The following is a 72089-nucleotide window of genomic DNA, read 5'->3' as shown; positions in this document are numbered from 1 at the left end:
TGTCAGTCGTTGACCATGTTGACCAGGCCGCGCCGAGAGCACCAAGGCGGTGGACGACGCCGAGGCCTAGGAAGGGAACAACACGGAGGCAGGGAAGACTCAGCAGTTGTTTCCCACGCAGAGGGGAGTATGACTGTACGAGGGTTTACTGGTTCGTCTGCCGTCGCCGGAGAATAACAACAGGTGTGGGTGAGTAGAGGGATGGCCAGGCCAGCGATGGGAGTATTGTAGGGCGGTGAGGCCTGCGCGGCAGCACAACCGGCCGTGGGAAGGACAGAGCAGGCAGTCCCGCCGGCGCTTGTTTGAGCGGCTGGAGCAGGAGGAGCAAAGATTGAAGAAGCACGACGGCCGTTCGATGGACATCCACCAGTCACTACTTGTGCGTCAACCTTTTTTATGAAAGCCTCAAATCTGTGGAAAATAGCATACAACCCATTTGCCATTATTTCTAATAATTTAAAGCACATTTGCTAATTCTTAAGGTTTTTTTGGAGCCCATATTTTTTTGTTAGCATTACAGCCCATATTATGGCCACGATTAAAAAATTATACGAAATTTTGCATATTTTGGTGCGGTCCGAACTGTTTTTAATCCCGAAATTTCGACTCACATTCAAACTGATTTTAAAAATAAATGTATGATGACCCACAAGTATAGGGGATCTATCGTAGTCCTTTCAATAAGTAAGAGTGTCGAACCCAACGAGGAGGAGAAGGAAATGATAAGCGGTTTTCAGCAAGGTATTCTCTGCAAGTACTGAAATTAGTAGTAACAGATAGTTTTGTGATAAGATAATTTGTAATGAGCAATAAGTAACAAAAGCAAATAAACTGCAGCAAGGCGGCCCAATCCTTTTTGTAGCAAAGGACAAGCCTGGACAAACTCTTATATAAGGAAAAGCGCTCCCGAGGACACATGGGAATATCGTCAAGCTAGTTTTTATCACGTTCATATGATTCGCGTTCGGTACTTTGATAATTTGACATGTTGGCGGACCAGTGCTTGGGTGTTGTTCTTACTTGAACAAGCATCCCACTTATGATTAACCTCTATTGCAAGCATCCGCAACTACAACAAAAGTATTAAGGTAAACCTAACCATAGCATGAAACATATTGATCCAAATCAGCCCCTTACGAAGCAACGCATAAACTAGGGTTTAAGCTTCTGTCACTCTAGCAACCCATCATCTACTTATTACTTCCCAATGCCTTCCTCTAGGCCCAAATAATGGTGAAGTGTTATGTAGTCGACGTTCACATAACACCACTAGAGGCTAGACAACATACATCTCATCAAAATATCGAACGTACCAAATTCACATGACTACTAATAGCAAGAATTCTCCCTTGTCCTCAGGAACAAACGTAACTACTCACAAAGCATATTCATGTTCATAATCAGAGGGGTAATAATATGCATAAAGGATCTGAACATATGATCTTCCACCAATTAAACCAACTAGCATCAACTACAAGGAGTAATTAACACTACTAGCAACCAACTAGCACCAATCCCGGACTTGGAGACAAGAATTGGATACAAGAGATGAACTAGGGTTTTGAGATGAGATGGTGCTAATGAAGATGTTGATGGAGATTGCCCTCTCCCGATGAGAGGAGCGTTGGTGACGATGATGGCGATGATTTCCCCCTCCGGGAGGGAAGTTTCCCCGGCAGAACAGCTCTGCCGGAGCTCTAGATTGGATCCGCCAAGGTTCTGCCTCGTGGCGGCGGAGTTTCGTCCCGAAAGGTTGCTTCTTATTTTTTTTCTCGACGAAAGACTTCATATAGGAGAAGATGGTCATCGGAGAGCCACCAGGGGGCTCACGAGGTAGGGGGGTGCGCCCTAGGGGGGTGGGGGGGGGGGCGCCCCCACCCTCGTGGAAAGGGTGTGGGCCCCCTGGTCTTCATCTTTGGTGAGGATTTTTCATTATTTATTATAAGGTATTCCGTGGAGTTTCAACACTTTTGGAGTTGTGCAGAATAGGTCTCTAATATTTGCTCCTTTTCCAGCCCAGAATTCCAGCTGCCGGCATTCTCCCTCCTTATGTAAACCTTGTAAAATAAGAGAGAATAGCCATAAGTATTGGGACATAATGTGAAATAACAGCCCATAATGCAGTAAATATCGATATAAAAGCATGATCCAAAATGGACGTATCTACTCCCCCAAGCTTAGACCTTGCTTGTCCTCAAGCGAAAGCCGATAACAATAAATATGTCCCCATGTTTAGAGGTAGAGGCATCGATAAAAATAAAATACGAAGATGAGGGCATCATGATTATTCTCATAACAGCAACATATATAGATATTGTCATATGATTGCTTATGTTCAAGTGATGATCTATTCACAATGCAAAAATATGAATCAGAAACCTTATTGAGAACCAACAAACTATAACCTCAGTCATTGAAGCAATTGCAATTTATCATAACATCAGAAAGAGTCTATGTTAGAGCTAAAAAGTAAGTCCACATACTCAACTATCATCTTGTCCTTCATAATTGCTAACACTCGCACAATACTTGTGGTTACGGAGTTTTAATCGGACATAGAGAAAGATTGGGGCTTATAGTTTCGCCCCACAACCTTTTTACCTCGAGGGTAATGTCAACAATAATAACTCATGCCCCTACATCCAATTAGATATATCTATCAGGATCTTTCCAACATGCTGGGCTTGCCAAAGGATAAAATGAAAAAGGAAAGGTGAAGATCACCATGACACTTGCATAAGGTAGAAGATAATAATAAAAGGTAGGCCCTTCGCGGAGGGAAGCAGAGGTTGCCATGCGCTTTTATGGTTGGATGCAGAAAATCTTAATGCGAAAGAACGTCCCTTTATATTGCCCCTTGTGATATGAACCTTTATTATGCAGTCCGTCGCTTTTATTACTTCCACACCACAAGATCGTATAAAGCTTATTTCTCCCACACTAATCATACATATATAGAGCAATTTTTATTGCTTTGCACCGATGACAACTTACTTGAAGGATCTTACTCAATCCATAGGTAGATATGGTGGACTCTCATGGCAATACTGGTTTAAGGGTATTTGGAAGCACAAGTAGTATCTCTACTTGGTGCTGAGAATTTGGCTAGCATGAGGGGGAAAAGCAAGTCCAACATGTTGGATGATCCATGACAACATACTTTATCTCAGATATAAGAAAACATAACCCATTACGTTGTCTTCATTGTCCAACATCAACTCTTTAGCATGTCATATTTTGATGAGTGCTCCCAATCATAAAAGATGTCAATAATAGTATATTTATATGTGAAACCTCTCTTTCCTTATTACTTCTTATTAATTGCAACGATGACCAAAGCTATGTCTGCCAACTCCCAACAACTTTTAATCATCACACTCTTTTTATGTGAAGTCATTACTATCAATAAGATCAGTATGAACTTTTGTTTCTTCTTATTCTTTTTCTCTTTTCTTTTATTCACCCAAGATCATAGCAAGAAAATCAAGCCCTTGACTCAACACTAATCTTTATTATATAGCTCATGGACTCGATTACATAGAGAGATCATAAAGCAAAACTCAAAACTAGATCATGCCATAAACTTTATTCTACTAGATCAAAATACTACTAATAGGGTCGAACTAAGGAAAACGGTAAAGATAGGAGTTGTGATTGTGGTACGATACCGGGGCACCTCCCCCAAGCTTGGCGGTTGCCAAGGGGAGTGCCCATACCCATGTGATTATATCTCCATCTTTGTTGTTGGTGAAATATTCTTTGCGATGATTCCTCTCAGGATACGATTCTCCTCCTCGAGCTTGTTGACTTGCTGCTTGAGGTCCATTGTTTCCTTACGAAGCTTTCCTGTGACGGCTAAAGCTCCTTGCACCCAAGGGTGTTTCATAGCTGCGAGAGAACAAGTGACACTCCTCTTCATATTTCCATAAGAAAGAAATCTAACATTGGAAGGGATAACCGAGTTTGGAATAGCTGAGCTCTGTAGTTCCCCCGTCGTGAACCCAGCTCGGAAGTGAGAGGTGACTTCTTGATCCTCCATGGCATCTACCCTCATTTGTTCAACCTCCATATCTTCCTCCGTTGCTGGCCCAAAGTGGTCAGGGTCGCTGTTTGCCCTTGGTTCCGGTGCCGGATTAGATACCCAGCTCTCCCCAACTGACTCTTGAGAAGACAGCTTGCTCTAATCTGCAGCAGCAACAGCTCAAAAAAAACAGAGGATAATTGCGTGATACGGGAGTCAAAACCTTCGGGAGAATATATAATGAATTTTTACTGACCAAAATCCGTATTGTGCAATAAAACGGAGTCCGGAAGGCACACAAGGTGCTCACGAGGTAGGGGGCGTGCCCAGGGGGGTAGGGCGCGCCCTCCACCCTCGTGGGGCCCTCGTGTCCTTCCCGGACTGCTACTTAATTTTCTAAATATTCCAAAACGGAGAAATATTGCCTTAAAAATTGTTTTGGAGTCGGTTTACTTACCGTACCACATACCTATTCCTTTTCGGAGTCTGAAACATTCTGGAAAGTGGCCCTTATGTATTCCTCCGGGGTTACGGTTTCAATAATATTGGTTTCAACATTTATGGGATTACCTGAGATATAATGTTTAATTCTCTAACCGTTTACCACCTTCGGATTTGTGCCTTCGAAGTTGTTGATTTTTATGGCACCGGAACGATAGACCTCCTCGATAACATAGGGGCCTTCCCATTTAGAGAGAAGTTTTCCTCCAAAAAATCTTAAACGAGAGTTGTATAGCAATACATAATCACCTACATTAAACTCACGCTTTTGTATCCTTTTGTCATGCCATCTTTTAACCTTTTCTTTAAACAACTTTGCATTTTCAAAAGCTTGGGTTCTCCATTCATCAAGTGAGCTAATATCAAATAACCTCTTTTCATCGGCAAGTTTAAAATCATAGTTGAGCTCTTTTATAGCCCAGTATGCCTTATGTTCTAGTTCGAGAGGTAAGTGACATGCTTTTCCATATACCATTTTATACGGAGACATACCCATAGGATTATTATATGCAGTTCTATAGGCCCATAATGCATCATCAAGTTTCTTGGACCAATTCTTTCTAGACCTATTAACGGTCTTTTGCAAAATTAATTTTAGTTCTCTATTACTCAATTCTACTTGACCACTAGACTGTGGGTGATACGGAGATGCAATTCTATGATTGGCGTCATATTTAGCAAGCATTTTACGGCAAGCACCATGAATAAAATGTGAACCACCATCAGTGATTAAATATCTAGGGACTCAAAACCTCGGAAAAATAACTTCTTTAAGCATTTTAATAGAAGTGTTGTGATCAACACTACTAGTTGGAATAGCTTCTACCCACTTAGTAACGTAATTAACATCAACTAAAATATGCGTATATCCATTAGAGGCAGGAAAAGGTCCCATATAATCAAAGCCCCAAACATCAAATGGTTCAATAACAAGTGAATAATCCATAGGCATTTCTTGACGTCTACTAATATTACCAATTCTTTGACATTCATCACAAGAAAGGACAAACTAACGGGCATCGTTGAAGAGATTAGGTCAATAAAAACCGGATTGCAATACCTTATGTGCAGTTCTATCTCCTTCATGGTGTCCTCCATATGTTTCGGAGTGGCACTTGCGTAGAATCTGTTCCTGTTCATGCTCATGTACACAACGTCTAATAACACCATCTACTCCTTCTTTATAAAGATGTGGGTCATTCCAAAAGTAATGTCTCAAATCATAGAAGAACGTTTTCTTTTGTTGGTATGTGAAGCTAGGTGGTATAAATTAAGCAACTATGTAATTAGCATAATCAGCATACCAAGGGGTACTACGAGAAGTACTTATGACATTTAACTGCTCATCAGGAAAGCTATCATCAATAGGTAGTGGGTCATCAAGAACATTCTCTAACCTAGATAAGTTGTCTGCAACGGGGTTCTCAGCTCCTTTTCTATCAACAATATGCAAATCAAATTCTTGTAGCAAGAGAACCCATCTAATAAGTCTAGGTTTAGCATCTTTCTTCTCCATAAGATATTTAATAGCAGCATGATCAGTGTGGATAGTTACTTTAGAATCAACAATATAAGGTCTGAACTTATCACAAGCAAATACAACTGCTAAAAGTTCTTTTTCAGTAGTAGCATAATTTCTTTGAGCATTGTCTAGAGTCTTACTAGCATAATGGATAACATTTAATTTCTTATCAACTCTTTGCCCTAGAACAACACCTACAGCATAATCGCTAGCATCACACATAATTTCAAAGGGTAAATTCCAATCAGGTGGCTGAACAATAGGTGCAGAGACTAATGCTTTCTTAAGTATTTCAAATGCTTCTACACAATCATCATCAAAGACAAATGGTATATCTTTTTGTAATAAATTAGTCAGAGGCCGAGAAATTTTTGAGAAGTCCTTAATGAACCTCCTATAAAATCCGGCGTGACCAAGGAAACTTCTTATACCTTTGATGTCCTTGGGACATGGCATCTTTTCAATAGCATCAACCTTGGCTTTATCAAATTCAATACCTCTTTCATAAACTTTATGCCCCAAGACAATACCTTCTTTAACCATAAAGTGGCAATTTTCCCAATTCAAGACAAGATTAGTTTCTTCACATCTCTGCAAAACTCGATCAAGATTGCTCAAGCAATCATCAAAAGAAGATCCATAGACGGAAAAGTCGTCCATGAAAACCTCACAAATCTTTTCACAAAAGTCAAAGAATATAGCCATCATGCATCTTTGAAGGTAGTAGGTGCATTACATAAACCAAAAGGCATACGTCTATAAGCAAAAGTACCAAAAGGGCATGTAAAAGTAGTCTTTGATTGATCTTTAGCCGACACAGGTATTTGAGAGAAACCAGAATAACCATCTAGAAAGCAGTAATGTGTATGTTTGCATAATCTTTCTAGCATTTGATCGATAAAAGGTAAGGGGTAATGATCTTTCTTAGTAGCCTTATTTAATTTGCGGAAATCAATTACCATCCTATAACCTGTAATAATTCTTTGTGGAATCAATTCATCTTTATCATTAGGAACAACAGTAATACCTCCCTTCTTAGGGACACAATGAACATGGACTTACCCACTGACTATCAGCAACGGGATAAATTATACCTGCCTCCAGAAGCTTTAGTATTTCTTTTCTTACCACTTCTTTCATTTTAGGATTCAGACGTCGTTGAGGATCACGAACTGGTTTGGCATCTGCATCCAGATTTATTTTATGTTGACATAGAGTGGGACTAATGCCCTTAAGATCATCAAGAGTATATCTAATAGCAGCACGGTGCTTCTTCAGAGTTTTCAATAATCTTTCTTCTTCATGCTCTGAAAGGTTAGCACTAATAATAATAGGATATATCTTTTTTTCATCAAGATAAGCATATTTAAGATTATCAGGCAACGGTTTAAGCTCAAACACGGGGTCACCCTTAGGTGGAGGAGGATCCCCTAGGATTTCAACATGCAAATTGTGTTTCAGCATAGGTTCCTGTTTAAAGAATACTTCATCTATTTCCCTTCTTTCATTCATAAACATATCATTCTCATGGTCTAGCAAATATTGTTCTAAAGGATCACTAGGAGGTATGGCAATAGAAGCAAGACCAATAATTTCATCCATACTAGGCAATTCTTATTCACGGTGTTGTTTACTAAATTTAGAGAAATTAAATTCATGAGTCATATCATCCAAGCCAATAGTAACAACATTCTTTTTGCAGTCTAACTTAGCATTAACAGTGTTCAAGAAGGGTCTACCAAATATAATGGGACAAAAGCTATCTTGTGGGGAACTAAGAACAAGAAAATCAGAAGGATAATTAGTTTTCCCACACAAGACTTCAACATCTCTAACAATTCCCACTGTTGAAAGAGTACCTCTATTAGCAAGTTTAATTGTGACATCAATATCTTCTAACTCAGTAGGTGCAATTTCATGCTTGTTTTCTTTATACAAGTCATAAGGTATAACACTAGCACTGGCACCCATATCACATAAGCCATGATAACAATGTTCTCCTATTTTAACAAAAATAACAGGCACGCCTACCACAGGTCTATGTTTATCTTTAGCACAAGGTTTAGCAATTCTCGCAGTTTCACCACAGAACTGAATAACATGCCCATCAATATTATCAGACAAGAGCTCTTTAACAATAGCAATATTAGGTTCCACTTTAACTTGCTCAGGACGTGTATATGTTTTAATATTGCTTTTACGAATCACAGTTGAAGCTTTAGCATGATCCTTTATCCTCACAGGGAAAGGTGGTTTCTCAACATAACAAGTAGGAACAATAGGATCATTATAAGTGACAGTCTTTTCTTCAACTTTAATAGGTGCAGCTACTTTTACTTCTATGGGAGGATGCTATTTAAACCACTTCTCCTTAAGGAGATCACCATAAGTACCAAAATATTCACAGAAAGAAGCTACTATCTCAGAATCAAGTCCATATTTAGTGCTAAACTTACGAAAAATATCGGTATCCATAAAAGATTTAACACAATCAAACTTAGGTGTCATACCTGACTCCTTACCTTTATCGAGATCCCAATCTTCAGAGTTGTGTTTAATTCTATCCAATAAATCCCATCTAAATCCAATAGTCTTCATCATAAAAGAGCCAACACAAGAAGTACCGAGCATGGTGCGATTATTTTCAGAAAGCCGAGCATAATTTTTTTGAAGGATTGTTTCTATTGGGAGCTCATGATTGGGGCATGAATATAACATTGATTTAAGCCTCCCCCAAGCTTGAGCAATGCTTTCTCCTTCGTGAGGCCAAAAATTATATATATAATTGGGGTCACGATGAACAAGATGCATAGGGTAATATTTTTGATGAAATTCCAATTTCAATCTTTTATAGTTCCATGATCTCATATCATCACATAGCCTATACCATGTCAATGTGTCTCCCTTCAAAGATAAAGGGAAGACCTTCTTCTTAGCAACATCATCGGGTATTCCTGTAAGCTTAAATAATCCACAAACTTCATCCACATATATTAGGTGTTCATGAGGATGCTTTGTTCAATCTCCTGTAAAAGGATTAGCTAGCAGTTTTTCTAGCATACTCGAAGGATACTCATAAGGAATTTCATTTTCAATAGGTTCAGTAGGTTGAGGAGCAACTCTTTGCTCTACTGGTCGGGGTGAAGATACCCCGAACAAGCCCCTCAAAGGATTACTTTCCATAGTAACAAGTGGCAGTAAATTTTAGCGCACTATATAAATTTTTCCTTACCAAATTCCACCTACCAAAGGCGCTTCACTCCCCGACAACGGCGCCAGAAAAGATTCTTGATGACCCACAAGTATAGGGGGTCTCTCGTAGTCCTTTCGATAAGTAAGAGTGTCGAACCCAACGAGGAGCAGAAGGAAATGATAAGCGGTTTTCAGCAAGGTATTCTTTGCAAGTACTGAAATAATTAGTAACAAATAGTTTTGATTTGTAACGAGCAATAAGTAACAAAAGTAAATAAAGTGTAGCAAGGTGGCCCAATCCTTTTTGTAGCAAAGGACAAGCCTGGACAAACTCTTATATAAGGAAAAGCGCTCCCGAGGACACATGGGAATATCGTCAAGCTAGTTTTCATCACGTTCATATGATTCGCGTTCGGTACTTTGATAATTTGACATGTGGGTGGACCAGTGATACGTCTCCAACGTATCTATAATTTTTGATTGCTCCATGCTATATTATCTACTGTTTTGGATTATATTGGGCTTTATTTTCCACATTTGTATTATTTTCAGGACTAACCTGTTAACCGGAGGCCCAGCCCAGAATTGTTGTTTTTGCCTATTTCAGTGTTTCGAAGAAATGGAATATCAAACGGAGTCCAAACAGAATGAAACCTTCGGGAACGTGATTTTCTCACCGAACGTGATCTAGGAGAGTTGGACCCTACGCCAAGGCATCGGAGAGGCGGTCACGAGGGTGGGCCCCCCCTAGGGTGCGCCCCCTGCCTCGTGGGCCCCTCGGAGCTCCACCGATGTACTCCTTCCTCCTATATATACCTACGTACCCCCAAACGAACAGAAACAGAGCCAAAAACCTAATTCCACTGCCGGAAATTTTTGTATCCACGAGATCCCATCTTGGGGCCTGTTTCGGAGCTCCGCCGGAGAGGGCCATCATCACGGAGGGCTTCTACATCATCATAGCCTCTCAGATGAAGTGTGAGTAGTTTACCTCAGACCTTCGGGTCCATAGTTAGTAGCTAGATGGCTTCTTCTCTCTCTTTGAATCTCAATACAAAGTTCTCCCCCTCTCTTGTGGAGATCTATTCGATGTAATCTTCTTTTTGTGATGTGTTTGTTGAGACCGATGAATTGTGGGTTTATGATCAAGTCTATCTATGAATAATATTTGAATCTTCTCTGAATTCTTTTATGTATGATTGGTTATCTTTGCAAGTCTCTTCGAATTATCCGTTTGGTTTGGCCAACTAGATTGGTAGTTCTTGCCATGGGAGAAGTGCTTAGCTTTGGGTTCGATCTTGCGGTGTCCTTTCCCAATGAAAGAAGGGGCAGCAAGGCACGTATTGCATCGTTGCCATCGAGGATAACAAGATGGGGTTTATTTCATATTGCATGAACTTATCTCTCTACATCATGTCATCTTGCTTAAAGCGTTACTCTGTTTTTAACTTAATACTCTAGATGCTTGCTGGATAGCGGTCGATGAGTGGAGTAATAGTAGTAGATGCAGAATTGTTTCGGTCTACTTGTCACGGACGTTATGCCTATATACATGATCATTCCTAGATATTCTCATAACTATGCTCAATTCTGTCAATTGCTCAACAGTAATTTTTTCACCCACCGTAGAATACTTATGCCCTTGAGAGAAGCCACTAGTGAAACCTATGGCCCCGGGTCTATTCTCATCATATCAACCTCCATCACTTTAATCTTGCTTTGCTTTTTTTACTTTGATTTTTACTTTACACTTTGCATCTTTATACCAAAAATATTATATCTATCAGATCTCACTCTCGTAAGTGACCGTGAAGGGATTGACAACCCCTAATCGCGTTGGTTGCGAGTAGCTATCGTTTTGTGCAGGTACGAGGGACTTGAGCGTGGCCTCCTACTGGGTTGATACCTTGGTTCTCAAAACTGAGGGAAATACTTACGCTACTCTGCTGCGTCATCCCTTCCTCTTCGGGGAAAACCAACGCAAGCTCAAGACGTAGCAAGAAGGATTTCTGGCACCGTTGCCGGGGAGTCTACGCAAAAAGTCACCATACCAAGTACCCATCACAATCCCTATCTCTCGCATTACATTATTTGCCATTTGCCTCTCGTTTTCCTCTCCCCCACTTCACCCTTGCCATTTTATTCACCCCCCCTCTCTCTCTCTATCCTCCCTCTCTATTTTCCGCTTTTCCCTCGCCATGTCAGAACTAAAAAGAGTTGGGGGTTCTCTCCCAAGTTCTAGTGCTTTAGACAATCTTGCTATCTTATCTAAACTCATAAATCGGAATGCTATAGAACAACTTGCCGGAGTTATCAATGAGAACCTTAGTAATTTTGATGAAGATGATTCTGGAATTTTTCGTTATTTACTTGATGAATCTTTAAAAGATGCTTGGGATAGGCTGTAGGGATCCGGGCTAGCTATGTACCTCAATATCAAATTGAGGTTTACTTAAAAAGCTTTTATGTTGGGCTACCCGCTTCGTTCAAACAAGTTTTAGATTCTATTTTCGAGGGGGGGTTTTGTTGAAGGGGACCCCATATATACCTATGAGAGGATGAAAACTATATTTGGGCACCCCATTAATGAGAAAACTGAAATCACATCTCTCTTGCTTTCTTACCAAAACGAATCTATTAAAAAGATAAAAGCTAGCCTAGATGCCAATTTCCACAACATTCTTAATCTTTCTTCTACCATTATTGGACATGTACTCTGTCAAAATAGAAAGATTAATTCCATAGATAACAAGTTTTCTCTCTTTTTCTCTAAAACCAAAGATGGCAATACCTAGATCTATCCTCGTGTTTATGCCTAGCTAGGGGCGTTAAACGATAGCGCTTGTTGGGAGGCAACCCAATTTTATTTTTATTCCTTGCTTTTTGCTCCTGTTTAGTAATAAATAAATTATCTAGCCTATATTTTGGTTGTGTTTTTTGTGTTTAATTAGTGTTTGTGCCAAGTAGAACCGTTGGGAAGACTTGGGGAAAGTCTTGTTGAACTTGCTGCAAAAAAACAGAAACTTTAGCGCTCACGAGAACTGCTGTCATTTTTATTTGGAAAGTGCTATTTAGTTAATTATTTTTGCATATGATTAAGAGATAAATTCCTCACGTCCAGAAGTTTATTTTAGAATGTTTGGGGTTCCAGAAGTTTGCGTTAGTTACAGAGTACTACAGACTGTTCTGTTTTTGACAGATTCTGTTTTTCGTGTGTTGTTTGCTTATTTTGATGAATCTATGGTTAGTAAAATAGTTTATAATACATAGAGAAGTTGGAATACAGTAGGTTTAACACCAATATAAATAAATAATGAGTTCATTACAGTACCTTGAAGTGGTCTTTTGTTTTCTTTCTCTAACGGAGCTCACGAGTTTTTCTACTTTAAGTTTTGTGTTGTGAAGTTTTCAAGTTTTTGGTGAATTCTTTTGATGGATTATGGAACAAGGAGTGGCAAGAGCCGAAGCTTGGGGATTCCCATGGCACCCCCAAGATAATCCAAGGACACCCAAAAGTCAAAGCTTGGGGATGCCCCGGAAGGCATCCCCTCTTTCGTCCACTTCCATCTGTAATTTACTTGGAGCTATATTTTTATTCACCAACATGATATGTGTTTTGCTTGGAGCGTCTTGTATTATTTGTGTCTTTGTGTTTTAGTATGCCACAATCATCCTTGCTGTGCACACCTTTTGAGAGAGCCATACATGAATTAAAATTTGATAGAATACTTTATGTGCTTCACTTATATCTTTTGAGCTATGTAGTTTTGCTCTATGTGCTTCACTTATATCTTTTTGAGCTAAGTAATTTTGCTCTATGTGCTTCACTTAGATCTTTTAGAGAACGGTGATGGATTTGTTTTAAAGAAACTATTGATCTCTCATGCTTCACTTAAATTATTTTGAGAGTCTCTTAATAGCATGGTAATTTGCTTAATAATAATATCCTAGGTATTCAAGATTTGTGAAACTTTCTTTTGAGTGCATTGAATACTAAGAAAAGTTGGATGCTTAATAATTGTTTTGAGATATGGAGGTAGTAATATCAAAGTCATGCTAGTTGAGTAGTTGTGAATTTAAAGAATACTTGTGTTAAAGTTTGTGATTCCCAGAGCATGCATGTATGGTGAACCGTTATGTGATGAAGTCGGAGCATGATTTATTTATTGATTGTCTTCCTTATGAGTGGCGGTCGGGGATGAGTGATGGTCTTTTCCTAGCAATCTATCCCCCTAGGAGCATGCGCGTAATACTTTGCTTTGATAACTTCTAGATTTTTGCAATAAGTATATGAGTTCTTTATGACTAATGTTGAGTCCATGGATTATACGCGCTCTCACCCTTCCACCTTTGCTAGCCTCTCTAATACCGTGCACCTTTCGCTGGTATCATACACCCACCATATACCTTCCTCAAAACAGCCACCATACCTACCTATTATGGCATTTCCATAGCCATTCCGAGATATATTGCCATGCAACTTTCCACCGTTCCGTTTATCATGGCACACTCATCGTTGTCATATTGCATATCCCAGTACAGCACCGAAGGCATTCACATAGAGTCATATTTTGTTCTAAGTATCGAGTTGTAATTGTTGAGTTGTAAGAAAAATAAAAGTGTGATGATCATCATTATTAGAGCATTGTTCCAGTGAGGAAAGAATGATGGAGACTATGATTCCCCCACAAGTCGGGAAGAGACTCTGGACGAAAAATAAAAAAATAAAAATAAAAGAGGCCAAAGAAGCCCAAAAAAGAGGCCATAAAAAAGAAAGAAAGAGAAGGCCCAAATAAAAAAATAATAAAAAAATGAATGAGAGAAAAAGAGAGAACGGACAATGTTACTATCCTTTTACCACACTTGTGCTTCAAAGTAGCACCATGATCTTCATAGTAGAGAGTCTCTCATGTTATCACTTTCATATACTAGTGGGAATCTTTCATTATAGAACTTGGCTTGTATATTACAATGATGGGCTTCCTCAAATTTCCCTAGGTCTTCATGAGCAAGCAAGTTGGATGCACACCCACTTAGTTTCTTTTTGAGCTTTCATATACTTATAGCTCTAGTGCATCCATTGCATGGCAATCCCTACTCACTCACATTGATATCTATTGATGGGCATCTCCATAGCCCGTTGATACGCCTAGTTGATGTGAGACTATCTTCCCCTCTTTTTGTCTTCTCCACATGTCGGGGAAACTGATCCACGAACACCTATGGGGCCGGCGGACCGGGCCCCTTTCGGTTCGGCGGGGGGCGGAGGTCGCACAAAGAGCAGATCGAGGCGAGGCACACGAGCAGTTTACCCAGCTTCGGAGCTCTCCGGAGAGATAACACTCCTACTGCTGCTTGTCTGGTTGTATTATCTGGTGTTCTTGCTCTCGAGCGAGAGAGTGTGATGTTTTCTGGACTATGAATGAATCGAAGCCTACAGTCCGAACCTCTAAACCCCGAACCCCCCCTACGTTGCGCATGGGCCTCCTTTTATACGCTAAAGGGGTCACCGACAGGTGGCAACGCAGAGGAGGGTAAAAACGTAAAAAGCAAGGTAGTTGATACAGTTGCTTGTACAGTGCACCCTACCTAACCCTGACGGCAGGGGACAAGGGCATTAAATGCCCGTCTGAGTCGCCCGAACAGTGCAGAAAAGGACCGCTAGGGGCGCCGCCGTTTGCCATGATGGTGATCTTGTCAGCTTCGCATGCCACTGCACACCGCTGGCTGCACAGCCTCCCGCCACGCGCGCCCGGAGAGGCCCCCAGAGCGACACATTGGTGGATGCGCTGGAGCGTGGGCGCAGAGTGGCCGCCTGCCGCGGCAAGCGCCTCGCTGCTGTTGTTATCTCGCCGGGTCCAGAAGCTCGTCGCTCACTGGGCCTCGGGGTACCTTGTTTAGTCTTCCCGGCAAGCTCCTCTTGCCGGGGCCTTGTTGCCTTGCCGGAGCGCGTGGCGCGTCGCGGCAAGTTCCTTGGAGCGCCTTGGTTGGCCTTCCCGGCAAGCTCCTCTTGCCGGGGTCTTGTCTCCTTAGCTTAAATACTTTGTTCTTGGATGGCCCCAAGGGAACCTTGGGGGATCTTGGCGTTCGCCCGGCAAGCCTTTGCCGTGGGGTGCTGCAATTGCCCGTGCACAAGTTCGGGGTACTAGGGTACCCCTATTCTAGTACACCGACAGGAGCCCCAGGGCCTAGGCCAGACACGGTGCTGAGCACTGTTGGGCCAGGCCCGAGACAGGGCACGGGCACACGCGGGCTGGGCCACGCTAAATCTTGCTCCGTATCCACCGCGCTCTCCAATAACGGCACGCGTTGAATGCGGCATCGTGGGAGAGATCGTGGGTGGTTGTTTATTTGGAAGGCCGAAACGTCCGCCCCGTCCCTCTTTATAAGCAGAGGAAACAGGGGCAGTTCGTTCCCCCTCGCCGGTTGCTGCTACTTCTTCTTCACAAATTTCGCCGCTGCCCCCCTTCTCCTCGAAGCCGAGAGAGCAGCGCTCCGCCCCCCATTGCCACCAGCATCACCACGCCGACGACCTTCCCCACCACCTCCGCCATGGCCCCGAAAGCCAACAAGGGAAAGGGCGTGAAGTCGGCCGAGGCGCAGTGGCTCGTGGCGCTGCGGAAGGAGCGGGCGATCTTCACCCCCCAGCTCGGTGTGCAGGAGCTGAGGGAGTACTTCTACCTTTTTTTGGCGACGGAGACGCGTGCGCATCCGCGCACGAGGGTACTCCCAGCCGCTGCCTCGGAGTTGGCTCCAAACGGGTACCCTTTCTTCCCGCTATTCTTCTATTGCGGGCTCTGCCCGCCCTTCTCGGAGTTCTTCTGTGACATTATGAACACATATGGCTTCCGCCTCCTTGACTTCACCCCCAACGCTGTCCTGACCATGGCAGTTTTCGCACATTTGTGCGAAAACTTTGTCGGAGTCCATCCTAGTGTTGCCCTTTTCCGCCACTACTTCATACCTCGGGTAGAGAGAGGAGAGCCGCTTGCCAGAGGGATTGCTTGGATCTCGAGAGTCGGCAAGAAGGAGGCGTACTTGGAGGGTGAGCTCCGCAGCAAGTGGGAGGAGTGGAGAGCGGAGTGGTGCTGGATCGTCGAGGAGAATCCGCAGCCCTTCACCGCCATGCGCCAAACTCCAATAGTGCGCGGCAATGACTGGAGCAACGTGGCCCCGGAAGACGAGAGGCTGAAGATCGCCATCACTAGGATTCTTCGCCTCAGGCTTGCCGGGCTCACCGTAGGTGCTGTCGGGGCAGATTTCCTCCGCCGCCGCATTGCCCCCCTGCAGGAGAGGGGGAGGCCCGCCTGGGAATTCAAGAATTCGGCGGACATCATGAGGCTGCGGCCGGGCCTCAACTATAACTTCACCGTCTTGGAGTTGGACGCAATGCTCTTGGAATTACTCAAACGCGACCCCCAGCACCCATTCACACTGCCGAGGGGCGTAGTTCCTTTGTGCAATAACTCTTCGCTTGACCGGATCCGCGCCATGATGCCGTTGTGCGATTCACACGGCATTGTCCCAACTTGGCAAGAGCCTGCAGATGACGTTGTGCGAGCGTTCTTCGACAACTTGGAGGAAGTGCCGGTCCACGCTGACGAGCAGAAGAGCCTCACCCGTGACACCACCGACGAGGAGCTGCAGCTCATCGCCACTAGGGCGGAAGAGGCTGCGGCCGCAGCTGCTGCGGGCGTGTTTGGGTTCACTGTGGAGGAGGCGGAGGCTGCGGAGGCGGCAAACCTTGCCAAGCGCACGGAGTTCATGGGCGAGGAGGAGCCTGCCGGTTCCGAAGCCGAGCCGAGTGAGGCCGGCGAGGAGGGGGCCGAGCCTTCAGAGAACTTGCCGCAGGCGGAGCCCCCGGCCCCGCCAAGGAGGCGCCCTCGCAGGGCCGGGGACGCAGCGGGGCGGCAGCCGGCTCCACAGCCACCGAGCCGCGCGACGCGCTCTACCGCGGCAAGCAATGTTGCCGCGGGAGCGCCTCACGCAACAGCTGCAACTGGAGCGGGATCTTCCCGGGCCACTGCCACTGCCCCCGCCAAGCGGGCAAGGGATCCTACTCCTCGACCTCACCGCACCGGAGGAGGGCCGGACTTCGATCTTTCCGCGCTCAGCTCCGACGAGGAGGAAGAAGAGTGAGTTTCCTTGGTGCTCTTATAATCCTTCAATCTTGCTGTTTATATCTTGTATCTGACTTGCTCCAATCTGGACTCCTTTCTTTTCAGGATGGTGGCCCAGAGAGCGGCGAAGAGGGCCAAGGCCGCGGTGATCGTCATCGAGGATGACCCCATCGTGTCAGCAGGAGGTGGGCCCGAGACCACCTTGACGAACCCGGCAATCACCCCTCAGAGCAGCCCCCAGCGCAGCCCCCAGCGTAAGTTCATAGTTTAGCCTTCTGCTGCCAGGCGCGCTTGAGTGCTTTTTCCTTTATTGATATCTTGCTTGTTGACTGGTGCAGGAGCAGAGCAGCCTCATCAGGAGCGCCCGGAGGCTGGTCCCGAAGTGCCACCTGGTTCCACTGCGCCGCCAAGGGAGGAGTCCCCGGCAAGGGAGCGCTCTCCGGCAAGGGGGGACTCTCCGGCAAGGGACGGCACTGTTGATCCTGCGGTGACCGAGGCCGCAACTGAAGATCTTGGTGCAGGTAATCCACTTGCCCAGAAACTTTCCCTTGGGTTCTGCTTCTTCCGTTTTTCCTTTCTTGGATTTTTGATTGATTTTCCTCCCTTCTTCATTCTTTAGACCCATCTACGGCTGAGCCAATGGAGACAGAGGGCGCCGGCGAGGAAGGTGCCGGTGCTGATGAGACCGCCGGCGAGGAGGCCGCCGGGGCTGCTGCTGCGAAAGCCGGCGAGGGGTCGAGCGATCGCACTGACGACCCTGAGGCCGCAAGAGCGCCGGGCGCTGCGCCGACCGCCGAACCCTCTGCCGCTTCTGCGGAGCCGGGCTCCGAGGAGCCCCAGCCCGGCGCCTACTTGAAGGCCGGTGACAATATCTTCATCAAGCTACCTTGGGCGTCGAGCTCCAGGGCGCTGGTCGAGGGGGAGACTTTTGACGGGGAGGTGCTCGCCTCTGCTGGACTGTCATTGGTTGACACGCCCGGCAGTAGCAGCGGCGAGCCTAAGGAGGAGCAGCTGTTGCGGAAGCTGCTGTCACTCTACCGCACCCGGCAAGCCAAGCTGGCTTCCCGGGAAGCGCTTGTCGCGAAGGCGGGAGTTGACATGGAAAAGCGCGCGGAGGAGCTCCGGGGCCAAAATCAAGAAGCTCTCCGATCCCTGGCGCAGGAGCGGGAGCGAGTCGACGAGGAGCGCATGGCCTTTCTTCTCGAGAAGGCCGAGGGTGAGGAGGAACAAAGGCTGGCTGCTGAGAAGCAGTCCGCGCGGGAAGGTGAACTAGTGCAGCGGAAGGCCAACCTCGACAGCTACGAGGAAGAGCTCACCGAGCGTGAGCGAGCACTTGGCGGGGCGCTCAAGGAGGCAAAGGACGCCGCGGCAACTGCGGAGGCCGCCAAGAAAGAGCTAGAGAAGAAGGTGGCGTAGCTGGAGGCCGACATTGGGAAGAGCGGCGAGGAGCTTGCCGCGCTCAAGCGTGAGCGTGAGAAGGATGCTGCCGCCCACGGTGAGCTGCAAGGCCTTCTCGCTGAGAGGGGCAAGGAGCTCAGCGCCGCCAAGATTCCAAAGCAGACCTGGAGCTGAAGCTGGCCACGCTGACACAGACGCTGGAGGCCGCCAAGGAGCGGGAGAAGACCTTGTCGGAGAAGGTCAAGGCTGACGCGGCGCTGCTGGAGAGCATTGCAGTTACCCAGAACTCGTTCAGAGACACAGTGGAGCACTGGACCGAGGGTCTGGTGAACATTGCCGCAGTCATCAACGAGGAGCTGGCGCAGCTGGGGATGGAGGACTTTGGGTATCCTTCCGACGAGAGTCTTCAACCCAGCGCCAAGCTCAGCCTATTCTTCAAGGGCGTGGCGACGGCACTCCAGCGGCTCCGGGAGAGGATCCCGAAGCAGCTGGCTGATGAGTCGCGCAAAATCTGCGCCGGGGTTCTCCAGAAGGTGCTGATGAAGGTAGCCTTCCGCAATCCAGGCCTCAGCTTCACCAACGTCCTCAGGTCCTTGCCGCCTGACGCCGATCTGGATGCACTCAAGGCCCTTGTCGCACCCATTGTGGACAAGGTGAGCGAGATCAAGAGAGTCGAGGGCGGACGCGTAGATTAGGCCGCCCATTTCTTCTTTTCCCTTGTCGCTGCTAATCATGTTATGAAAACAGTCCGTTAGAGCTGCGGCAAGTTATCTTGTAATATAACTTTATTTCTGTTATCAATTGCTATGTTATTTCCTCTACTAGATTCCTTCCTTTGTATGTTTTTACCCTACGCTTCTAGGGAACTTGTCGGCGCAGGCGCCCGAGCCGCGAGCGCTGAGTGCGGAACTTCAGCAGCCTGCTGGCGGCGCTGCTTCCGACAAGAAATGTTGTCGCGACTAGATGCAGCACGCTTAAGCTGTTGAGCGGACTCGAAACAAAGTAAGGGCACAACTAGCCACGAGTTGGTTCCTCCGCGCACAGGTTTTCCATACAAAGCAGGGTCGTTCGAGGAAGATAACTCAAAAATTTAAAAAGTGATTGCTCAAACTTTGGCAACTTAGCTTTTCTGTCATTTGCTTCCCGGTAAGGCAAGTCTTTGCTTGAACGACGCCTGGCTCTTTGCTTGAACGACGCCTGGCCCATACCACAATCTTCTCCTTATCCCCCGGCAAACTTGTGTGCGAGATAACCTTCTTTTCCTTTAAAAGAAAAAGAAAGAAGAGAAAATAATAATATGGAGCTCTTCGGCTCGTTACTGCTTACCGGATGTAGGTGCTGCACAAAGTGTCAGATAATCGCATGCAAGAAAGGAACTAACGCATGAAATGGACAAGTTGTGCGGAGCACATGGGGTTTTACTTATGCACGGGATCTGCGCCCGGCTTTGTACAAAGGATTACATGCAACAGCGGCAAGACTTGTACAAAAGGTGGTTGCCGGAACGGGTTCCGGCAACCGCGCCTTATGGGAAAAACTTACGAAGATGTTCTATGCTCCAGGAGTTACTCACCGGAATGCCATCTTTGGTCTCAAGGCAGACAGCGCCAGGCCTTGTGACTCGTCTCACCCGATAAGGGCCTTCCCACTTCGGCGTCAACTTGTTGGAATTCTTGGCGGACTGAACGCGCCGAAGAACAAGGTCGCCTTCCTCGAAGCTTCTGGCTTTAACTTTGCGGCTATGATAGCGGCGCAAAGCTTGCTAGTATCGAGCAGCTTGTACAGTAGCCTGAAGACGATCTTCCTCAAGGAGCAGCGCGTCGTCTTGCCGCAGCTGTTCTTGCTCAAGCTCATCGTAAGCGAGCACTCGAGGTGATCCGTATACGAGTTCTATGGGGAGAACTGCCTCTGCTCCATAGACTAGAGCGAAAGGTGTCTGGCCAGTGGCTCGATTTGGCATTGTTCTGATCGACCAAAGAACCACCGGCAGCTCCTCGATCCAGTTTTTTCCGCACCTATGCAGCCTGTCAAAAGTTCTGGTCTTGAGCCCGCGCAGCACTTCAGCATTTGCCCTCTCTGCTTGACCGTTGCTTCTTGGATGAGCAACAGAAGCGAAGCAAACCTTGGCGCCAAGGTCTTGGATGTACTGCATGAAGGTGCGGCTCGTGAATTGCGTGCCATTGTCGGTGATGATCCTGTTAGGGATCCCGAAACGGCAAACAATTGACCTGAAGAACTTGACTGCTGACTGTGCTGTCACCTTCCTCACTGGCTGCACTTCCGGCCACTTTGTGAACTTGTCGATTGCGACATACAAGTACTCAAAGCCCCCGACAGCTCGGGGGAAAGGGCCGAGGATATCGAGCCCCCAGACCGAAAATGGCCAGGATAAAGGGATCGTCTGGAGAGCTTGAGCTGGCTGGTGTATCTGTTTGGAGTGGAACTGGCACGCTTCACACTTGGTTACTTGTGCAGTTGCATCCTGGAGGGCTGTAGGCCAAAATAAACCTTGCCAGAAAGCTTTGCCGGCAAGTGCTCTTGCGCCAATGTGGTGGCCACATATGCCTCCATGTATCTCCGCCAACAGCTTTTGTCCATCTTCCCGGCGAATACACTTCAATTTCACACCGTTGAGTCTTCTTCTGTACAGTATGCTATCGACAAACTGGTACATACTTGACTGTCGGGCTACTCTTTTCGCTTCTTCTTGTTCTTCGGGAAGTTCTCCTGTCTGAAGGAAGTGGACAATCTGCTGTGCCCATGCAGGAGCTTGTGGCTCGACAACAAGGACTAAAGGCGCATCTGCTGCTGTGGGAACATCCGCTTCCACGGCAAGGACTTGTGGTCCTGCCGGAGCTTGATGTTTCTCGGCAAGCTTGCCGGAGCAAAACTTGTCGGGAGTGTCTGCTTCAACGGAACAAACCATAAGGCTTGCCGGAGCAGACTGCCCCTCAGCCTTCTTGGTGTTGATCTTGGGGACTTTCTTGGCGGCGGCTTCAGGGAGCTCTGCCGGGAAGTAGTCACCAGAAACCAACTTCCTCTTCTTGCTTTGTCCAATTGATGGTGTTATGGATGGTTGAGTCAACTTAAGCACAAAGATCCCTGGTTCCACAGGTAACTTTAGTGCGGCGCACTTTGACAGGCCATCAGCAATATCATTCCGAGCTCTTGGGATATGCTCCATTTGTAGGCCGTCAAAGTGCTCTTCTAGCTTCCTCACTTCATCAACATACGCTTCCATCAACGGACTCTGGTAGCTCTTGTTCACTTGTCGGACGACAAGCTGTGAGTCACCCCTGACAATGAGCTTCTTGATCCCAAGGCCTGCTGCGATTCTGAGACCGGCAAGCAATCCTTCATACTCTGCAGTATTGTTGGTTGCCTGCTCTTTGGGAAAGTGCATCTGGACTACGTACTTGAGGTGCTCTCCGGTAGGTGCGACAAGCAGCACGCCTGCACCGGCGCCTTGCAGCGAGAAGGCACCATCAAAGTACATCAGCCACTCTTTGCTTGCCTCTTTGACGGGGATGCTTGTTTCTGAAATTTCTTCATCTGGGGTTGGCGTCCACTCTGCTATGAACTCTGCCAATGCTCTGCTTTGGATAGTTGAAGTGCTCTCAAACTTGAGGCCAAAGCTTGACAGTTCCAGCGCCCACTCGACAATCCTGCCCGTTGCTTCTGGATTTTGCAGTATCCTCTTCAGCGGAAAGCGAGTGACGACTGTGATCTCATGTGCTTGGAAGTAATGGCGCAGCTTTCTTGAGGCCATGAGGAGGCCGAAAAGCAACTTCTGCACACCAGAGTACCTTGATCTAGCCCCCTGCAGAAGAGAACTGACAAAGTAAACTGGGCGCTGCACCATTCTCCTTGGCATCTTATCATGTTCCTGCGCAAACCCATGTTTGTCGGGACCAGAGCTTGTCGACGAAGCCCCCTGCTTGTCGCTGGATGGATCTGCCGTGGTTGCTGGCTCATCATCCGCCTCCCTCTCCGCCACTAACACAGCACTAACCACTTGATTGGTTGCCGCTATATACAGCAGCAACTTCTCTTGCGGCTTAGGTGCGACAAGCGTTGGAGTGGAGGACAGGTATCTCTTCAAGTCCTGCAGCGCAGCCTCCGCTTCTGGAGTCCATTTCATTGGACCCGCCTTTTTCAAAATTTTGAAAAATGGCAGGGCGCGCTCAGCAGATCTAGAGATAAACCTGCTGAGAGCAGCCACGCAACCGGCAAGCCTTCGTACATCCTTGACGCGCTTTGGTGCATCGATCTGCTCAATGGCTTTGATTTTGTCGGGATTGGCTTCAATTCCCCGCTGAGACACGAAGAACCCGAGAAGCTTGCCGGAAGGGACTCCAAACACACACTTCTCGGGGTTAAGCTTGAGGTTGATCTTGTGCAGGTTTGCAAATGTTTCGTCTAAATCTTGAATCAAGGTCACTTTGTTCTTGCTCTTGACCACTATGTCATCCATGTAAGCTTCCACATTTCTGTGCATTTGCGGCTCAAAAGCATGGTGGACTACCCTTGCGAATGTTGAACCAGCATTCTTCAAACCAAAAGGCATCCGTACGAAGCAGTATGTGCCACACGGGGTGATAAATGCGGTTTTCTCTTCATCTTCTTCTGCCATGAAGATTTGATGGTATCCTGAGTATGCATCAAGAAATGAAAGCAAATCACATCCGGCTGTGGAGTCAACAATCTGGTCAATACGCGGCAAGGGAAATGGGTCTTTGGGACAAGCTTTATTAACATCAGTGAAGTCAATACAAAGTCTCCATTTCGCGTTAGCTTTGCGCACAACAACAGGATTGGCCAACCACGTGGGATGGAGTACTCCTCTGACAAGGCCTGCTGCTTCCAACTTCTTGATTTCTTCTGCGATGAATTCTTGGCGCTCTACTGCCTGCTTCCTGACTCTCTGCTTGACGGGCCGCGCATGAGGACATACGGCAAGGTGGTGCTCAATTACTTTCCTGGGAACACCGGGGATATCAGACGGTTGCCACGCAAACACGTCGACATTCGCCCGCAGGAAAGCAACGAGTGCGCTTTCCTATTTGGGGTCAAGAGTGGCGCTGATGGTGAAGGTACCACCAGTGCCATCCTCCTTGGCGGACACCTTCTTAGTCTCAGGTGGAGCTGCCATTGCCTTCTTACACTTGCCGGTGGAGCTCGATGGTGCGTCCTCGACGGTAGCGCAGCACTCCGAAGAGGTGTGCTTGCCGGAGTGGGCATCAGAGCTCTTGCCGGACATGGTCTTCTTCTTCCCCCCGGGAGCTTCAGCGGCAAGTGTCCTGCGTTCTGCTGCGGCTGCTGCTTCCCGGTAGATCTTGTCGGCACAGATAAGAGCATCCTTCTTGTCGCCAGGGATAGAGATGACACTTATTGGTCCTGGCATTTTCAGTATGTTGTACGCATAGTGAGAGGCTGCCATGAACTTGGCGAGTGCCGGTCGGCCAAGGATTCCATTGTAAGGCAATGGAAAGTCGGCAACGTCAAACATGACCCTCTCGGTCCTGAAGTTCAGCTCGCTGCCAAATGTTACCGGCAACGTGATCTTTCCCTTTGGCTTGCTCCTTCCCGGGTTGATTCCTTGAAATGTGCCGGTCTCTTCGAGCTCGCTGTCAGGGATCTAGAGTTTCGGGAGCACCGCGGAGGAGATCAGGTTCAAGCCGGCCCCGCCGTCAACTAGCATCTTAGTGACCTTGAGGTTGCGGATTGTTGGTGAAACCAACATCGGCAAGCACCCGACCGCAGTTATGTGATCCGGGTGGTCCTCAATATCAAAGATGATAGGCGTGGCAGACCATTTTAGAGGCTTGCGTGACTCGACGGGTGGTTCCGCTGCATTAACTTCCCGCACCCACTGCTTGAGCTGGCGGTGCGAGGCATGCAGAGAAGCACTACCGTCAACGCACAGGACCTCTGTGGCTTTCTGGAACTCCTGCTCATCAGTCTCCTCATCATCCATATCTTCATCTTCGTTATCATCTTCATCCTTGTCGCGGCCACGGGGAGGTCTATCTCCTTGCCGCTGCTTGGCCTTGCCGCGGCGTCCTCCTCGGCCGGGACGTTTCTTGCCGGATCCACCAGCTCCTTCCTAGGCCTTCTCTTTGTCGCGCCCCTCGTATTCAGCTTTTTGTTGCTCAACAAGCTGCTCGACTCTCTTACAGTTCTGAAGATCATGGCCCTTGGTGCGGTGAATCTTGCAATACTGCTTGTTGGTGCCGTCCTGCTTGTCGGCGACCGCCACCTCCGCGGCAACCTCCTTGCCGGAGTCGCCAGCTTTGGCTTCCTTGGCGCCACCACCGTTGCCGGACTGCTCAACAACTAGCACTTCTTTGCCTTTCCTCCTTCTGTTGTTCCGTTGTCGGTTTTTCCTTGTCGGGGCAGCATCTTCACTGTCAGATCCTCCCGCTCCTATATTTTCTCCGGGGAGTCTCCTCCCTTACTCAGCACGCGCACACTTGTCGGCCAGTGCATATAACTCACTGGCGTCCCTGGTCTTGCACATCGCCATTTCCTCCCGCATCCTGCAGTTCCGCACGTTCTAATGGAACGCGCTGATCACCGCGGCAGGGTGGACGTCTGGGATATTGTGCTGCACACTACTGAATCTCTGAATGTACTTGCGCAGGGGCTCTCCTTCCTTCTGAGCGAGCAGATGAAGATCACTCTCCTGGCCATGAGGCTTGTGTCCGCCTGTAAAGGCGCCGACAAACTGATGGCACAGATCAGCCCAAGAGGATATGGAGTTGTCCGGCAAGTGCATGAGCCAGGATCTGACGTTGGGCTTGAGCACCAGTGGGAAGTAGTTGGCAAGGATCTTGTCATCCCGTCCCCCGGCAGCCTGCACCGCGATGGTGTAGATGCTGAGGAATTCTGACGGATGTGTCTTGCCGTCGTACTTCTCCGGTACGTCTGGCTTGAAGTTCTTTGTGCTGGGCCACTGGACTTGCCGCAGCTCACGAGTGAACGCATGACAACCTACCGCGTACGGCAGATCGCCTGGTTCCCCTGGCGCATGCGTGTCAGCAGAGGGCCCAACGCGCTTGTCGGATTGACGTCGCGCTTCTCTTCGGCGCTCGATGCGGGTTCGAGCGTCTTCTTGTTGTCGATCATGAAGAACTTGGGGCTGATCACGACGAGCTCGTGGATCCGACGATGCAGTGGAGTCGCTGTCGAGGTGGATCCGGCGAGTCGGTGATCTTGGCCTTCGGGGCGGTGATTGCATGGTAGTTGCACCTCCGCCCGTTTCATCGCCACCGGCTCGCGTCCGGCGGCCCTGCCGCGGCAGCGATGCGCTCGGCCGCCGTGGAGTGTCACCGTTGGCGTAGCCGATGAGACTCTGAATGGTGGCCGTCCATTCATCGATCTTGTCCGACGTCGGAGGGTAATCTAGGAGAAGTTGAGCTCGCGCCAAAGCTTCTGCTGGAGTGGTGGGTGGCAGTGGCGGACGGCGCGAGGAGCGGGACGTCCTCGAACTTCTAACTATGTTAGAAGGAGCAGTATCCCGTCCAGGCGACCGTGCCCCGCTCGTGCCAGCACACTGGCGTGCATGCTGGTCTTGAGCGCCCCGAGATCCACCAGCTTGGTCTTGGGCTATCATGCGTATGGCACTGCTAGTGCCATGACGCTGTTGATCTTGCGCCTCCTGAGAGTGGCGCGGAACATGTACAGTCGCCGAGCTTTGTGCAGCCTTGTTCTTGGACCTGGCGGCATCATGAGCTTCCTCGTCGACGTCCTTTCTTCCGCCGGCGTCCATCCCACCACTTGTTTGCTCCAACGGTGGCGGAAGTGACGTGGATGGAGCGGCTGCCGCCGAAGTCTTCTTCTTCGGTGGCATGTTGATGAAGGGAATAAAGATCTAGCTCGTGTGAACGCCGGATCTGGTTCACACAATCTCAACACCCCCTACCTGGCGCGCCAAAGATGTCGGGGAAACTGATCCACGAACACCTATGGGGCCGGCGGACCGGGCCCCTTTCGGTTCGGCGGGGAGCGGAGGTCGCACGAAGAGCAGATCGAGGCGAGGCACACGAGTAGTTTACCCAGCTTCGGAGCTCTCCGGAGAGATAACACTCCTACTGCTGCTTGTCTGGTTGTATTATCTGGTGTTCTTGCTCTCGAGCGAGAGAGTATGATGTTTTCTGGACTATGAATGAATCGAAGCCTACGGTCCGAACCTCTAAACCCCGAACCCCCCCTACGTTGCGCATGGGCCTCCTTTTATACGCTAAAGGGGTCACCGACAGGTGGCAACGCAGAGGAGGGTAAAAACATAAAAAGCGAGGTAGTTGATACAGTTGCTTGTACAGTGCACCCTACCTAACCCTGACGGCAGGGGACAAGGGCATTAAATGCCCGTCTGAGTCGCCCGAACAGTGCAGAAAAGGACCGCTAGGGGCGCCACCGTTCGCCACGATGGCGATCTTGTTAGCTTCACATGCCACTGCGCACCGCTGGCTGCACAGCCTCCCGCCACGCGCGCCCGGAGAGGCCCCCAGAGCGACACGTTGGTGGATGCGCTGGAGCGTGGGCGCAGAGTGGCCGCCTGCCGCGGCAAGCGCCTCGCCGCTGTTGTTATCTCGCCGGGTCCAGAAGCTCGTCGCTCACCGGGCCTCGGGGTACCTTGTTTAGTCTTCCCGGCAAGCTCCTCTTGCCGGGGCCTTGTTGCCTTGCCGGAGCGCGTGGTGCGTCATGGCAAGTTCCTTGGAGCGCCTTGGTTGGCCTTCCCGGCAAGCTCCTCTTGCCGGGGTCTTGTCTCCTTAGCTTAAATACTTTGTTCTTGGATGGCCCCAAGGGAACCTTGGGGGATCTTGGCGTTCGCCCGACAAGCCTTTGCCGCGGGGTGCTGCAACTGCCCGTGCACAAGTTCGGGGTACTAGGGTACCCCTATTCTAGTACACCGACACCACAACCACCATTCTATTCCACCTATAGTGCTATATCCATGGCTCACGCTCATGTATTGTGTGAAGATTGAAAACGTTTTGAAAAAGTTAGAGTATGAAACAATTGCTTGGCTTGTCATCGGGGTTGTGCATGATTTAAATATTTTGTGTGGTGAAGATAGAGCATAGCCAGACCATATGATTTTGTAGGGATAACTTTCTTTGGCCATGTTATTTTGAGAAGACATAATTGCTTTGTTAGTATGCTTGAAGTATTATTATTTTTATGTCAATATAAACTTTTGTCTTGAATCTTTTGAATCTGAATATTCATATCACAATTAAGAAGATTTGCATTGAAATTATGCCAAGTAGCACTCCGCATCAAAAATTCTCCTTTTATCATTTACCTACTCGAGGACGAGCAGGAATTAAGCTTGGGGATGCCTGATACGTCTCCAATGTATCTATAATTTTTGATTGGTCCATGCTATATTATCTACTGTTTTGGACTATATTGGGCTTTATTTTCCACTTTTATATTATTTTTGGGACTAGCCTATTAACCGGAGGCCCAGCCCAGAATTGTTGTTTTTTGCCTATTTCAGTGTTTTGAAGAAACGGAATATCAAACGGAGTCCAAACGGAATGAAACCTTCGGGAACGTGATTTTCTCACCGAACGTGATCCAGGAGAGTTGGACCCTACGCCAAGGCATCAGAGAGGCGGTCACGAGGGTGGGGCCCCCCTAGGGCCCGCCCCCTACCTCGTGGGCCCCTCGGAGCTCCACCGACGCACTCCTTCCTCCTATATATACCTACATACCCCCAAACGAACAGAAACGGAGCCAAAAACCTAATTCCACCGCCGCAAATTTCTGTATCCACGAGATCCCATCTTGGGGCCTGTTCCGGAGCTCCGCTGGAGAGGCCCGTCATCATGGAGGGCTTCTACATCATCATAGCCTCTCCGATGAAGTGTGAGTAGTTTACCTCAGACCTTTGGGTCCACAGTTAGTAGCTAGATGGCTTCTTCTCTCTCTTTGAATCTCAATACAAAGTTCTCCCCCTCTCTTGTGGAGATCTATTCGATGTAATCTTCTTTTTGCGGTGTGTTTGTTGAGACCGATGAATTGTGGGTTTATGATCAAGTCTATCTATGAATAATATTTGAATCTTCTCTGAATTCTTTTATGTATGATTGGTTATCTTTGCAAGTCTCTTCGAATTATCCGTTTGGTTTGGCCAACTAGATTGGTAGTTCTTGCCATGGGAGAAGTGCTTAGCTTTGGGTTCGATCTTGCGGTGTCCTTTCCCAGTGACAGAAGGGGCAACAAGGCACGTATTGCATCGTTGCCATCGAGGATAACAAGATGGGGTTTATTTCATATTGCAGGAATTTATCTCTCTACATCATGTCATCTTGCTTAAAGCGTTACTCTGTTTTTAACTTAATACTCTAGATGCATGCTGGATAGCGGTCGATGAGTGGAGTAATAGTAGTAGATGTAGAATCGTTTCGGTCCACTTGTCACGGACGTGATGCCTATATACATGATCATGCCTAGATATTCTCATAACTATGCTCAATTCTGTCAATTGCTCAACAGTAATTTGTTCACCCACCGTAGAATACTTATGCCCTTGAGAGAAGCCACTAGTGAAACCTATGGCCCCCGGTCTATTCTCATCATATCAACCTCCATCACTTTAATCTTGCTTTGCTTTTTTACTTTGCTTTTTACTTTACACTTTGCGTCTTTATACCAAAAATACCAAAAATATTATATCTATTAGATCTCACTCTCGTAAGTGACCGTGAAGGGATTGACAACCCCTAATCGCGTTGGTTGCGAGTAGCTATCGTTTTGTGCAGGTACGAGGGACATGAGTGTGGCCTCCTACTGGATTGATACGTTGGTTCTCAAAACTGAGGGAAATACTTACGCTACTCTGCTACATCATCCCTTCCTCTTCGGGGAAAACCAACGCAAGCTCAAGATGTAGCAGCCAGTGCTTGGGTGCTGTTCTTACTTGAACAAGCATCCCACTTATGATTAACCTCTATTGCAAGCATCCGCAACTACAACAAAAGTATTAAGGTAAACCTAACCATAGCATGAAACATATGGATCCAAATCAGCCCCTTACGAAGCAACGCATAAACTAGGGTTTAAGCTTCTGTCACTCTACCAACCCATCATCTACTTATTACTTCCCAATGCCTTCCTCTAGGCCCAAATAATGGTGAAGTGTTATGTAGTCGACGTTCACATAACACCACTAGAGGCTAGACAACATACATCTCATCAAAATATCGAACGAATACCAAATTCACATGACTACTAATAGCAAGAATTCTCCCTTGTCCTCAGGAACAAACGTAACTACTCACAAAGCATATTCATGTTCATAATCAGAGGGGTAATAATATGCATAAAGGATCTGAACATATGATCTTCCACAAATTAAACCAACTAGCATCAACTACAAGGAGTAATTAACACTACTAGCAACCTACTAGCACCAATCCTGGACTTGGAGACAAGAATTGGATACAAGAGATGAACTAGGGTTTTTAGATGAGATGGTGCTGATGAAGATGTTGATGCAGATTGCCCTCTCCCAATGAGAGGAGCGTTGGTGATGACGATGGCGATGATTTCCCCCTCCGGGAGGGAAGTTTCCTCGGCAGAACAGCTCTGCCGGAGCTCTAGATTGGATCCGCCAAGGTTCCGCCTCGTGGCGGCGGAGTTTCGTCCCGAAAGGTTGCTTCTTTTTTTTTCTCGACGAAAGACTTCATATAGGAGAAGATGGTCATCGGAGAGCCACCAGGGGGCCCACGAGGTAGGGGGGCACGCCCCCACCCTCGTGGAAAGGGTGTGGGCCCCCTGGTCTTCGTCTTTGGCGAGGATTTTTCATTATTTATTGTAAGGTATTTGTGGAGTTTCAGGACTTTTGGAGTTGTGCAGAATAGGTCTGTAATATTTGCTCCTTTTCCAGCCCAGAATTCCAGCTTCCGGCATTCGCCCTCCTTATGTAAACCTTGTAAAATAAGAGAGAATAGCCATAAGTATTGTGACATAATGTCAAATAACAGCCCATAATCCAATAAATATCGATATAAAAGCATGATGCAAAATGGATGTATCAATGTATATCAATATAAAATCCAACAAATTCTCCACGCATAAAAATTAATGTAATTTAAAATCTCGAAATGAAAAAAAGATATTTGAAACTAATTTCCAGTTTGATGTGTTTTAAAAATGTACATCCCATTTCTCATTACTGATAGGCCATTTTCTCGGCCAGCCGAATGAAGCCCTCCTCGTCTTGAAAGATTTGCAGCCCAACAGGCCTGACAAAGCGACTTACTTGGCAAATCACAAAAAACTAGGCTGTGGCCGTGGACCCAGCTGTCAGCCTCTCCACGTACAGTACTCTTCCGAAGGAAGTTGGTCGTTGACCACATTGACCACGCCGTGCCGAGAGCACCTAGGCAGTGGACGACGATAAGACCTAGGAAGGGGACGACGCGGAGCCGGGGAAGACGCTGCAGTGGATGCCCACACAGAGAGGAGTACGAGGGTTCACTGGTTCGACTGCGGCGTGAGGCTGCCGTCGCCGTAGAATAACAGGGGGTGTGGGTGAGTAGAGGGATACCCTGGGCCAGCGGTGGGAGTAGTAGGGGGCGGTGAGGCCTCCACGGCATCACAGCCGGCCATGAGAGGCAGGAGCACGCGACATGACCAGCGCTGCTTTGGGCGGCTGGAGCAAGAAAATGAGAGATTGAAGAAGAATGCCGGCCATTGGATGTAAATCCAACGCCTTCTTAGGCTTCGACCTACTGGCCCACATGTCAGCCAGTCCATTTGTCTTTTAGTCCATTTGGTGGGCTGGATGAAACAATGATGTAGCATCTATGCAGCCCGTTTAAATCCCATTTGCTTTTTTCTCGAAATCCGCGAACTTGCTGGGCTGGGTGAAAATATCATGTTGGGCTAGATGGAGAAATGTTATAAAAACATAAACACATGATTGCACGTCAGTAAAATCTTTGCAAGCTTATGTACACAATCACTAGGAGTTAACTTGCCAAGTTATATATAAACAATTATTATTATTATTTTGTAAGAACTTTCAACTTACGAAATAAAATATCATTTCAATTTGATGAGTTAATAGTACATGGGGTATTATTATTTTTTAGGCTAGATGTGGGACAGTTGACTTGGTTCTAGGGGAAAGTACTAGGAGAAAACTCAGTTTACATCGAAAAAGAAAGTGGGAGAAAATTCAGAGACCTGCTGGGTCCACCTGAGGAGGGGAATATGTTGGGAGGAAGGAGATTCAAAGCACGGCAGCCGAGTGAACTAGTTTTTTTACGTACAAGTGAACTAGTTTACATACATAAGAAAATAGCCACTAAAAAAGCAATCAGGTTAATGGTTTTTTAAAAGAAATATTTTGGACAAAACAGATAATTACGACACATAGGCTAATGCATGAAACACTCAGATGATAAAGGTGCTTATAAATAGATAAAGTACAACATCTAGACCTTCCTGGCACGCTTGATCATGACGCTGCGGCTGTCCGTGTACTCGTCGGTTATGGGAAGCAGACACGCCCTCATGTCCAAGATCTTCCTGTACATGTCGTAGCATGCGTATGCGTCCTTGGCCGCATAGGTTATGTAGGCTAGATTCAGAGGTACCTCCCACGTGTTCAGGTCATCTTCTTTCATGTTGGCGTATCAGGGTCGATGATGGTCTCAGCGAGGTCAACCACAGAGTCCTTCTCCTGCCCGTTGCTAATGATCTTGTATTGCTTCTGGATGTTGACAAGCTTGTTGCACCAGATGGCCAAATCGTCGCGTTCTTCCTTCTCTCCACCGTAGCGAAGGTGCAGTCGGCGCTGCTGATGAAACAGGCGAATGCTCCAGAACCTGGTGCAGCCATAGGATTGAGGCGAGGCAGAGCTACACCGAGTCCATATCGTTGGTGTACATCACATTCAACTTGGTGCAGCCATAGGACTGAATGGCGAACTCAAAGGGGAACTCCTTGCTGAAGTCCATATCCAGCAGGCTCACCCCTCGGATCGCCATTGGAGTCTCTTCAAGTGAATGAGTGTGTAGGCGGCGGCAGGAGTTCGTTTTTAAGCTCTTGGGGAACTGGATTGAACAGTAAGCTGAGTGTGTACAGGCGACAATAGTTACTACCCCTCCCTTGTCCGCTGCATGCCCGGCAGAAGATGCACCCTCGGCCACACGTCGGTTCACGAGCGGGTCTGTATTGGTACTGTAATAACAGGAGTTAGTGGTCACTTTACTTAAATTTAATTAGCTTTAATAGAAATTTATACTTAAAACAAGCAATGCATTCGATCGTTCTATCAGTGCCACAGGATCAACATGCACAACAATTAAAATTATTATTCTCAGGACGCACACGATCAGCACATTTGTCGCACTTTCACAAAGATAATACTACCAAGTTTGAACTGTTTGTTATGGTTGTTGTCCTCTGCATCATGCCGTGTTTCCCAGCTTGCAAGATTCAGAACCAACAAATAAGATCCAAATAATAAATACAACAAAGATGCCTACACATCCCATTGATTCCCAGCTCGCAAGATTCAGAACCAACAAATAAGATCCAAATAATAAGTACAACAAAGATGCCTACACATCTCACTGATTCCCAGCTTGCAAGATTCGGAACCAAGCCATTAGAGCCTTTTGATAAAGTGAATATCGGGATTAAACCCATCTTGGCTAGCCATGTCATACAATCGAAGAACTTGGCGAATGCTCTTGACTGTCACAACATCTGTAGTTGAGTATTCCTATTTGCACAACATGTTTGCACAACACAAACAAGGAGACAAGAGAGCATGACTTCACTTTAATAGCGGCCTCCTTGAACTCAACCTCCAGCTCTACTTGGATGAGGTCTGCCTGGAATTCCATGATTCAATTCATGCGCCTTTTTCTGCAGTTCACCTGAAATGAAGCAAAGATTGCATCATTCAGCTAGCAAGAAGTACATGCTCTTGTGAGCTGGCAGGTTCTTCTTTAGTAGTTGCACTAAAATTGAGGAACATTAAGGTTGGCTGTCCGGCTCATGTAAGGTGCAACTATAATTTTCTTATCCTTTTCTGCAGTTCCACTAAAATAAAGTGCCATTATGGTGACAGTGACGGCTCCATCTTGTAAAGGCTAATAAAATGTTGCACGAGATTACCAGCAGAACTTGACGGAGATTTTGGAAACTCCAATCACCATTTTGTGCAGTTCCACCAAAATTGAGAGATGTTGCCCACATGACATTTTAGTTGAACTGCACAAGACACTCATTCCAAAAAAAAGTGTTTTGTGCAGTTCACCAAAAGGTCACAATAGCAACAAGGTGAAATGGATATCCCTATCTGCACAAAAAGATAGAAAGTAAACAGTTGCTGGTCAATAAGAATATACGATACATATACAAAATGAAAAGAAGCATCTTAATTATGTTCATGGCAATCACGCAAGGACGGTAGAAATTTTAAAACGTCAGCAATGCTTCATGTTACCAGGTGCATTACGATCAACAATGAGATTCCTCAAATATGGATTACTTTAATGGTGGCATTCCTTGCTTACCAGACACAGTAAATCAACAGCAGCTAAAGAGTTGGTTTAAGGGCATGGGACCGTGGGGACACCAGGACACTCAGCAGCATAAAGGAGCATCTTACTTATCATACTGGGGAAAACAACATGAGTGCCATTTGTAACACAGTTTAATTGCATCTTATCACTGGAGGCATTAGATTAACAATAACACTGGTTAGACATGTCCCTAAGGTAACAGTGTGATCGCTTCATTTTACATGCACCCTTACATTAACAACAGCAAAAGGTTGGTATAAGGACATGCGACAGTGGATGCATCAACACAATGTACCTACAAGGAGGCATAAAGTGGTGATGCCGAGTTTGTTCATGCTATGTGAGGGCAGCAAACCTAATCCTGGAGACCTTGTACTATGTGAGGGCAGCAAATCTAATCCTGGAGACCTTTTACTATGTGAGGGCAGCAAATCTAATCCTGGAGACCTTTTACTATGTGAGGGCAGCAAATCTAATCCTGGAGACCTTTTACAATGTGAGGGCAGCAAATCTAATCCTGAGACCTTTTACTATGTGAGGGCAGCAAATCTAATCTTGGGACCTTTTACTATGTGAGGGCAGCAAATCTAATCCTGGAGACCTTTTACTATGTGATGGCAGCAAATCAATCCTGGACATACTCTGTTGACTTGTCCACTAGCCGCCACTTTCTATCCTTTTTTCAACCAATAATAGATATGTTCCTTATCCAGTTTGTACTATGTTTTCCCATTATTTCCCTTTTCAACCAAGAGACCGGTTGGGTATCCGATCTCTACTACTTTCACCATATTATTTCCTCTTTGAATCAAGTCCTAGATTCATGCTACAACTTTCCCCCCTTTCTTTGTTGTTTGAACAAAGCCCTAGATTCAAATTCATGAAGTAGCTTTACCTCTAATAATATAAAAAATTTAGGTGGCTTTGGAAGAGCTGATGGGAGTAGAAAAAGATGCACTTGCAGACACGTGGGGAGCTGGGGTAGTAGAGCAAGGCCGCTTTCGAAGAACTTATACCTGAGGGTCGCCAGGATGTCGGCGGCGGCAGGTCGGATCAACGGACAATACGACAGGGAGGAAGAAGGGTGGGAGGACCTCCCGAGCCGGCACTGTGTCGGAGAGAATGGCACGGGCAGAGGATCGGGCCCCTCTGGCAGCTGTGGGTTTCCTCCCTCGGCGGCGATGACCGCGTGAACGATGCCTGCAGTCGCCAGCACCGTCTGGAAACGCTGCACGGTGCGGGGCGCAGGCCGGCGCCTTGGATGATTTGGCACAGCCGACTGCCGCTCGCGTCCATCGCCTCCATAGGTGCTTGTGGCTTCTGGTCACTTGGTCTTGGATTGGAGTGAGCAGTGTTGCGCAGAGACTTGGGAGTAGATGGATTGGAGTGGTGGGGCTATACTAGCAAGTAGTTGTACGTACTAGTACAATACTGGGCTCACATAGCAATTTTTTCTCATGCAAGAGCCTGGCTATATGCGCGCTCCAATGTTCGCAACTGCAACGTTCGGTTTGCTCTTGGCTCTTCGCCTATTCGAGAAGACGAACAATGATGTTACTACTGCTGCTTCTACAGTGTCGAATCCACTGCTGCATGTCCGTCCACCGCGAGCGGGACAGATAGCTTGTTGTAGAAGTACTACTAAGGAAAAGCCTGTCCTTGTTTGCGAGCAACCGTGTGCATGGGTGAGGGAGAAGGCATGTAGTAAAATCAAGCTTCTCCTCGTTGTACGAGTTGACGCGACACACCATAGCACTGGCCCCACATGCTTGCCTCTAAACTTGGCTGAAAGACCCGCAGTGTACAATATATTTGCTGCAACCTCTAACATTTACCCACCACAAATTAAAATATATGTGGCCGTATGCATCGTTCTGATGCAGAGGCCGGGGAGTCCCCCCTTTTCAAAAAAAAAACAAATTAAAATATATATTCCTGTCTTGACCAGATGAGCGTGCAAACTACAATCACCAGGGTGTCAGGTAGGGCCAGAAGACTATTTTAATTTTTTTTTAAAAACTTCGAGACGGCCACATAGCATGGAGCCGACCCCAATGATTTTAAGCTTACAAGCACGGTACAGGCTATCCTAGACTACTCTACACATGAAACTGCCACACGAGCGTCTGGGCTGCGCTTGGCTCTTCGCCTCTTCGGCAAGTCGAACAATGATGGAGTACTACTGCACTGGAGGAGTACTACAGTATGCTTCTGGCCATCTGACACCGATTGAACTGCTGCATGTCCACCGCATGCGGGAGGGAGAGCATGTAGTGAAAGCTTCTCCTAGTCTTGCCAGCCACCACGCTCATGGGCGAGGGAGGGACGCTCCTGCCTTTGCGTGTATGACAGGTGGGCCCGACAGGTGTGTGGCCAACCTGTCAAATAGCCAAAGGCAGGTGCAGTTAAGTCCGCGAGGGAGAGGATAATCAAACTTCTCGTTGATGTACGAGTTGACGCGACACATCAAAGCGCTGCACTCGATATATTTCAATAATTTGTGTTTACCGATGCATTAATTACAACGCATGCATGCATGCCGTGACTCTCCTTTTGATACTCCATCCGGTCCTTTTTACTCTGCATATTAGGTTTGTCTAAAGTCAATCTCATCCAACTTTGACCAAATTTATACAAAAAATTATTAACATTCACATAACAACATATTTATTATTAGATCCATCTCGAAATATATTTTCATATTATATTTATTAGATGTTATAGATGTTAATATTTTTTAATATAAATTTGGTCAAACTTAGCAAACTTTGATTTCAGACAAAGCTAATGTGTGGAGTAAATAGGACCGGAGGGAGTACTTGCATGTGTTGATTTAATGCACCTTGAAGTAGTATAAAATATGTGACGGTAAAGCTCTGTAATACCCCGGCCCAAGTCAAGAGATGGTTGTGCACGAGGAGGGCGTGATCATGCAGACTGAACAGGACCCGACAATGGAGCTCTCTAAGGTCTCGATGGACCTCACCGTGCTCCACTGCCCCTTGTGCCTCCGCCCCTTGACGCCTCCAGTGTACGAGGTTCGAATACACCTTGTCCATTCGGCTGATTGAGCAAGGTGCAGGTTTCTTGATTGATGTGTTGTTCGATTGATTTCTGCAGTGCAAGGGAGGGCACCTGGCCTATGCAGACTGCCGCCTTGAGCGCCCTGGGAACCAGCGGTTCTGCCAGAAGTGCGAGCGCGGCGCTGGCTTCGACGTGCGGAACACGGCGGTGGACTCCGTCCTTTCGTCGGTGAGGGTGGAGTGCCCGCACGAAGGTTGTGGGCTCTACGTCACTTACCACAAGCTCGCCGATCACCAGAGCGTGTGTCCGCTCGCGCCCTGCAAATGCCCCGTGCCCGTCTGCGGCTATGAAGGTCCGTCGCCGGCGCTCTACCACCACATCAGCACCGCGCATCCCATGCCCGTGCACAGGATCCAGTACGGCAAGGTGCTCCAGCTGCAAGTGCACTGTCGGAGCCACGGCTCTTGCTATTCACTGAGGAGGACCGCCGCACATTTTTCTTGGTCGGCGGCGTGCTCGACATCGGCGCGCCTATCGCCGTGTCGGTCGTCTGCATCAGAGAGGGGGCGTCCCCGCTGCCCCACTACTTGGCCAAGTTGTGGGTGAACGGCCCGCCGAGGGAACCCAAAGGCACGACCGACGCCGTCAAGGTGGAAATGGAGGTGACAAGCAGCAAGGATCCCGGCGACGTCGACGTGCAGGAGCTGACCTTCTTGACAGTTCTGCCCAAGCTGCTGGCCGGGGCTAAGCTTGTGTCCCTCCACATTCAGATTGACAAGCTCATGTCCTAAATGTTTCTACAGTGCCTTCTGTTTATCTTAGTAATATGCTAATATAGGGATTACCTTGGTCTACTTTAGCTTAAGAAATGGTGGGTTTTGGTGGCGATGCAGCAATTACTTCGACATCAGATCAGTAATTTCCAACAATCGAACAGATATTTTTGTGTCTGTTGGATATAAAGTTCCTTTGGGTAAGAAGTACTACTTGTCATCAAAATGGATAAAAGAAGATGTATGTAGACATATTTTAGTTCTACATACGTCCCTTTTTATCCATTTTGATGACAAGCACTCCCTCCGTTCCACAATACATGCCTTCCATTTGTCAAAATATAGATGTATCTAGACATGTTTTAGTATATAGGTACATCCATGATAGAGCCAATCGGATGGTTGAGAACACTACAATTCGTAGCTACAGATGCGTGTGTGACTCCCAGATGCAGAGGCCGGGGGTCATCATCCTCCTTTTCGAGAAAAAAACAGACGCGTGTGTGAGAGGACGAGTGCGTGCGTGCACCTCTTCTCTTCCTGTATAACGTACTACTAAACTCATAGTACAAGTTTTTGTGGGTGGTACGATGGTGCGTGCGAGAAGTCCCGAGAGATAGGTTTAATGCGTCTGAAAAAAGACTAGCCTAGAGCTCGCCACGCGGCTATTCCTGTCGAACGCCCCATTAAGCGTAAGATATGTATATGACGGTGCCAGTTATTGCACGTACACAGCAGTACTCCCTCCATTCCGGTTTATAGGGCATAATTCAAAAATCTCACCAACAAAGATGGTGAGTGGTGGAATATTTTTTGTAGTTTGCAAAAGCACCTAAGTAATGCTCTTGTTTTTCTCAAAAAAAATTAGGTTTATCAATGCATGCATGCATAAAGTATATGCATTGGTCAAATTTCTCTTAATACTTGCATGCAATGATTTAATGCACCTTGGAATCCGAACATGTGTTGGGGAACAACCAAATTGAGCCTTATAAAATGGAAAAACTAAAATTTGAATTGCAAATTACTCCACGCTATATTGAATTGCAAACCTATTCACACTGATCACAACCTAAACGGTTTCCCACTTAGGAGCGTATTAGTACCACGCTATATTGAATTGCAAACCTGTTCACACCGATCACAACCTAAACGGTTTCCCACTTAGGAGCGTATTAGTACCACGCTACTCCCTCCGTCCGGGTTTATTAGGCCTAAAGACAATTTCGCTTAGACCAAGACACATAGTAATTTGCTCACATTAATTCTTTTATTTCACTCCCAATGCACTCTCTCACATGCATGCAGCCAATGAAAAAGCACGCATGAAGTATATTAATTTTTCAGCCATGGTACCAACAACAATTGCTTTCAATGCAACCAATGAAATGGTTGCATGCATGCACCTTTCCAAAGCGGGGCCTTACAAAAGGGGAGTATATTGCATTGCAAACCTGTTCACACCGATCACAACCTAAACGGTTTCCCACTTAGGAGCGTATTAGTACTCGGTTATAAATACTAGTATGCCAAGATGACTGCACATTCTGTAGCGACCAGACCTCAAACGGTCCAATCTCTGTGCTCAGGTGTCATCCCTGGATCAGTAATGCTGACACCACACAGTACTTGAAGGATTTATAACAGAGTAGCAATCACACACTTATTACATCGATTGTCTCAAAAGAGAACTTATTACATGTGACGTCCGGATAATTAGGCTACAGTGAACCTGTGCTAATGATGCCACGTCACTTCGATTACTGTTGCTACTCTCGCGTTAGTTTGAAAACGGTTCGAATTCAAATTCAAAATTAAGCAAACAATAAAAGTTTTCAAATATTAAAACTAAAATGTTCGGATCGTGCCAGATAATACATAGGTGATTATGGTGGTGAAACCAAACTTTTATGAAATGCTTAACTACACTAAAATGATTTAAATAGTAGCAAACCTAATTATTTAAATGCCTTTACTAATTAATAAATTATCAAACTAAATTATCTGGGGACTAGACTTTTTGTGACAGTGGACTAAACTGAAATACTAAATTAGATGCTAAGTATGTATTTTATAGAAACTAAAATAATAGGAAACAAATATAAAACAGTAAAGAAAAATTACAAAAATAAAATAAAAGGAAAACAACTTTACGCCCCCCTCCCCAGCTGGGCCATGGCCCAGCGACCTCTGCCAGCTAGCCGGCCCAACTCCCCCTGGCCTATAACCAACCCCGATGAAACCCTAGCCCGATCCCACTCTCCACTCCTCCCCACGATCCCCTTCTCTCACCCGTCTGGATCGGGATCGAGGCAACTTTGCCTCGTCCCCATCGCCCCTGACGCATGCCCCCAACGTCGCCCGATCCCACGACCCCGCTCCTCCCTCTCCCCCGATCTAGATCGGGGGGCAACGACACCCCTTGCTGCTCGCCCGACGCCGCGCCTCGACGGACCGCCATCGCCGGAGCCACCCACCGGACCGCACCCGCTCGTCATCGCCGTGCGCCACCACCACCGCCGAAGGCCCCGCCATTGCCGCTCGGATCGACCGCCTCCTTGCCAGACCTCGCGTCCTCGTCCTCCTCCCCGAGCTCCGCAGGACGTCGTGCTCGTCGCACCGATGCCAACCGCCGCCGCCTGGAACCGTCGTCCTCATCCCTACCTCGCCGGACGGCCTCGACCTCCCCCAGCTTCACCGAGCCCTCCATGAGCTCCGCTGTGAGCCTCTCCGACGACCCCCACCTCCTCCCTCAATCTCGTTGTCGTAACCTCCGTCCGTGTCCTCCCGTTGCCGCGCCCGGTGCCCCGCTCCGCGCATGACCTGGCGGTGCCCTCGCGCGCGCACGTCCGCCCGAGGCGCGCCTCTATCATTGCCACACCGTGTCGCTGCTCACCTGCCTACTGCCTTGGCCGCTCCCCTGCGCGCGCGTCGCACCACAGCCGACGCTCGCCCCCTGCTGCCCGACGCACCTCGCCGCCGGCTACGAAGCCCCGGCGCCTCCACTAGTCTGGGCGGGCGCCCAAACGGGCAGCCTCGCCCGCGCCCGTTAACCTGCCCCGTTAAGCCCCGAGGGGCCTATGACAAAGGGGCCCCACGCCCCTGAAACATTTATGGAAAAAAGATTAATTATTATTAATTAATTAATTAATTAATTAATTAATTAATTAAAGAGTTAGTTAACTTAATTAACATGTGTTATTTAAACTGATAACCTAATTAGTGTATTTACTCTGTTAGGTTAGTAAGATAGTATATGACAAGGGGGACCCACCCCCTATTGACCAGTCAAAGTTTGACTGGTCAAAGTTTGACTGGTCAACTGGGACCCTTGGACCCACATGTCAGCCCCTCTGGTACACTTATGTGTACCCAGAGCTGGGTGCACCTAGCAATTCACATTTATTTCGAATTAAATTAAATTCAGAAAATGACATAAATCTTTAAAAATTAATATTAAATAATCCGTATCTCAGATGAAAATACTTTATACATGAAAGTTGCTCAGAACGACGAGACGAATCTGGATACGCAGCCTGTTCGTCCGCCACACATCCCTAGCATAGCAAACACGCAACTTTTCCCCCTCCGGTTCATTTGCCCGAAAACGCGAAACACCGGGGATACTTTCCCGGATGTTTCCCCCTTTCGTCTGTATCACCTCCTACCGCGTTAGGGCATACCTACACCGCGTATTGCCTCGTTAGGTTTTGTTATGCTTTGTTTGCTCCATATTTACTATTTCTTTCCCCCCTCTTCTTCTTCGGTAGACCCCGAGACCGACGCTGATGCCACTGAGTACGACTACGGTGTTGACGACCCCTTCTTGCTAGAGCAACTAGGCAAGCCCCCCCTTTGATCACCAGATATCGCCTATTCTTCTCTCTACTGCTTGCATTAGAGTAGTGTAGCATGTTACTGCTTTTCGTTATCCTATCCTGATGCATAGCATGTCCTTGCTACTACTGTTGTTACCTTTACCTGCAATCCTAAATGCTTATTAGTATAGGATGCTAGTGTTCCATCAGTGGCCCTACACTCCTGTCCGTCTGCCATGCTATACTACTTGGCCGTGATCACTTCGGGAGGTGATCACGGGCATATGATATATACTTACACTGTTACATTACTTATGATACTATTTGGAGATGGGGGCTGAAGGGGCAGGTGGCTCCATCCAGGTAGTGATGGGCCTGAGTTCCTGACGGCCCCCGACTGTTACTTTGAGGCAGAGCGACAGGGCAGGTTGAGACCACCTAGGAGAGAGGTGGGCCTGGCCCTGGTCGGCGTTCGCGGATACTTAACATGCTTAACGAGATCTTGGTATTTGATCTGAGTCTGGCTACTGGCATATACGCACTAACCATCTACGCGGGGACATTTATGGGCACTCGACGTCGTGGTATCAGCCGAAGCCTTCGTGACGTCAGCGGCTGAGTGGCGCGCGCCGGATTGGACCATAAGCCTGCTCTTGTCAGCGACGGAAGTTTCTAGCATGAATAATCTCATGATCCCTTTGAGCCTGGGTGGCGGTCCAAAAGAAAACAGGCAATCACTGGAATACCCAGGTGCGTCAATCCACCCAGATGTGTATTTAAGTTGCCACCTTAAATAAACCATTAAATTAACAATCTCACATCTGTCATGGATACACTCACCCAATCCACGTCTACTAGCATAGCATGGCATAATAAGCAAATGTAAAAGTAACTCCCAAAGGTTTGATAATAAAACAGGTTATAGGTTCTACATCATCTACTACTTCCCAGTACCCACAATTTAATTAGATCCTAATCATGCAATGTATGAGGGTTAATTTAATGCAATAAAAACTGGGTAGTTGGAAGTATGATCAAAGTGTTACTTGCCCTGATGATGATCCGCAATACCTAGCGATTTGAAGTAGCAAGCGGCGCACTCCGGGTACTCTATCGCAAACAAACAAGCATACAGTAAGTACTCAACTAATGCACAGGTAAAACTAGAATAAGAGATCTAACCAGAAAGTTCAACTTAAGAACTCCGGTTGGCAAAGGAATCAAATCGAACGAAGCAACGAAAGACAAATGACAAAAGAAACAGGCTTCGTTTACTATTCTGGATCTAGGGCAATTTTTACAGTGGCAAAAAATAGTTTAAGTTGTCTAAACGGAAAGAGGGTTTCGAGATGAAACTCCAGGCGCTTGAATCGCCTGATTCCGATAAACGAGCGAAAAGTTAGACTAAAATGAAAATCGGATCAGGAATCGCGATCGGAAAGATCGCGGATTTAATCCCAGAAAAAGAAAAACGACAAACGTTCGTTAAAATGAACGAACGGGCGAACGCTCGCTAATTAAATAAACTGGAAAAACCGATCTATTTAAAGAAAACCGAAACTAAAAAACCGAACAAAACCGACGAAAAACCGATCGGTTTTCAAAAAAAAAACGGCGGTGAGAAAAGCTACCTCCGGCAGCGGCGAGGCGGCGGCGCAGGGCGGAGGCGGCACGGGGCGGCCTAGGGTTAGGGTTTGGGGCGGGGCGGGGCGCGGTTGGCTGGCCTCGGGCCTTGGTGGCGCTATATAAAGGCCCGGCCAAGCGGAGTCCTGGCCGGTTACGGCCGAGAGTCGGTTCGGACATTTTTTTATATATAATTACGCTCAGAAAAAAAACATAAGGAAAACTAAATGGACTCCAAAAATCCCAAAATAAATTTTTCCTGGCTTCTAAAATCAAGACGCACAGGATGAACATTTATTTAGGGCCTAAATGCAATTTTGAAAAACGTGCATTTTTCCTAAACTCAAATAAAATAGCAAATAAAACCAAAATAAAATCTTATTTGATTTTTTTATTAAATCCTCAATATTTTCTTTATTTTGGGAAAGTCATTTTATTCCCTCTCTCATATTTTTGTAATACAAATAATTGAAGATAAAATAAATAAAATCAAATGATCCTATTTTCAAAATTTGAGAAAAACTCAAATATGAAAATAACGAAATCCCCAACTCTCTCCGTGGGTCCTTGAGTTGCGTAGAATTTTCTAGGATCAACCAAAATGCAATAAAAATATGATATGCAATAATGATCTAGTGTATAACATTCCAAATGGAAAATTTGGGATGTTACACATTCCTCCTCAACTCCTCATCCACAAAAACAAACAAGTCATTCAACATCCTTCAATTGCGTCTGTCATGGCCAGCATGAGTTCTGGGTCGAGAGATTGCCACCAGGGAGAGGCGAGCATGGAAGCAGAAGCACGAGAGCTGTCCCGCCTCGCTGCGAGAGCAGCCGACATCTCCCGCCGTGCGGAGGTAGCAACACAGAGGTCCCGCCGCGCCGCTAAAGCGGCACGGAGGTCTCGCCGCTCCGTCGATGCAACAGACTGGTCCGGCCACACCGCGGAAGCAGCAGAGATGTCCCGCCGCGCCATGAATGCAGCAGAGATGTCCCGCCATGCCGCGGTGGCCTGGGAAAATTTCTCGCGGGCAGGCGACGACTGTTACAGGCGCATGCATGCGATCGTCCATAGCCACATGGATCAGATCTCCGGCTCGGCGAGGTTGCAGGACGACATGATAGACTCGTTTGAATAGGCTACCGGCATCATCTGGCAACTAAGGGAGGGCAATGAGAGGCTCCGAGCCAAGCGCGACCTGCTGAGGGAGAAGATCGTCCAAAGTGTAGACCAGTAGGAGGAGACCTGTGCCTTGTTGAAGAGGACCGGCGTCATCATCAAGAAACTTATGGACGAGAATGACATGCTCCGCAACAAGCACCAAAGGCTGGTGCGGGAATCTGTGGATGTTCTCAAGCAGCGTCTTGAGGACACGAAAGAGCTCATCGCCGCTCGCCGCGGAGACTAGTTTCCTGGTTTCTTTTGATGTAATAATTGGTTTAGGATGTGGATTGTGTCGTCGGTGGTGAAATGTTGGGTTCTAGCGCGGATGTTTGGCCTTTGTTGGCCTCTTGGGATGTTGCGATTTCTATCTGGTAGCTTTTAGTCCTTCGTGTTAGGCTGGAGTTGTGCTGAACTTCTTGTGAATTGTGGTGGTTTTCAGTAATGAAAATCGGAAGGGGCAAGCCCTTCTTTGATCAAAAAAATTAATCGTCCTTATATATTCATCAGTCTTGCTATAAGTCGCAGTAGGTCCGTCGGATCTTACATCAAGATCCGTGCTTTCAGATTTTCTTTTTTCTCTCTTAAATCTCAGTCGAGTGAGACATAGCCACGACATTAAACAGAGGCTCGGGCGCCATTAATGGAGACCTTGGGAGAGAGGTGGACGGAAGATGGAGCTCAAAGGGCTCTCCTCCCGATAAGCACGCGCAGGGGTCTGATCGCACGCGTCTCATACTCAAATAGCTACCTGCACGGCGCCTCCTAGCTAATAAAAAATAGGGACGTGTGGTGGCACATAAACGGTACTAGTAAGTAGAACGCCCACGGTTTCTATAATACTTGTGTTTCCGGTTGTAACGTGACAGCACTTGTTCCAAAATGACTTTGTTGATTGTTAATGTGTGCGCCTTCGCAAATCGGACTACAAATTTACCACAACATGTTGGTGGCATGTCATGGCACCAAGCCAAGTTTCATTATTTTCATGTGTGTTTTGGATTTACAGGAATTAAAAAACTAAGTTTCTCAATGTTTCCAACCCAGCCACGACGCCCAGAATTTTGAATTTCATTCCCATTTCTTGCATGGAACCTAGAAATTTACCCGAGGACACACATGTGATTTTTCAACCAACTTTGGTGCACTGGAACATGTGCTTGTATTTCAAATTTGAATTATGCACATAAAGGTGACACGTTCCCTCCCAGAACCACGAGCCTTCTTGAGAGAAGCTCCGATTTGCAAGAAGCTTATACCAAAATGTGTTCCTATTCAGCCAATTTTTTATGACAGCATGGTACTACCATGACATGACACCATGCCAAGTTTCATGATTTTAAAACCAAGTTTCTCAATGTTCTCGACCGAGCCACGATGCCCAGATGTTTGAATTTTATTCTCATTTTTTGCATGGGACCTACTCCCTCCTTCCATCTATATAGGGCCTAATGTGTTTTTCAAGACATCCATTGACTATTGACAAGATTAATAGCACATGAGATGTATACTATGAAAATTATATTATTGGAAGCTCCTTTGATATACAAACTTGAAGGTATGCTTTGTGTAAGTTGCATGTCATATATTATTGCTCTAACGTTTGGTCAAAGTTAGCCTTGAAAAACGCATTAGGACCTATATAGATGGAAGGAGGTAGTAGAAATTCACCCGAGGACACAAATGTGATTTTTCAACGAACTTTGGTGCACAGGAGCATGTGCTTGTAGTTCAAATTTGAATTATGCACATTAAATGACCAAAAACTCAATTAATGTGTAAATAAGGCCAAACGAAGCAGGAATAATTCCAAAATTTAATAGGGCACTCATGTAGTTCTATGTTGCTATTGTAAATAAACTCAAGGGGGACAACGTATATCGTTTCACACTCAAAGGTGGCACGTTCCCTCTCAGAACCACGAGCCTTCTTGAGAGAAGCTTCGGTTTGCAACAAGCTTATACCAAAATCTGTTCCTATTCGGCCAAATTTTTTACCCCAACATGGTAGTACCATGACATGACATCCATGCCAAGTTTCATGATTTTCAGATGTGTTTTGGATTTACAAGAATTTTAAAACCAAGTTTCTCAATGTTCTCGGCCGAGCCACGATGCCCATATGTTTTAATTTTATTCTCATTTCTTGATGGGACCTAGAAATTCACCCGAGGACATAAATGTGATTTTTCAACCAACTTTGGTGCATGAGAGCATGTGCTTGTAGTTCAAATTTGACTTATGCACGTTAAATGACCAGAAACTCAATTAATGTATAAAAATGACAAACGAACCCGGAATAATTCCAAAATTTAACAGGGCACTAATGTAGTTCTATGTTTCCTTTGTTAAGAAACTCAAGGGGGCAGCGTAATATCGTTTCACACTCAAAGGTGGCACGTTCCCTCTTAGAACCACGAGCTTCCAAATTGGCCCAATTTTTTACCACAACATGTTAGTGCCATGACATGACACCATGCCAAGTTTCATGATTTCCAGGCAAGTTTTGGATTTACATGAATTTAAATCAAAGTTTCTCGATGTTCTCGGTCGAGTCATGACGCCCAGATGTTTGAATTTCATTCTCATTTCTTCCGTGGGACCTAGAAATTCAACCAAGGACACACATGTGATTTTTCAACCCACTTTGGTGCACCGGAGCATGTGCATGCAATTCATATTTAGATTATGCACATTAAAAGTCCAAAAACTCAATTAATGTATAAAAAGGCCAAATGAACCTAAAATAATTCCAAAATTTAACAGGGCACTCATATAGTTCTATGTTGCCTCTGTAAATAAAATCAGGGGGCAGCATATATCGTTTCGCACACAAAGGTGACATGTTCCCTCTCGGAACCACGAGGCTTGTTGAGAGAATCTCCGGTTTTGCAAGAGGCTTATACCAAAACTTGTCCCAATTCATCCAAAAATTATACATATGAAAACAGGGTTTAGATTATCCCAAACATCTCGCTACCTAGACCAATAATGTACTATGATTTGAATTCAACATAAAATGGATACAAATATTTGAATTGGAGAGCGTATGGTACATGTAGTTCATAGTGAAATATGATTACTGCTATATGTATGTTTTTTGTTATCAAGATAATATTTTCATTATTGTATAACTTGACAACAATCGTATTCAAATAAGGAAAAATGATTCAAATTTAGTCCATATGGTAGACGACAATATATATGTTCACATGCTGGAGTAAAATGTTCATATATGATGAAAGATCAAAATGTACGACTACATCAATTATAAACCGCAAGGTCACCTAACGATATATTCGAATTCAACATAACGTTGATTCAAAAATTGAAATTCGAGATCAGGGCATCTGTAATCATATAAAAAGGGACATTACTCTTTCTTTGGTGAGAATTGATTTGTTTTTTGTTGTTGTTGAGGGAGGTGCGAATCGATTTGGTACTGTGCAGGGTAATCTTGTTCTCCTGATGTTTTTTACATTTTCTTGTAGTTTTTTCAATGGCATCTCTAGCAATATAGTAAAAGGGGACATGACTCTCTTGTGTCTTGTATGAATTGTTTTTTTACATGTTATGTTCGTTCTGCCGAACAAGGAATCCCCACCTTGTTATCCCGAAATTTTCAAGCTTGAGTATCTTTTGTCTCACCTGCTTTGAAACTCCCGCATCTTCAACCCGCGCCGCGCCTTATTATCCCGAAATTTGGACGCGCGCGAGAACTCCCTCCTCATCCGAAATCGCTCCCGCAGCCCAGACACGCGAAATCCCCCTTCTACCCCTCAGGCGGAAATGAAGCTCCATGTCGCGGTGTCAAAACCAGTGGGGGTACGCTGGTAACTTACCCTACATTTCGGACAAGCGTGTCCCTAAGCTTGGCTCCCCCTCCCCCTTCGCCCCCCCATTCGTACACCGAGGCCGCCAAACCCCGCAAAACCCCACGCTCCTCCATCGGCCTCCCGACCGCCGCCCAGCCGGAGACTCTTCCCCGACTACGTCGTACACCGCAACAGCTCGCCGTCCCTCATCCACCGCACCGAATGAGAATCCGTTGTCGATCTCGTCGTCCTGCCGGATCAGCCGCCCCGTCCTCCACCTCCAAGGAGCTGCCTCGATGTTCGCCTCGTCTATCGCGCCACCTCAATCCCTACAGCACCGTCTTGACCTGCCCCACCAAAACCGCAGCACCCTCACCAATTCCTCCGATGAAGCCGAGGCCAACTCGGTGCCACCAAGGAGGCTCTGCACTCACTGCTACATTTTATCATTTATTTGATCTCACGGGGTTGCCGGTGCTCGATACCGAGCAGACATGGCGTGTCTCCATCGATGGCACCGTCGCCGGCCACATCATCCACGATGTCTCTCCCCCATGTCGTTGCTTCCTCGGTGGCGACTTCCGCAACGGCACTAGCTGTAGCTGCTCCGACTCTCGCTCGCGCTGCGGCTCTATTCTTGTTGTTGGTCATGCTACTGCACTGCTCCTGCTTTCGTTCATGCTGCTGCTCTTCTCTTGCTCTCGCTTGCGCTGCTGCTGCTGCTGCTGCACGACCTCCGGCAGCTACAGGAGTTGCTGCTTTAGCACTCGCTCGCGGTGCTACTGCACGACTTGCTCTCTGCTAGTGTGTTCCCTGCTCGAGCGTCTGCTGATTTAGATCACCGCTTCTCTGCTACTAGTGCTCGAACGCCCTAAACATCTATTGCAATGCTCTGTTACTAGTTCAATTAGTTTCGACAGTAAAATTCAGTTTCGACTGTGAAGTTCATTTTCTTCAGTTAAGTTCAGAGTGAACAGTACTTACAGCATCTGTCGGAGCGGCCGTGGCACGGCTGATGCGTTTTACATCTAGCACTTTTTGGTGATGTGTTTTACATCATCTATTGCAGATGATATTAGGGTCCCACTTCAGATTAACGTTGTCTGTCTTGTCATGCTTCAGCCTCGTCACTGTACACCTTAGCGGAGCTGCTCCAACGATGGAACCGTCCATCACAGCGGAGCAGTACCCTCGACGCCGTTTCCAGAGGCCTCGGATCTTCTTCCCCGCCTCCGACAGTCACACCAGCATCATCACCATCCTCCACGTCCAACCCAATGATGCTGAGGTCCACAAGGCTATGCCAAAGAGGTTGTACACTCGTCGCATCACTTTGTTTCTCCATTCCTCTGTTCTTCCAATTCATGTGAGCCAAACACCCAGGTTGACTGAAATCCTATGTTTCCAAATGCTCTGTTTTGCACGTGCATTCCTATCCTATTCCTGTGTTTTCCCTGTCCCTGCATTTATAGAATCCTCCAATTCTAAGGAGCCCTTACAGATTTACTTCATTTTCAGATAGGCGTCAAAGAAAGCTCTGTGTGTTATTTCCTGCTCCTGTCATGCCGTCATCCACCCCACCTGAGGTGAACCGTCGACAGAAGCGTTCACTGCAGCAGAGATCCCCCCTACAGACTTCCTTTCACAACCTCAGATCATCTTCCCCATTGCCGGCAGCCACGCCAACTGCATTACCATCATCGACTGAGCAGATGAACCTGAGGACTACACAGTTACGGAAGAGAGATCACAGTCTTTCGTGTTTGCTTACGTTATACATCGGTTATTATTACCTGCTACTTTATCATTCAATCTTGAGTTTTGAATTGCCCATGGGTCTCATATCGAGCCAGCAACAAATAGTATCTATCTACTATCTGGATCATCTGGGGTCTTCTATGTGGTTCATGTTGGGTGGGCAACAAACAATAGATGATCCATTGTCTATCTTTTTAAACTGAAGCTATAATCTACCTGCTATCATTAGTTTTGGATCCATCCACTCGTTTGCTACCATTAGTCTTGATTTTTGCATGCACCCCTTAGGCCTTACAAAATCTAACTATTTTTTATTATGCATGTTAGATATTGTACACAACCGTACTGAACATGTAGAGAAAAAGAGAAGACTGTTGCGTGTGAATATAATGTCATGCAGACGCCGCTCCATGGTGGGCGAAGTGCCCCCCCCTCCTGCATTTCCAGATTGTATTCCAGAGGAAGATAACTGTTCAGATGGAGATTCAGAAGGAGCCGACCACGCCTGTTTACCACCTGAGGTGTTTGCTCTAACCTGGCATGCTGATGTTGGTCATATCATGCATATGGCGCCTTGCATTGCTTACATTATACATCTTATATGTCATCAGCTTAGTTTAGATTTGCTTTGTGTGAATGCCACCTGTTTGGTTTCTATATCATACTCTTCCTGTGCATCATCCATTTGAGTCGGTCATGGGAAAACTTGGAGTGAAAACAAGGTCTTCTGAGCAGTCAGTGCTACCCGTCAATGCAGATTTCTTGCTGGTTACAGATAGCTCCTCAGAGAAGGATTTAGAGAGAGATGACCAGCCGTATCCCCCCCCCCCGAGGTGCATGCTCTAACTTGGCTGGGTTTATTGCTCATATCATGCATATGGTGTCTTGCATTGCCATGCCATCTGCTCAGATTAGACATGCTTTGTGTGAATGCCTCCTGTTTGCTTTCTATATTAGATATGTGAATTATGCAATGCCATGTTTTTCAGCCAGTTATCATATATGTGAATTATGCACCGCCATGGAGCCAGGCATCATATATGTGAATTATCTCATGCCATCTTTTTTTTCATTACGTATTCCATTTGTCGACAATCTATGTATATTGAACTACTCTTCATGTGTACCAGCCATTTGAGCCGGTTATGGAAAAATCTGGAGTGAAAACAAGGTCTTCAGAGCAGGCAATGGTGCCTGTTGAAGCATATATCTCGATGGTTACAGGGAGCTCCTCAGAGGAGGATTCAGAGACAGATGACCAGTCCTATATCCCACCTGAGGTGAATGCTCTAAGTTGTAATGTTTATATTTCTCGTATGATGCATATGGTGTCTTGCATTGCTTAGTTTAGACATCATATGCACAATATTGAATTCTATCTGCTTAGTTTAGAGATCATACATGCGAGTGCCAGCTGCTTAGTATATGAATCAATTATGTCAAATATATCATGCCATCCTGTATACTTAGATAACATGTATGTGAATTATTTCATCCCAACCTATTTTAGAAAGACATCATATAGTTTTTTCATGCCATCCTGTTTAGGTACTCATCATATGTTGAATTATGCCATTATATCCTATTAAGTTATCCATCATATATCTGAAACTGTATCATGCTATCTTGTTTAGTTAGGCATCATATATGTGAAATTGTGTCATGTTGTCATGTTTGGTTAGACAACATATATGTGAATTGCCACATCTGTATATCATACAATGTCTGTACGTTCAATTTCTTTTCTTGTTTATCAGCCATTTGAATTAGAGGAGGTGATGGCAGTATCTAAGGGAGCAAAAACCCGTTCTTCATAAAAGACAGTGCTACCCGTCGATGCAGATAGAACCATGGTTGTACTAGCCCACAAACTAGCCCCACCACACATAATCGAGACCCTTCCAGATTGCACACTTACACCGTTGGGCAGAGAACTAGCTACAACCCATCTAACCGCAACCCCAGCGGATAGTAACCCACTTATAGTTGACAAAGCACCATGTCCACCACAGAGTACCCCAACATGAGCAGTTTGTAAAGCTACTGCAGTGGCCAAAGCATGAAGACCACCACAACTAACCCAAACTCCATGTTTAAATCAGAAGAGCAACTGTTCTCAAGTCAGATTCCGTAGCTATGGTCCATACTCCTTTGCTGTTGCATCACTATATTTACTCATACCAACTACTTTCAAATTTGAAGGATCCAACTGAAACTCCAATGGCGCAACAGGTATGTTTTAAACCTATTTCTTTAACTGGATTGATGTTCTAACTTCTTGCTCTATGTTGATTTCAGTTTTAAGTTGATAAACAGTTATGTTCTCATGTGATGCACATTACAAGTGCTGCCAATGATGTGTAGTTTCTCACACTTATATTCTGTCTATGCTGATGTGTCTTAAAAATATATGAGTTGAACTGTGTCTCTATCTTGATTAGGAAACATAAACTAGAATGATATGGACAATACAGTGAACATAGTACATAGATATATGTTTGTTTCATGTTGTTATCCTTTCCACCTTACTACTAAACCGGTTTACCAAAATGAGTTTCGTATACTACAAGCTAAACCTGTGATGTGTCTGCTTGTTTCTCTTGTAGTATGCAAACAGAATATTGGAGAAGACCACCCCACTATGCAATGGTAGAGAAAGTAATGCAGATAAGGTTCAAGATAGTGAGACAACCCTATTGGTCTCCAAGAAAGGTGATAAAAACGATCTTGTAGACAGTGAGAAAACCCCACAGTCCTGCGTTGATGTAGTGTTCGAGTTACTGGCCAGTACCGCTGGCACAAGCTCTTCGAACTCGCTGCCTGAATCACTTCGGCTTCTTTAGTCTCAGCTACAAGCTGAAAGGCATTAGTCAGCTGTGCTGCGGCAAGAAGCCGAAGGACTGAGGAAGTCCCTGCAAAATTCAGATGCGTACTTTCTTGTGCAACAGCAAGCGCTGGAGGATTTAAGAGCCAAACAAGAGAAAGTTAATAAGCTTGCTAAGCATCTTGCCAGCATTATGGGTACCCAGGATATTGTTTCTTGAACTCTTCTGATGTGGTTTTAGTTCTGGACTTGTTTTGCTGCGGCGTTTATATGCTGCTTTGTTCCCTATATTTGCACTAGTGGTGAACTTTGATGCCCAGTGGATGTAACATGTGTAATAACCGTGATAGCCTAGCATAAGTTGCTTGCTTATTTATTTCCTTGTTATCTTGTTTATTTGTTTGCTTGTAGTCAGTGCAGTTCTTTTTCCGCGGTTTACTAGTGGCTGCAATAACCTATTTTTTAAAACTAGGCCACAATAACCATGGGCTAATATTTACTGTAGTGACACTGGGCCTCCTACGGGCCGTAGAAGCAGTGGGCCTTCTATGGGCCATAGAAATAGTAGGCCTTCTACGGGCCGTGGAAACAATGGGCCTTCTATGGGCCGTAGAAACAATGGGCCTTCTACAGGCCGTGTCATCAATGGGCCTTATACGGGCCGTATGATCGATTGGCCAAACATGGGCCAATAACAGGCTGCATTATGGCCGTAAACGGGATAGAGTTGGAATCGCCCGTTCATGGGCTGACCATAACGGGCCATCGTTAATAGGCCGTATTTGATGACGCTATGAAAATGGCCCAACGTATTAACGGACCACAAACGGGCCGACTGTAACCACGGGCTGAATTTGGCCCACAAGCAGAAAATGATAGTAACGGGTCGTAAGTAAACAAATGCTGGAAATGAGCCCAACAATAAATGGGCTCTGAGAAGGCCGAAATATAACATGGGCTGGAAACGGCCCAACGGAATAACGGGCCGTTAATGGTATAAAGTAATACACTGTTCATTACGGGCCAGTTTCACCACGTGCCGTTAATGGGTGTAAAGTGATACACTGTTCATTACGGGCCAGTTTCACCACAGGCCGTTAATAGGCCAAGAGTTACATAGGGCCTCATATGGGCCGAAAGACGTCATGGGCCATACATGGGCCAGAAGTGAAAATGGGCTGGAATCATATTGGATGGCCCAGATGACGCTACTGGGCCTAATTCAGATAGGGCGTAACGGGCCTTGGGTCAGCGGGCTGTAAATGGGCTATATGCGAACAGGCCGTTAACAGGCTTTCCATGGGCCGTCCCGCCACCTTTTGACCAAGTCAAACGGGCCGGCCTTTTCACAGGAATGGGCCTCTGTTGGGCCGTGCCATGTATCGACGTATCATAGGCGCCTTCCGTCCAATGAGTGGATGACATCTGTCCCAACGATGAGCCGACCCGTGTTTCCTCCCGCCAATGATGATTTTACACATGGAAAATACCCATTGGTCGGGGCTGTTAATGGGTTATCGGATCCAAAACCCAAGCCAATAGCTTAACGGCGTTCCGTTACGGTGGATGCCACATGTTCGTCACTCTTGACGAAAGCACTTTTGTGACGCGCGATTTATCGTCATGGAAGTGCACACATCCGTGATGATAATTTTGGTAATGTCATGGAACACTTCTACGACAGCACAGGTATGACTATCTTGATTCTGTCATAAAATCATCATGGATGTACATGCATGACAAAAAACGCGACCTACTGTGACAAACACGTATCATCACGGAAGTGTATTTTTTTCTAGTGTTGAAGTTTCTCTTTAAATAATTATCCCCTTATATATATCCATTGTATTATAAAAATAATGTGCCAAGCTTTGGTTTTAGGATGATTAGATTGCTTGTTTACTATATGTAGAACAAAAACCGAAACTTTAGGATGATTAGATTTTATAATTTTTTACTGGAAAGTCAAATGGGTCTGAAAATTTTTGCACATTACTTCTGCATAAATTGTTCAAATTTTCAAATTTATTTCATAATTTTTGGAGATATATAAGTGTACCAAACCTTCATATTACTACAGACTGTCCTGTTTTAGACAGATTCTGTTTTTGATGCATAGTTTGCTTATTTTGATGAAACTATCGATTTATATTAGTGGATTAAGCCATGGAAAAGTTATATTACAGTAGCTACAATGCAAAAGCAAAATATGAACTGGTTTGCAACAATACTTAGAGTAGTGATTTTCTTTATTATACTAATGGATCTCACAAAGTTTTTGTTAAAGTTTTTTGTGGATGAAGTGTACGAAGAATGAGGAGTTACTGATGTGAGAAGAATAAAGAGAGGAAAGAGCTCAAGCTTGGGGATGCCCAAGGCACCCCAAGTAAATATTCTAAGGATATTCAAGCATCTAAGCTTGGGGATGCCCCGGTTGGCATCCCATCTTTCTTCTTCAACAATTATCGGTATACCTCGGTTTTTGTTTCGTTCACATGATTTGTGTCCTTTGTGTTTTTTGTTCTTCCTTTATGAACCATGCTAGTATTAGATAGCCCTTCATTGATTTATAGAATGCTTCATGTGCTTCACTTATATCTTTTAAGTATGATCTTATAGAATTGCTCTTTGTGCTTCACTTAAATCTTTTGAGTATGGTTTTCTAGAATGCTTCGTGTGCTTCACTCATACATTTTAAGCTTGGACATTTGTTAGTTCATATTAATTGTAGAATGATCCATGAAATTCACTTATATCTTTTGGAGTATGAATAATACTATCATCTAAACTGGGTGTGGAAGAGTGTCAACTTTAGGAACTAGTGATCCCGCTATTCCGAATGGGGAGAATTTTGCTTATGTGGAGAGTAGTAAAATTTCTATGCTTGTAGATCATGAAAAGAATGCTTTATGTGATGGTTATGTTGTTTAATTCATTCATGATTCTACTGAAAATTATTATTAGGGAGGAATATATGCTTGTAGGAGTTGCAATAATATCAAGTTTCCTCTCTATGTGCTTAAAGTTGTGAAGTTATACTTGTTTTGCCTTCCTATGCTAGTTGATTCTTGTTCCTATAAATTGTGTGCTCACAAAATGCCTAGGAATAGGAAGTGGGTTAGGTTTGAATGTGCTAGTCATATTCTTCATCATGCTCTCTTTATGTTTCAATTCTTATCTTTTATGTGAGCATCATTGAAATCATCATGCCTAGCTAAAAGGCATTAAAGAAAAGTGCTTGTTGGGAGACAATCCAATATTTAACCTTACTGTTTTTGTGTGTTCTCATGATTAATCTAATGTATTAATCATGTATTATAGCTTTTGTTTCAATAAAGTGCCAAGTAAGACCTTTCGGAAGACTTGGGTGAAAGTTAATGTGACCTTGCTGTAAAAAACAGAAACTTTGCGCTCACGAGATTTTCTGCCATTTTTTATTGGAGAGTGAGATTAGGTTGATTATTTTTTCAGAAGATTAATAGACAAATTCCTCACGTCCACCAATTTATTTCATAATTTTTTGAGTAGCATAAGTATGGTTAGTGTTCAGATCATTACAGACTGTTCTGTTTCTGACAGATTCTGTTTTCATTGCATAGTTTGCTTGTTTTCTAGTTTCTATGACTTATATTTCTCAATATAAATTGTAGAAATGATATGGTACAGTAGGCATTGTGTGAGAACAATTATGAATCTTGTCTTTGACAGTACCAAAGTGAATGGTTTACTCTTTATCATACTGACTTATCTCACGACGTTCCATTAATTTTTGTGTGATTGAAGTTTTCAAGCTTTGGGTGAGATATCGATATGAGGAGAATAAGGAGTGGAAAGACCCTAAGATTGGGGATGCCCGAGGCACCCCAAGGTAATATTCAAGGAAGACTCAAGCGCCTAAGCTTGGGTATGCCCCGGAAGGCATCCCCTCTTTCCTCTTTAAAACTATCGGTATACCTTACTCGGATCTATATTTTTATTTGTCACATGATATGTGTTTTGCTTGGAGCGTATTTTTAATTCTACTTGCTGTTTGGATAAATTCGTTGGATCTAAATTATTAAATGAAAAAGAATCCTCCCATGGCTAGTTAATTATTTGACTACTGAGTGCCCTTAACTATTATCTTTTGGAGTAGTTTTTCATTTACTCACGTGCTTCACGTATATCCTATGAGTAAATGGTTGAATAATTGAATATCATAAATCTGAATTTATGTATTTTTCATATGCTTATACCATGGGGAGTGATGACTTTACATAGAATAAGTATAGGTAGTAAACTTATTGAAAGTTAGCAAATGTAGAATTGGTCACTTGAACAATTCATGAAAGAATATTGAAGCAAGAGAGATTTCACATATAAATATACTATCTTGGACATCTTTTGTACTTGTGAGCACTCATTAAAATATGACATGCTAAAAGGTTGATGTCAGACAAGGAAGACAACATAATGGGTTATGTTTTCTTATATCCGAAATAAAGTATATTGTCTTGGATCATCCAACATGTTGAGCTTGCTTTTCCCGCTCATGCTAGCCAAATTCTTTGCACCAAGTAGAGATACTACTTGTGCTTCCAAACATTCCTTAAACCAGTTTTGCCATGAGAGTCCACCATACCTACCTATGGATTGAGTAAGATCCTTCAAGTAAGTTGTCATCGGTGTAGGCAATAAAAATTGCCATCTAAATATGTATGATCTATTAATGTGGAGAAAATAAGCTTTATACGATCTTGTGATGAGTAAGAAATAAAAGCGACGGACTGCATAATAAAGGTCCATATCATAATTGGCAATATAAAGTGACGTTCTTTTGCATTACGATTTTGTGCATCCAACCATAAAAGCGCATGACAACCTCTGCTTCCCTCTGCGAAGAGCCTATCTTTTACTTTTATCTTCCACCTTATGCAAGAGTCATGGTGATCTTCACCTTTCCTTTTTACATTTTATCCTTTAGCAAGCACATTGTGTTGGAAAGATCCTGGTATATATATCCAATTGGATGTAAGTTATCATGAACTATTATTTGTTGACATTACCCTTGAGGTAAAAGGTTGGGAGGCAAATCTATAAGCCCCTATCTTTCTCTGTGTCCGATTAAAACTTTGAACCCATAAATATCACGTGAGTGTTAGCAATTGTGAAAGATTAAATGATAGTTGAGTATGTGGAGTTTGCTAAATCAAAGCTCTTACATAGACCCTTCCTGAAAATAAGATGAATTGCAATTGTTTGATGAGTGAGAATATAGTTTGTTAGTTTCAAGAAAGTTTATGATCTATACTTTAACATATGAATAGCTTGTTACTTGATCATGAAAAGTTTTATGAAGATGAGCTACTGTTATGATACATAATGATGCTAGAAAAAGTGATTGGAACTATCATTGATGAAACATATGCACTTGCTGGCATTCACACTTCATAAATTATTTCTTGTATCATTTACCTACTTGAGGACAAGGAGGAATTAAGCTTGGGGATGCTGATACGTCTCCAACGTATCTGTAATTTATGAAGTATTCATGCTATTATATTATCAACCTTGGATGCTTTATATGCATTTATATGCTATTTTATATGATTTTTGGGACTAACCTATTAACCTAGAGCCCAGTGCCAGTTTCTGTTTTTTCCTTGTTTTTGAGTTTTACAGAAAAGGAATATCAAACGGAGTCCAATTGACATGCCAATTTTGACGATTTTTATGGACCAAAAGAAGACCCCGGAGTAAAAGAGTTGGGCCAGAAGAGTCCCGGGCTGTCCACGAGGGTGGGGGGCACGCCCACCCCCCCTGGGCGTGTGCCCCTGCCTTGTGGACGCCTCGGGCACCTCCTTGACGTGAGACCGACGCCAAAAATTGCTATAAATACGGAAACCTCGGAAAATTAACCTAGATCGGGAGTTCTACCACCAGAAGCCTCTGTAGCTGCCGAAAACCAATCTAGGCCCTCTCTAGCACCCTGCCGGAGGGGGCCTTCATCACCGGAGGGCATGGAGGAGGATCCCGGAGGGCCATCATCACCATGAAGTCCAATGACCAGAGGGAGAACCTCTCCCCATCTAGGGGGGAGGCCATGGAGGAGGAAGCACAAGGGGGAGAACCTCTCCTCCTCTCTCTCGGTGGCACCGGAGTGTCATCGGGAGGGGAATCATCGCCGCGGTGATCATCTTCATCAACATCACTATCATCATCATCACCCTCATCTCTTTTACGTGGTCCACTCTCCCGCACCCCGCTGTAATCCCTACTTGAACATGGTGCTTTATGCCACATATTATGATCCAATGATGTGTTGCCATCCTATGATGTTTTGAGTAGATATTTTTTGTCTTTGGGTTGATTGATGATCTAGATTGGTATGAGTTGTATGTTTTACGTTGATGCTGTCCTATGGTGCCATCCGTGTCGCGCAAGCGTGAGGGGTTCCCGCTATAGGGTGTTGCAATACGTTCATGATTCGCTTATAGTGGGTTGGTGAGTAACTGAAACACAAACCCGAGTAAGGGGGTTGTTGCGTATGGGAATAAAGAGGACTTGATGCTTTAATGCTATGGTTGGGTTTTACCTTAATGATCTTTAGTAGTTGCGGATGCTTGCTAGAGTTCCAATCATAAGTGCATATGATCCAAGTAGAGAAAGTATGTTAGCTTATGCCTCTCCCTCATATGAAATTGCAATAGTGATTATCGGTCTTGTTAACGATTGCCTAGGATAATTCCGCACACCGATCCACCATTATTCTACACTCGCTATTTATAATATTTAGTAATATATTCTAACTTTATGATAACATCACCTACTTTTATATTTTAGCTCTCCGATATCATACAAAGTTATCCTCTTCATAGCCACAACATAGTTTTATTTCTCGTTACTAGTTGGAAGCAAACGTTCGGTGTACGTAGAGTCGTATCAGTGGCAGATAGGGCTTGAGAGAATATTGATCTTACCTTTAGCTTCCTGTGGGTTCGACACTCCATACTTATAACTTCCACCTTTGGAAATTGCTATGATGATTCCCTGCACTTGGGGATTATCAGGGCCTAGTTACAAGCATTAAGCATAGCAAAGTCATAGCAACATCAATCTCAGAACATAGTGGATACTAGGGATCAAACCCTAACAAAACTAACTCGATTACATGATAAATCCCATCCAATCCATCACCGTCCAGCAAGCCTACGATGGAATTACTCACGCACGACGGTGAGCATCATAAAATCGGTGATGGAGGAAGGTTGACGATGACGATGGCGACGAATTCCCCTCTCCGGAGCCCCAAACGGACTTCAGATCAGCCCTCCCAAGAGGTTTTAGGGCTTGGTGGCGGCTCCATATCATAAAATGCAATGAATCCTTCTCTCTGATTTTTTTCTCCCCGAAAGCAAATATATAGAGTTGGAGTTGAGGCCGGAGGAGCTCCAGGGGGCACGCCCTGGGGGGCCAGGCATGCCCCCCACACTCATGGCTAGGGTGTGGACCCCCTGGTCTTCATCGTTTGCAAGGATTTTTTATTATTTCCGAAAAGATGTTCCGTGAAGTTTCAGGTCATTCCGAGAACTTTTGTTTCTGCACATAAATAACACCATGGCAATTCTGCTGAAAACAACGTCAATCCAGGTTAGTTCCATTCAAATCATGCAAGTTAGAGTCCAAAACAAGGGCAAAAGTGTTTGGAAAAGTAGATACGACGGAGACGTATCAACTCCCCCAAGCTTAAACCTTTGCTTGTCCTCAAGCAATTCAGTTGACAAACTGAAAGTGATAAAGAAAAACTTTTACAAAATCGGTTTGCTCTTGTTGTTGTAAATATGTAAAGCCAGCATTCAAGTTTTCAGCAAAGATTATAAACTAACCATATTCACAATAACGCATAGGTCTCATGTTTACTCATATCAATGGCATAATCAACTAGCGAGCAATAATAATAAATCTCGGATGACAACACTTTCTCAAAACAATCATAATATGATATAACAAGATGGTATCTCGCTAGCCCTTTCTGAGGCTGCAAAACATAAATGCAGAGCATCTTTAAAGATCAAGGACTGACTAGACATTGTAATTCATGGTAAAAGAGATCCAGTCAAGTCATACTTAATGTAAACTAACAGTAATGAATGCAAATGACAGAGGTGCTCTCCAACTGGTGCTTTTTAATAAGAGGATGATGACTCAACATGAAAGTAAATAGATAGGCCCTTCGCAGAGGGAAGCAGGGATTTGTAGAGGTGCCAGAGCTCGGTTTTGAAATAGAGGTGAATAATATTATGAGTGGTATACTTTCATTGTCAACATAACAACCAAGAGATGACGATATCTTCCATGCTACACACATTATAGGTGGTTCCTAAACAGAACGGTAAAGTTTATCCTCCCCCTCCACCAACAAGCATCAATCCATGGCTTGCACGAAACAATGAGTGCCTCCAACTAACAAGAGTCCTAGGGGGAGTTTTGTTTGCAATTATTTTGATTCGATTTGCATAAAGCATGGGACTGGGCATCCCGGTGACCAGACATTTTCTCGTGAGTGAGGAGCGAAGTCCACTCCTCTTGAGAATAACCCGCCTAACATGGAAGATACGGACAGCCCTAGTTGATACATGAGCTATTCAAGCATACAAAACAAAATAATAATTTGAAGGTTTAAAGTTTGGCACATACAAATTTACTTGGAACGGCAGATAGATACCGTATATAGGTAGGTATGGTGGACTCATATGGAATAACTTTGGGGTTTATGGAGTTGGATGCACAAGCAGCATTCCCGCTTAGTACAGGTGAAGGCTAGAAAAAGACTGGGAAGCGACCAGCTAGAGAGCGACAGCAGTCATGTGACGCCCCCGATTCCATCGTACACTAAACATACACGCAAACGTGTACGATCAAGATCAGGGACTCACGGGAAGATATCACAATGCAACTCTACAAATAAAATAAGTCATACAAGCATCATATTACAAGCCAGGGGCCTCGAGGGCTCGAATACAAGAGCTCGATCATAGACGAGTCAGCGGAAGCAACAATATCTGAGTACAGACATAAGTTAAACAAATTTGCCTTAAGAAGGCTAGCACAAACTGGGATACAGATCAAAAGAGGCGCAGGCCTCCTGCCTGGGATCCTCCTAAACTACTCCTGGTCGTCATCAGCGGGTTGCACGTAGTAGTAGGCACCTCCCGAGTAGTAGTAGTCGTCGTCGACGGTGGCGTCTGGCTCCTGGGCTCCAACGTCTGGTCGCAGCAATCGGGTATAGAAAGGGGGAAAAGAGGGAGAAAAGCAACCATGAGTACTCATCCGAAGTACTCGCAAGCAAGGAGCTACACTACATATGTATGCATTGGTATCAAATGGAATAAGGGTATCATATGTGGACTGAACTGCAGAATGCCGAAATAAGAGGGGGATAGCTAGTCCTATCGAAGACTACGCTTCTGGTAACCTCCATCTTGCAGCAGGAGAAGAGAGTATATGGTAAGTTCACCAAGTAGCATCGTGTAGCATAATCCTAACCGATGATCCTCTCCTCGTCGCCCTGTTAGAGAGCGACCACCGGGTTGTATCTGGCACTTGGAAGGGTGTGTTTTATTAAGTATCTAGTTCTAGTTGTCATAAGGTCAAGGTACAACTTCAAGTCGTCCTGTTACCGAAGATCACGGCTATTCGAATAGATTAACTTCCATGCAGGAGTGCACCACATAACCCAACACGCTCGATCCCATTTGGCCGAACACACTTTTCTGGGTCATGCCCGGCCTCGGAAGATCAACACGTTGTAGCCCTACCTAGGCACAACAGAGAGGTCAGCACGACGGTCTAAATCCTATGGCGCAGGGGTCTGGGCCCATCGCCCATTGCACACCTGCACGTTGCGAACGCGACCGGAAGCAGACCTAGCCTAGCAGGCGTTCCAGTCCAATCCGGCGCGCGCCGCTCAGTCGCTGACGTCACGAAGGCTTCGGCTGATACCACGACATCGAGTGCCCATTACTGTCCCCGCGTAGATGGTTAGTGCGTATAGGCCAGTAGCTAGACTCAGATCAAATACCAAGATCTCGTTAAACATGTTATCTTGAAATAACCGCGAACGCCGACTAGGGCCAGACCCACCTCCCTCCTAGGTGGTCTCAACCTGCCCTGTCGCTTCGCCACAAAGATCCACTCAGAGGGCCGTCGGGACGAACGTCCTTTCGGGCCCAATCCGTGAATCACTCGCGGGTACTCCTACGAGCCGACCCGTCTTTAGTCATCACAAGTATCATATATTATGTATAAGTATATACCCGTGATCACCTCTCGAGTGATCACAGCCCGATAGTATAGCATGGCAGACGGACAAGAATGTATGGCCACTGATGATAAACTAGCATCCTATACTAAGCATTAGGATTGCAGGTAAAGGTAACAACAGTAGTAGCAAGGACAGACTATGCATCATGATAGAATTAATGGAAAGCAGTAACATGCTACACTACTCTAATGCAAGCAGTATAGAGGAGAGTAGGCGATATCTGGTGATCAAGGGGGGGCTTGCCTGGTTGCTCTGGCAAGAGAGAGGGGCCGTCAACACCGTAGTCGTACTGGGTAGCAGCAGCGTCGGTCTCGGTGTCTAGCGAGAGAAGAGGGGGAAGAAACAATAAATATAATGCAAACAAATGCATCACAAAGCATAACTATGGCAATACGCAGTCCTGGGATGACCTAACGCGGTGCTACATGTTATAGACGGAGCGGGAAAATATCTGTGGATATCTCCCGGGCTTTGGGCATTTACCGAACGAACGATCCGAAGGGAGAGGTTCCATGTTTGTTGTGTTGGAGGCATGTGACGGATGAACGTGAAGCATATTCGGACTCGTCTTATTTTTCTGGTCATTTTTCATATATAAGTATTTTTCATCCGAGCTACGGCTATTTTTGTATGAATTCCCAAAGTTTTAACAATATTCTCGAATTTTGTGTTTAATTTAAATCCGAATTGACCAAGTCAATGTGACTAGTCAAACGGAGAGGTGATGGCCCATATGACACTAATTTAATAATTTCCAAAATATTTATCTAATCTATTTAGATGGGACCCACTTGTCATTTGCTAAAAGGACTAATTAGCACTAAACTAATCCTAAGCTAAACATAGCCTAATTAACAAGGGCCGGCCATTAGTGGGCAGAGTCCAGCCGGCCACACACACACAGAACACACACTCACGCACACACACATAGCACACACATAGCACATCTCACGGCCACACACACACAGAACACACACTCATAGTGGCGCACACGACCATGGCCAAGCAGCAGCGCCCCGGCAAGGAGTAGCAGGGCAGCAGCAGCGGCTGAGCACCAGCAAAAGCAGCGGCGGCCAGCACGAGCAGCAGCAGCACATCAGGTAGAGTAGCGCAGCTAGTGGCTAAGCATTTGCACGGGAGGAGCCGCAAGAAGAGAAGTAGCAGGAGCAGCAACGCGGCGGCAACAGCAAAACGCAGCAGCAGCAAAGCATCAGCATCAGCAGCGGTTAGGCAGCGGCCAGATGGGCACGCGGGCGCCAACGGCAGCAGCCGTGCATGGGTGCGGGCAGGCGCGCGCAGGGCGCAGGGGAGCGCCCAGGCGACGGCTCGGCGCGGGAGGACGCGGGCTTCAGAGAACTCCGGGCACGGCGACCAAATCGTGAGGATGGCGCTACAACGCGATTAACAAAGCGGGAGACAAGGGGAATCGGCGCTGCTCACCAAGGGAGGGTTGACGGCGAGCTCGGATCGGTCGGGGGCGTGCCGGAGCATGGATCCGCGGCGGGGCATTGGTGGCGACCGCCGATGAAGACGAGGACGACGGCGACGATGGGGCGGCTCCAGGCTCGATCCCATGGGTGTAGACGACGAAGGGGAGGATGAAGGAGTGGATGGGCACCTCCCTACAGCGCGGGGACGATGGCAACCATGGCGCCGGCGGCTCGGTGCAGCGAGGGGAGGAGAGGAGCGGCTCGGGAAAGGGGAAAACGAGGCAAGTGGGGAGCTAGGGTTTGTGGGGAGGGGGCATCGGGGCTATGTAGGGCGAGGGGGAGTCGTGGATGCGCGCCACGGCGCCATGGTGTAGGTGGATGTGCTCCACGCAACCCCCTGCTACAGGTTGAAGGTAACCCAAGTTGGCTGGGCCTTCCAGTCCTACTTGGACCCTTTTCTTCTCCTACTTCTTTTCTTTGTTTTATTTCATTTTCTATTTTCCTTTTCTATCACTGTCTCCTATTTATTTGAGGCACTAAATAATTTTAGTAAGATATGAAACCTTGCACATAAATGCAATGTCGTGTTATGATGATGCTCACAAACCTTTTGAGGCAATGTGAATTAAATAAATAATTGTTTATTTTGAAAAGGTCATTTTAATTGCTGACGGACCATTTATTATTTTCTTAGGAATTAATTGGTGAGTCAAATAATGTTGGGTTCAACATGACAATGACCAGGTGAAATTTATAGAATATTTTGAACATTTTAGTTTTTTTTTGAAGAAATAATTTATCTTAATTTAGGTTACATTTGAATTCCGAACCGGTTTTGAACTAACATGAGATTAACATCAGCAACCGAGGTGACGTGGCATCATTAGCAGAGGTTCACTGTAGCTTAATTTTCCGGGCGTTACAATTCTCCTTCACTACAAGAAATCTCGTCCCGAGATTTAAGAGGGGAGTAAGGGGAAAGACTAGGTTACGAAATTCTAACGATCCTTCTTGGTCTTGGTTGCTCTTCTCGAAGAGGTCGATCCATTGCACTGATGTATTCATTCCTCTGTTTCAGATCCACATGATGAAGGCATCATCCTTTCTTCGGGAACTCCATCGTACTTACGAAAGAATAAAGGGTGGGCATTCCGGGAGAACAGACCTCTGCAAGGTCGACTATCTGGTCGATAACATCGGGGAAGGTGGCGGAAAGTAACTCTCGAATTGAAACTTAAGAAAATATCGAGAGCAAAGTAAGGAGGTATCATGGGGAGTTTCGAGCGGGCAGCCAATCATTCGATGCCTGAAACAGGGCGTGAAAGGGGTTCACAGCAACGAGATTAAGTATTGCTTCTGTTACCAGAATAGATCACTAGGAATGTGGCTCGCGAATTGCATACAAATCCAAGCTCGAGGATTAACTTCGGAAACAGGGTGTACCGGAGAGTCAGGTTTCGATCCTGTGGAACTATGGGTTATGGGCCCACCATATAGTTAAAAGTAGGAAGGGTGTTGACATCTTACACGGTCATGTAAGCAAGGCATGTCAGAGGTTAGTCTGCCGGTTATGTCGACAACAACATCGGTACCAAGGGCGAGGGACGAAGAGAACCATTTTCCTGCTCGTTGAAACGAGGCGGACCAATAGGCAAAGTTCTCGTCCATCGGTGGTTATCGGAATGTCATCAGGAAGAGTAATAGGGCCCTTCTGACAGAGTGGTACAACGAGGTGTTTACATAAGCAGGGATATATTACTGCTTATATAATATATATCACAAGAAGGTTTAAACAAACCAATGGAAAGGAAAAGTGATTATCTGGTTTAAACAGAACAATGGAAAGGAAAATGTGTTTAAACACATATTTCAAGGGTATATCCTTCCCAAGGACAAGCAGAGCATGATATCCAAGACAGGATAGAAGGTAGAAAACCATTTAGGTAAGGGGAGAGGGATTTTATGACGTTACCCATACAATGGTGTTTGGATAATTGATCAAGAAAAATTAAGCATTGCGCTTCAATTATTCTTGTTGATGAACGGAGTACCTCAGACATGCTTCAAGATAGCATTGACATGGTCACTGGATAAAGATCAGACTTTGGATACACAAAGGATCCATCAGGAACAACTTATAGAATAAGTCTTACAATTTCCTCATGGAAGATGGTTAACCTTGCTAAAAAGGAAACTATAACAATAGGCCCTCCGGGCAGGTGTGTTAGGATGAGATCACCTTATTGGGTTAAAGACGAATGTTATAACTCTTGGGAATATGTTCCAACCATCGTATCTGACCGAGATTAAGGTACGGCTGGTGTTAGGATACCCCAAACTCAGGATGCATGAGAAGAAAAGGTGCAAAACAAATTGACGAGACGACATTGTAAGATTCTCGAGAAATGTACTAAGCGAGTTCCGAAACAAGAGCTCATCATTAAACCAATGAAGGGATAATGAGGTAGCTGATGAACTCAGCGACAATTCATCGAGATTTCCAAAAGATGGGTTTCCACAATTATGTGAACAAGGAGTCAACATTTTTCGGACCAAATGATATAGAGAAAATTCCTTATTTGACACTATTTTAAAATCTGCTTCCTTATTTGACATTGGAAAAGTTTTTCTTCCCTATTTGACACAATTTCTAAATTTTATTCCTCATATGACATTTTCGTCCATTTTAAATCTAAATGACACCTAAAAAGACTCTTTTGCCCCTCATGTGGTATGTGTGTAGGGGGCAACAACGCACACACGCAGCATCAGTGCGAGGGCAGGAGCACACATGCAGCAACACATACACATGCACCAACACACACGCGCGCGCACACCCACGCAACAACATACACGCGCACGTGCACACACACACGCAGCACACACACATACACACACACAGCAGCAGCACACACGCAGGCACACAACAGCACACACGCGCGCGCGCACGTACACACGCAGTAGCAAACACACACGCAGCAGCACACATGCACACACACATGCAGCAACAGCACACATGTGCACGTGCACCCACACACGCAACAGCACACACACACACACACACATAGCGCATGAGGGGCAAAATCATCTTTTCAGGTGTCATTTAGGCTCAAAATGGTCGGAAGTGTCGTATAGGGAATAAAATTTAGGACTAGTGTCAAATAGGGAAGAAAAACTTTTCCAGTGTCAAATAAGGAACCAGATTTTAAGACAGTGTTAAATAAGGAATTTTCTCAATGATATAAGGATGTATGCTCGAGGAAAACATACACAATTAAGCATTGGTTGAAAAGTGCACCCAAAATATGGTCTTAGGTAGCATGATCAATGTTAGAAAGGTGATTCAACAACCAATAGTCTAAGAATGAAATATCGACCATTAACTTGAAAGCAATAGGGTGCTAGAGACACGAACAAGTTTGTGTTGAACGAAAGGCAATAAAGTGGTCGATGATAACACAAATCATCGAGGACAAGGAAGGTACTTCTCATCATGAATTCAATTAATATCTTGGAAGGGGTCAAAATGTTGATGATGATCAGGACAAATCTTGTCGATAGGCTACATGAGGATGCAATCGCTCGGCGATGACATCAAGCCAAGGGAATGGTGAAGCAAAAGGTTATTATAACCATAGATAAGATGCCATCTCAGAATTCAGAGTTGTGTCTCAAGACAAACAATATGATGGTGAAGGTTTGATGTAAGCTTAGAGCACTGTCGGGATTGTGTCTCGAGGATGAAGGACATAGGTAGAATGGTCAAGCAGTCAGCCTGACGATGATGATGTAGTCACTCAACTGGGAATGACACTATCGAGTACAAACTCGTAAGCATTGAAGATTACTAAGAGTTGTTGAATCGCAGTGCAGACTCGATTCAGTTATCGATGTCTTTGAGTGTTAAATAACTCAGAGCCCACGAAAAATTGGAATCAATGAGAATGTAGAACTAGATGAAGAACCCATAAGAAGTTATGCAGTTCCATGATAATCTTGAGATACCAGGGGGTAATACTCAACGACAAATCAAAGTAGAGGTTGGACTGGGGTATTACTCCGCAGAAGACAAGTGCTTAAACTTGCACGAGAAATGGTATTTAAAGGAGAACATGGTCGTAACCATGATTGCAAAAGGCCAGATCCCAGATATAAGATGAACTTATAACAAAGGAATAATTAATTTAACAGAAGCTTTAATGATAAGATCTACATCGTGTCCATGGGCATGAACACAGGGTTCAAGGTCGACTCCCACTTGTACAACGCATAACCTTTCATTCACCTCTCGCATTTCAAAAATGACATTACTTGTTGAAAGTTTTTACCTGGTGCAATACCAGATAAGTATGACCCGTGAAATCTTTTGGGTTCACACGGTTTTAGAGAAGGTATAGGTTCAACCCATAGGGGCATCTTAGGAACATATACCACAAGATTCAATCGTAAATACCACCAGCTTGAAAACAAAGCATGGTTGAGAAAACAGAGGATACAATTTACCAAAGGCATTATGTATCCAAGGAAAAGGCTCACAGGCTTATTGAATATGAAGGACGTTGTTGGATAAAATCCGGCAAAGGGTCTGGTGGTCCGCAAGGGATCCGACGTGAGCATCGATACTCAACCAGAGGAAGAAAGAAAGCAAGGAGATCAGATTATAGAAACAACTGACTAACTCAAAGCTCAAAGGCAAATGAATTATGAATTCCAACTCAAGGGATCGGAAGCAAGGGCTCTGATTAAGGATGGGTAAGCCGAGTAGGCTTAGTGGAATAATCGATGGCAATTAGATTGGTCGAGATCCAGCTCATGTTTAAAATGCCGTTTTAGCTGGGAAGATAATTTAAAAGGATATCCTGATGATCGCATGCATACGCACATATTGAATCATTAGGGTCAAAATGGCAAAGTCAAGGGATGTCAACGAAGACTACTAGACATATGGAATTAACCATAATGTAAGCAGACAAGTATTCATAGAGCATTAAGCTACTGAGGATTTTCGGAAGATCGAATAGTATTTCGAAGACCTTCATGAAGCACTTGAACAACAAGGGATGAAAAGATACTCGGCAAGTGTGAGGAATTATCCATAGGGGTATTCAGATGACAAAGAACAGCAAGGCAGTAAGCTCAAAGGATTATCGAAACAATGACGAGTATTTCGGGGTATCTTGTAATAACAAGACCAACTAGGGATGTATGTAAGCATAACAACTGCAAGTAGTTATCCATAAGGGTTGACGGTGGAAAGGGAATTGCAAATGCGATGAACACAAGTTCTCGGGTTAACAACGGAGAGTATCTTCAGGGTCTTCACGTGCAGCAGACGATCATCAGTAATAAGGGGCTCTCCGGGTGAAAGTGATAACGAGATCCTAATGTTAGATTTAGAAAAATTCATTTAACCCGAATAGAAGAGAGATCAGAGTCCCAGAGTATAGACAAGGAGTAAAAAATCCTAATACCACCCAATGGCGACGTGGGCCCGTAAGGCACACAGCCATGTTAGTAAAAGTTTTTGTAATGTCTAGACTCGAATTCGGCCAAGGAGTGTGGAAGGGGGATTCCTACAGGCAGTCGGCTCTGATACCAACTTGTGACGCCCCCGATTCAATCGTACACTAAACATACACGCAAACGTGTACGATCAAGATCAGGGACTCACGGGAAGATATCACAACACAACTCTACAAATAAAATAAGTCATACAAGCATCATATTACAAGCCAGGGGCCTCGAGGGCTCGAATACAAGAGTTCGATCATAGACGAGTCAGCGGAAGCAACAATATCTGAGTACAGACATAAGTTAAACATGTTTGCCTTAAGAAGGCTAGCACAAACTGGGATACAGATCGAAAGAGGCGCAGGCCTCCTGCCTGGGATCCTCCTAAACTACTCCTGGTCGTCGTCAGCGGGCTGCACGTAGTAGTAGGCACCTCCCGAGTAGTAGTAGTCGTCGTCGATGGTGGCGTCTGGCTCCTGGGCTCCAACGTCTGGTCGCAGCAATCGGGTATAGAAAGGGGGAAAAGAGGGAGCAAAGCAACCGTGAGTACTCATCCAAAGTACTCGCAAGCAAGGAGCTACACTACATATGTATGCGTTGGTATCAAATGGAATAAGGATATCATATCTGGACTGAACTGCAGAATGCCGAAATAAGAGGGGGATAGCTAGTCCTATCGAAGACTACGCTTCTGATAACCTTCATCTTGCAGCAGGAGAAGAGAGTAGATGGTAAGTTCACCAAGTAGCATCGTGTAGCATAATCCTAATCGATGATCCTCTCCTCGTCGCCCTGTTAGAGAGCGACCACCGGGTTGTATCTGGCACTTGGAAGGGTGTGTTTTATTAAGTATCCGGTTCTAGTTGTCATAAGGTCAAGGTACAACGCCAAGTCGTCCTATTACCGAAGATCACAGCTATTCAAATAGATTAACTTCCCTGCAGGGGTGCACCACATAACCCAACACGCTCGATCCCATTTGGCCGGACACACTTTTCTGGGTCATGCTCGGCCTCGGAAGATCAACACGTCGCAGCCCTACCTAGGCACAATAGAGAGGTCAGCACGCCGGTCTAAATCCTATGGCGCAGGGGTCTGGGCCCATTGCCCATTGCACACCTGCACGTTGCAAAAATGGCCGGAAGCAGACCTAGCCTAGCAGGCGTTCCAGTCCAATCCAGCGCGCGCCGCTCAGTCGCTGACGTCATGAAGGCTTTGGCTGATACCACGACGTCGAGTGCCCATAATTGTCCCCACGTAGATAGTTAGTGCATATAGGCCAGTAGCCAGACTCAGATCAAATACCAAGATCTCGTTAAACGTGTTATCTTGAAATAACCGCGAACGCCGACCAGGGCCAGGCCCACCTCTCTCCTAGGTGGTCTCAACCTGCCCTGTCGCTTCGCCACAAAGATCCACTCAGAGGGCCGTCGGGACGAACGTCCTTTCGGACCCAATTCGTGAATCACTCGCGGGTACTCCTACGAGCCGACCCGTCTTTAGTCATCACAAGTATCATATATTATGTATAAGTATATATCCGTGATCACCTCCCGAGTGATCACGGCCCGATAGTATAGCATGGCAGACGGACAAGAATGTATGGCCGCTGATGATAAACTAGCATCCTATACTAAGCATTAGGATTGCAGGTAAAGGTAACAACAATAGTAGCAAGGACAGGCTATGCATCAGGATAGGATTAACGGAAATCAGTAACATGCTACACTAC

The sequence above is a fragment of the Triticum aestivum genome, chromosome 7A, assembly GCF_018294505.1.
Source record: "Triticum aestivum cultivar Chinese Spring chromosome 7A, IWGSC CS RefSeq v2.1, whole genome shotgun sequence".
In the NCBI taxonomy this organism is placed as follows: Eukaryota; Viridiplantae; Streptophyta; class Magnoliopsida; order Poales; family Poaceae; genus Triticum; species Triticum aestivum.
This window is presented reverse-complemented; position numbering follows the sequence as displayed.